The sequence below is a fragment of the Mesoplodon bidens genome, assembly GCF_964165515.1.
Source record: "Mesoplodon bidens genome assembly, chromosome: 19".
Lineage (NCBI taxonomy): Eukaryota > Metazoa > Chordata > Mammalia > Artiodactyla > Ziphiidae > Mesoplodon > Mesoplodon bidens.
The window spans coordinates 13,678,732-13,750,322 of NC_138179.1; the positions used below are offsets into that span (position 1 = coordinate 13,678,732).

Here is a 71,591-nt window from a genome sequence, read left to right on the forward strand (position 1 = left end):
GGTTAGCTGCCTCGCAGAGGCCTAGACCTTGGGCGCAGGAAGGGCTGCTTCTCAGCAGACACGGTGGGGTCTGCCTTGGCCAGTGGCAGGGACACTGCTGACCGCCAGCCTCGCTGCAGCCTCGAGGCAGGCCCAGCTGCAGGAAGTAGCCAGGACAAAGACAGCCCCGGGAGGTCTCATGGTGGGGCGGGACGCCATCATGCCCGGGTCTCCCTGTTCCTGAATTCGGGTCACCTCGGCCCTCCCAAAAACCGGCTGGCTCTCGTCAGAACGTTCGCGGCCGGACGTGTGGGTGCATAGCGATGTTCATTACCTTCTCACTGTTTTTATCACTGCAACCTCCAGTTCCCCAGCACATGAGGGCCGGGAAGGTGGCCAAACCGAGTAAAAACCTGAAATGTCTTTTTTGTTCTTTACAGTTCAGTCAGTTTAAATTCCATGCAATCTTTACGCTGTGAGCTAATACGTATTACACAATTCTGTGTTTGCCTTTTCAAAGGCTCTTCAACTTACAAATACCATGCTGGCCTCCCGGCCGGGAAAATCAGACAAAATTAAAACGCACAGTTGATAAGTTCCAACCCAGCTTTTAGGGCTGGGCTGGGGCTGCAGCCCCCCCTTCCTCCTCCGCCCCGGCGCTCTTCCGGCTCCCCCTTCGCGTCCCCAGGACAACGCCCGCGCGCACCCGGAGATGAGGCGGGGCGCCGAGCCGAGGCCGTCACGTCCCGAACGTCGGGAGGCTGGCCATCGCTCTGTGACGTCACGAGGCCCCGCCCCCGTTACCCTGCTATCCCCCGCGGCACGCGCCATTTTGTCTGCAGTGTCTCGTTTGCAGTCGGTTGTGTGGAGGGAAGCGTCTTGGTCCGTAGGCGTGAGGAAGGGAACAGCCTCTATTGTCTGTGTTTGACTCCGTAGTTTGGTCCGAGGCCTCCCTGAGCTTTCCCGGGGCAGTCGGCAGAAGCCGCCGCGACCGCCCCGCCCCTCCCCTCCGTCCCCGGGACCGGGAGGGACCCAGCCCGTGTCACGCCCCTCGGCGCTCGCCTTTCCCTTCTCTGTCGTTGCGTCCGCATCGCGCCCCCGGAATCAGACGGTGCCCCATAGATGGCCAGCTTTCCCCCGAGGGTCAACGAGAAAGAGATCGGTGAGGAATGGGACGATGGGTGAGGGTTGCTGGTGAGCGCGCGGGGGCTGCGGAGAGGTAGAGGTTCGGGAGGAAGCGTCTCTGAGTCTGAGGAAGAACAGTGAGCCGGGGCCAAGCCCTGGAGCGAAGAGAAAGGAAGCGGCCCTGCGAGTGGGTGTCGCCGAGGGTAAATGGGATCTGCATTGATGCGGCGCCTGCTGTGCGCCTGGCACGGAGGGAGGCGGTGCGCGGATATTAGAGGCAAAGAGAACCTGGGCGCCGAGTGGCGAGGGTTGCAATGATTGTGTGGCCGGAGATGGACACGCTTCCCCGGGGACCCCCCCCCCCCCGTTTTCTCATCGGAGGTCCGCGCAGGGCCATTTTTCTGGATTTTTTCTGGCTAAGGGGCTGGGGCGTCGAGTGGGCAGGGGAGGGCTGGGCAGGTCTCCAGGACTCTTAAAAAAGTTTCCGGTGGGGAAAAGTAAACTTGTGTGATCTGAGCTGTTATGAAAGGATGGGTCTTCGTGTATACCAACAATTATAAGGAGAAATGCAGCCGAAGAGGTGCCATCAGCCTGGAAAAAAAGCAGTATTTTAAAAAATGCCATGGCGTTAAGAAAGGCAGCGGCTCTGGGGAGGAGACTCAGTTATCTCTCCCACTTAGAGGAGCAGGGAAGAGCAGGGTGGTTGGGTGGAGTGACCGGAGGAGAAAAGCTGATCTACGGAAGAGCAGAATCTTGAAAAGGCTGTCTAGAAACTGGCTTAGTGGCCAGCCCTGCCAAGCAGAAGACAGGCCAATAGATGTTGAAGGTCCTGCGTCAGGACCTACCCACTGACTCAGTAGAAAGCACCTCACATTATTTAAATCCTCTCTCAAGGTAATATAACTGGAACAACTTTGGGGCGAGTTGCGGGTGCTGTGCATTGATTGCTATGCTTGTAAAACCCTGAACTTATCAAGTGATGTTATACACCTTATTTAAATACATACAGTTTTGGGGACTTCCCTGGCGGTGCAGTGGTGAGGACTGGGCGCTTTCACTGCGGGTGCCCGGGTTGGATCCCTGGTCGGGGAACCTAAGGTCCCGCAAGCCGCGCGGCATGGACAAAAAGATATAGATAGGTAGACAGTTTTTATTTAAAAAAAATAAAATAGATTTAGCATCTCCTCATCCCTCCCCAGAGCCCAATACTGTGTGTTAATTAAATGAAAATTGGAGGTAGCTACTGAGCAGAGAGCCTTTGGATTTTCTTGTTCTTCAACTAAACGTGTGCCTTTATTGAATCCTTGGAGGAGGTTTTCTAGAGAAAGGGAGAAGCTGAAGTATCCAAAAGGCCCTGTATCCTGTATGTGGGTGAATTTTTATACCTAGAGACAGCTATCTTAGAGTTCTGGACTTTTGTTCTCTTAGAGATAAGGTTGAGTGGCAGGTTAGGAGGGGACTTTAACCCCCTGGTTTTAATGACTATTTTAAACATACAGAGAAAACAAAATTCATGTTCAATTTTTATTTTAACTGTTGAACATGGAACTCAAAAGTTCTTATTCTCAATTCAGTGCTGTTTTTTTTTTCCTACTCACAGCAGTATTGCAGAGGAGTGATCTGCCTTTCATTTATCTATATTTTATTTCATCTTGATGAATCACTTTGAAAACTTTCCAGTCCTCTCTTCTAAGGGATGGATAGAGGTTCTTAGCATACCTGCATAAGGTAGAACCATGCACTAAATAGCTTTTTTAATTAAAAAAAATTTTTTTTTGCATATTTGTCTCAGTGTTATTTCCTGGATATAATATAAAGTTACTATATAACTATATAAAGTTACTGTATAGTATAAAGTTGCTATATTTAAAAGAACTTTGGCCTTTTGTAAGTTTTTTTTTTTAACCGCAGGTTTTTGTTTCTTTGTTTCTTTTTTTTAAACATAATTTGAATACAAAGTTAAACACTAATACCTCTGCGTTGCTTTGTATCTATCAGTAAGGGCTAACATTTTTTCTTGGGTATTAATTATAGCTGTTTGGTTTCTCAAGTAAGTACTGAAAGAAGAGGCAAGATTCCATGAATGATTCAAGAAGTCTCTGACAGGGAGTTACTGCCTAGAGCTACTGCCCTCTTTCACAAGGTTCTGCCACAGATCCTCCCTTTCTAGGTATGAAATTGCAGGGAGGAATGTGAAGAAGGAGCTGAATGTGGTTTGCTTGGTTGAGCAGTGACTCAGATGATGTGTTAGTACTGCGCGGATATTAATAATGTGGCGTTGTATCTAATGGCCAAGTTGCCATGGCAGGCAGCTTTTCCCTTATACAAGGTCATTAAATTATAGTATCTTAGGATACTAACATTCAGCAGTTGCAGGTAGTATATAAAGGTTTAATTAAAATTTTTTCTTCATTATAGACCTCGTGCCAGTTTATAATAGTATACCAGTAAGTATTTAAATGAGTGTTTAGATTATTTCATTAAAATGCAGTGATCATTTTATATGCCTGTTAACAAGCAAGGAAACACGAGGTAATTATTAATTCAGTACTTGTTTGTATTTATTTGGAAGTATTTTTTTAGGGTGGCCCTATTTCTTGAAAAAAATATATATATATTCAAGAGTAGATTAGCTTATTATTTCATGGTCTTTGTTATCTGAACCAGTTTTTTAGTTAATTTATTACCACCCTTTACACAAGAGGAGTTTTGTGATTGTGGTCAAGGTGAAAGAAGAAAAATACAGAGTGATCCTAAAATACAGATTTAAAAAAATGAGTCTTCTGTAGGAAAGTTAGTCTTGCTTATGCTTGCTAAAGGAGAAATGAGTTCTAGTCTAATTTACCAGATGTTTTTGAAGTTGAATGCAAGGGCCAGTCCTCTGTTTTTTGAGATGGAAGTTATATAAGTATACTCATCTAGTTTAATCAGGGGCTTTCTCTTTTTAAGATAATGCTTGCATTTTTCAGTTGAATTTTAAAACTTGCTTCCCTTATTTGTGAACTTTGATTTTCTTTTTCTCCTAAAATTTGTGGATTTTAAAAGATAGATGTGGTTATAGAAACCCATGTTTAAAAAAAAAAAAAAGATTTAGGCAGGGGTTGCAAATTCAGGGACCAGGCACATAAATGAAAGACTGTGGGCTTGGAGGAATATAGGGGACATGGAGCAGCAAGCCCTTTCAAAAATCATTTGTGTGTGAGTGTTTTGTTTTTTTTGGCCGCGCTGTGGCGGCTTGTGGGATCCTAGTTCCCCAACCAGGGATTGAACCCGGGCCCTCAGTAGTGAAAGCCCAGAATCCTAACCACTAGGCCACCAGGGAACTCCTTCATTTGTATATTTTAAAAAAATCATTCTACAGGCATAAGAGTGTCACCGGTTTGTGAATTTTGTATTAAAGTCATGTGATACAAGTGGGGCAGGGGTAGGTGGGGGGTTCTGCTTTGATTAAACCACACTTGAAGTGTTGTGTTTGGTTGAAAAAGTTCCACTTTTTTGAGGGCCATTACTAACTGGAGTTTATCCAGAAAAGTATGAAGGTGTAGGTGGAGAATGGACTTGAAACCATGTAATCTAAGGGACGATTGAAAACTCATCAGATTTTATCCTGGTGAACAGATTTAGCTGCTGATGTCATGGCCATCTTCAATATATGAATGTCATGTGAGAGCAGGATCAGGCTTATTCTTTTAGATCAGACCCAGTACTGAGTGGGTGGAGTGTCACAGAGGAATATTTTGAGTTATCAAAAGGAAATTTTCTGATAATTTCAGCTGTGCCAAAATAGGTGCATATTTATATTTATGAATATCATAGGAAAACAGATATCAGTTTTGCTTTGTTTTACTTTTTAAACCATAATCTCATTGTTAATGTATCAAAGAATTGGGCAAGGAAATATTTATTTATTTATTTATTATTGTTTTAAATATTTATTTTTATTTTATTTATTTGATTGAACCAGGTCTTAGTTGCAGTAGGCAGGCTCCTTAGTTGCGGCTCGCCAGCTCCTTAGTTGTGGCATGCGAACTCTTAGTTGCAGCATGCATGTGGGATCTAGTTCCCTGACCAAGGATCGAACCCAGGTCCCCTGCATTGGGAGCACAGAGTCTTATCCACTGCGCCACCAGGGAAGTCCCAAGGAAATACTTAAATCGCTTAAGAATGGGAGCTTATACGCATGCTTTCATATTCATTCAATAAATATTTTCTGAGCCCCTGTCACATGCCAGGTGCTACACTCCCTGTTGGTGGAGCACACGTGGAGACTGGAAGTGTCACTGAATGAATACATTTTTAGGGTTTGTATATATATATATATCTGCTCTTGCAATAGGAGTATCTGTGGTTCTCATTTGAACTGCAGTACGTAGAATATATTGAAGTTCAGTTGTTGGAAACTTTAAGCCCAAAACATAAAAATAGACCATAGAGTTGAACACGCAACAGATCACAAAATAGATAATAGGGAAACTAAACCGAAGGTGACTTATAACTAAAAAGGAAGAGTAGCAGAATTTGAAATCAAGACAGACCCAAGACAGCAGTGGTAATAGACTGATTAAGATCCTTTCCCTGGTGGCGCAGTGGTTAAGAATTCGCCTGCCAATGCAGGGGACACGGGTTTGAGCCCTGGTCCTGGAAGATCCCACATGCCGCGGAGAAACTAAGCCCGTGAGCCACAACTACCGAGTCTGCGCTCTAGGGCCCGTGAGCCACAACTACTGAAGCGCGTGCGCCTAGAGCCTGTGTTCTGCAAGAGAAGCCACCACAAGGAGAAGCCCGCGCACCGCATCAAAGAGTAGACCCCGCTCAACGCAACTAGAGAAAGCCCATGCGCAGCAACGAAGACCCAACGCAACCCCCAAAAAAAAAATCCTTTTCCGGAATTGAGGAAATAGCAGCCACGTTTGCATGTGCACATGTACAATAGGAACTTGTTGATTATCCTTCTTGTTAAAGGCAGAAAAAAAATTCTCTGTACACTCTAATATGCCAGTTTTATTTAAAAAGTATATTTATTTATTTATTTATTTATTTGTGGCTGCTACTCTTCGTTGCGGTGCACGGGCTTCTCATTGCGGTGGCTTCTGTTGTTGCGGAACACAGGCCGGCTCTAGGTGCGCGGGCTTCAGTAGCTGTGGCTCGCAGGCTCTAGAGCACAGGCTCAGTAGTTGTGGCACACGGGCTTAGTTGCTCCGCTGCATGTGGGAATTTTCCCGGACCAGGGATCGAACCCCTGTCCCCCCCCATTGGCAGTCTGATTCTTAACCACTGTGCCACCAGGGAAGTCCCTATAGTGCTTCCTTTGAGTAATGATATAAAACTTTATTTTATAGTGGTTTATGGTTTTGAAAGCTACAAAACTTTTTGGAAGATACTTTTCCTGCAGAGCAAGTTCAGTTTCTTGCATTTTAAATGTTAGTAATTTGAGGAAAACATAAGGCAGTGCAAAAGTCAGGACTTCAGTAATTGCTAGCCCTGATTGATCATTACATTATTGTTATTTGACCAGTTCTTTTTTTTTTTTTTTTTTTGAAACTTTCTTAAAAAGCTCTTGATTTGGGAAATTTTAGGAAAATCACTTTATCAAAACTTAAAGATGTTTATTCTCATTACGGGGTCTTCACACCACATATCTCCCCTCAAAGGGTAGAATGCAGAACTCACTGTACCTTGTCTACATAGAAAAAGGAAAAACTCAGTGGAGCTGATTGGATCCCAAAGTAATATGGATGCAGTCTCAAATTCATTGTTGGTTATATATGATATCCTGTATTTTTTTATTTCTCCTTTTAGTGAGATCACGTACTATAGGTGAACTTTTAGCTCCTGCGGCTCCTTTTGACAAGAAATGTGGTCGTGAAAATTGGACTGTTGCTTTTGCTCCAGATGGTTCGTACTTTGCTTGGTCACAAGGACATCGTGCAGTAAAGCTTGTTCCGTGGTCCCAGTGCCTTAAGAACTTGTAAGACTGTTTGCTTTTTTGTATTTTGTATCTATCTGTTTGTAGAATTTATTTTTTTCTCTGTGTGGAATATTAAGATTATTTTGATATTTAAGTTTTTTCCTTTGGAGACTGTTGTAAATGAATTTTACTCATAAGCTGAATATATTTGTTGGAAAATTTGTGGGAAGAATTGTCTGGCCTTATATATTATAGAATACTTTCTCAGATACTTTGGTGTCTTTAAATTTTTCTTTTCCATATATCAAAAGGCAGGTTAATTGTGCCTTGGTAGTGCAATTTCTATAATGTATCTACTAAATTTAATCTTTCCCTGCTTTTTGTGTTTAGTTCACCTTTATGGTTTTCGTCATTAATGTCCTTAATACATATTAGTTTAGGTCTAGAATGTATGGGAAACTACTGATAATTATGGGGTTTAAGATAGTTTTCTGGTGTCAGCTTCACAATATCTTAATGTTCTCAGAATTTTTTGTATTTTGCTTGTTTATACTTTTGGGTTAATTAAAGGAGTCCTAATTGAGATAGGATTTCTATATCAATAAGGATATATTAAAACAAATTTGAAAATTTGAAATGAATAAATTATAAATTGCTTTATTGTTGAACTTTTTCTCATACACTGAGGATTTCTTTTAGTCTGAATTTATTTGGTCATGCCCATGTAGCTTGTAGCAACTTTTCCTCTTCCCATCTATAAGAATTCTGTTGTTATTCAGTATCACTATAATAATACTGAAGTTATTTTAACAAACATTTATCATTATTTAGTATTCACATGAGTACAGAGTAAATAATAACTAGATTTCAATCTGACCTTTTTTTCTACCCAGTCTCTTGCATGGGACCAAGAATATCACCAATTCAAGCAGTTTAAGATTGTCAAGACAAAACAGTGATGGTGGTCAAAAACATAAGCCTCGTGAACATATTATAGACTGTGGTGATATAGTCTGGAGTCTTGCTTTTGGATCTTCAGTTCCAGAAAAACAGAGCCGCTGTGTAAACATAGAATGGCATCGATTCAGATTTGGACAAGATCAGCTACTCCTTGCCACAGGGTTAAACAACGGGCGTATCAAAATATGGGATGTATATACAGGTATGGAGTCATAGTTTTGAAAGCAAACCTGATTATCTTATGATGCAAGCATAGCTCATAGGCACTGGAAGAATACATAATTTGAGGATTTTAACTCACAGAGAAGCAAGAATTGATGCTATGAATGTATCTTTATATTTGGCCTAAATAGCATCTTCAGCTCATAGTTGTTTTTTTTTTTTTTTTTTTTTTTTTTTGAGGTACGCGGGCCTCTCTTCAGCTCATAGTTTTAATTTAGGAAAACAGAGTTCATATTGCTTAATCACTCTTCAGAGAATATTACAGTAGGGAGGCCACGTCTAAGGAATGTTTAGTTAATTATCACTTATAAACTGGTAATTTATGACTCAAATTGCAAGGTGTTTTCTTATATACTTTTTCAATGACTGATAGCTTAGAGGCTTTCAAGGTAAATCTGGTTTTCAACAATCATTATCTAACCTCTGAAGTTTTAATGACATTTTATCTAAAGTTTAACCAGATAGGTTGAGAAGTTAAATTCTTTGGGCAATTAAACGTAAATGTGTTGTGGGAATTCGCTGCGGTCCAGTGGTTAGGACTGCAGGGGACATGGGTTCGATCCCCGGTCAGAAACTAAGATCCCACAAGCCATGCAGCACGGCCAAAATAAAGTAAAATAAAATAAATTTTAAAAAAGTAAATGTGTTGTTCACTACCTAAAATAGTTTCTGGCTGATAGTATGTACTCCAAAATTTAAAGGATTTTTAAAAATGAGCATTAAAACTATGTACATTAGAATACAGCAAGTGATACTAACACTGAGTGGGGATAATGAGTCAGTAAATTTGATTGAATTCTGGGAAAACATTTAAGGTAAGCACATTGCTTTTCATAGAAGAACAAAACTCTATAATATTAGATGAATAAAGTACCTTTTTTTCATCGAGATTATATTTAAAAATTTAGGCCGTTATAGGATAACATGTATCTTTGGGGGAGTTTGACAGTCCATTCGTAGTCTAGGCCAAGTAAAAGAAAAGGAAAATTTTGATTTTGTATTTTAAAATCATACTATACAAAGATTTTTAAATGATGTAGATCTTCTTGGTATTAAATTGACTTGATCCAGGAGTTTGTTCACATTTCAGGAATTCCCTTTTAATTTTTCTAATTTAGGCTTTGGTATCTTGGAAATAATCTATTTTGTAACAGTGTAAATACCGAATCTTTAAAGATAATAGTAAAGGCACTGGTAAATAAGTCATTTTACACTTGGTAAACTAAGGAGGTACCCAGATATTTCTATTCTTTTTTTTTTAAATGGTGATCTCAACCCTATTTTTTTAATATGGAAGCTGATTAAAATTATTAACATTGTCTCTTTCCCACCTTCCATTGCATTTAGGAAAACTCCTCCTTAACTTGGTAGATCATACTGAAGTGGTCAGAGATTTAACTTTTGCTCCAGATGGGAGCTTAATCCTGGTGTCAGCTTCAAGAGACAAAACTCTGAGAGTGTGGGACCTGAAAGATGATGGTATGTCTTTCTAGGCTGTGGAAAAGAATTAGTTTCTGGATATTACTACTGAGAGGTGTTACGAACACTTGGGGCATTTGACATTAAAAGTGACATGATCAAAGTTTCCTTTTCTCTGCTTAGTCCTTTGGTCCCTTTCCCTGTACAGATCAAACAAAACCATAAATGTGACCCAGAATAGGAGCCAGCAGTTACTCTAAGTAAACAATCTGATATTACTCAGAAACTAACTACACAGATCTGTACCAACTATTTGAGGACAAAATCTGGATCAGTCTTAGGGTTTTATTTGAACTGGTCTGTGTTTTATTTCCTTTATATTGGGGAGGATTATTAACTTCCTTCATTTGCTTAGTGAAAATTTAAGTAGATCTTGACCTAACAAAAGACATAACTTAGTAATTAATAAAATGTAAATTCAAACATGATTTATATACCAGAATTTGTAGGATGTAAATACTAATCATAATAATAAGTTGGATAGTTTAAGTAAGAATTATAAAAAGTAAGAGATTTGCCCTCCAATATAGTAAAAGGAATATCAGTGTCAAGTTTTAGCTTTTTCGGAAACATTGATAATTGTGATCCTTTTACAAAGTTTGGGAGGGTCTACCTTGTTTGAGAAGACCTGAGATGAGCATCCCTTCCCCCTTCTTAAGCTCTGATGAAAGAGTTTACAGTTTTAACTAAAACCATGTATTTAATTCAGATCTACTAGTGCTCCACCAGCCTCAAGCTAGAAGTTGACAGGCTTGTTTGGGGAAATGTAGCTTAAATTGAATGTAGTAGAAAACACACCCCTCAGATTTGGAGACTTGTTTCAGCTTATGGGTAATAACAACCATTGCCTGATAGAATAATACACTAATACTGTTACCAAATTATGTGGCACCTCTTCTGCATTTATCAGTTCTCTGATTGCTCAGCTATTGAGGGGTGAAGGGATCCCAATAGTTAAAACATTCGAAAATTAAATTTTATTTTCTTTCGCATATCATATGGAGCTTGCTCTCAACATACTTTCAGTTGTAAGTCAGCTGACCTTTTCTTAAAGGGCCAGACGGTGAATAGTTTAGGCTTATGGACCATGCTATCTCTTCAGTAGTTACTCCACTCTCCTGTCACAACAGCGGGCATGCTTGTGCTCCAATAAAACTTAGGTACAAAAGTAAGCAACTGTTGTATATTGCCAACCCCTGTAATAGATTAATCACTGCCTCTGTAGAAGTCTGTGATTCTGCCATTTTTGAAATGCTACTTATTTGAAGTAGATTCTAGGGTTAACCCAGGTATTCTCCTTTTGTTCAGGAAACATGATGAAAGTATTGAGGGGCCATCAGAACTGGGTGTACAGCTGTGCATTCTCTCCCGACTCTTCTATGCTGTGTTCAGTGGGAGCCAGTAAAGCAGTATGTGTCGAAGTTCTTGTATACTTACTGTGAATTGGATTATAATAATGTGTGCACAATCATTTTAAATCTAAGTAACCTATTAAGTCTGTGCTCGGTGTCTTGAATATCTTAAATGTGTTATTTCATGATGGGGGAGAATTTGCATGAGGGAAATTAAATAAGTATAGTTATTGATTGTAAAGTGAGAAATTGGATTGTTTTAGTTAGAGATGATATTCATAAAATGAGGGGTATGTCAATTTTATTTTTTCTCAGATCTAGGAGAGTTTATGTGCTATAGAAGAGATCTAGTCCAAACGTTAAGACACTCCCGTGCTAATTATTTTCTTCTCTGTTGTTCTATTTTTTTTTTTTTTTTTTTTTGGTCCAGTTTGCTGTTTAAAGTTTTAAGTCCCAGCTGGTCCTGGACATTTGACTGAAAAAACGTAACTTAAAAATCTAATAAGAATAAAAATAACAGTCATGTATGTCCTGGAGTGAATTTCATCTAAATTTGATATGATATGTCTTGCATAGCATACCTGTAGACAGATTAAGTATAAAGTGACTCTTAAGAGGGTTATGCTTATTGATGAACCCTCCTTTAGTTAGTTGTCTACCAGCTCTGAGTTAGTATAATTAAAGAGATCTTATTAGCTTCAGGTATTTATGAAAATGGTTGAAGTCCAAATACATGTGATGATCACAATACACTTTGAGTTAATGGGGGGGTGGGAGGCTGGTTAAAATGCATTTTATTTAGCCAAGAAGTGTGTTAAAATGATAGTTGCAAATGTTGGCAGTTTAGAAAAAAATATTCAGTTCTTTAAAAATCATAAGAAGAGCAAAGCTAGATGTTGACATTGCTATTTTAGGCTGTGTGTTTTCCATATGCTTCTTGCTTTCCCTGTCACAGGTGGTGGCAGCAATATTGGTGTGATTGAGGTTATGCTGGCACCACTCGCACACAGGCGCACAATGGTGTTAGCTGGGCAGAAAGAGTGGCATCTCTGGCTACCGGGCTGGGGGCGACCTTTACCATAGGATGAAGTAACCTTGCATTCGGCTGCAAGGTGTACTGTACGTACACAGGTGCTGGTCGATGTCCACTTTCTGCTTTTCTTTCTTTCTTTTTTTCTTTTTAAAAATAATTTTCCCCACAGTGAAACCAACTGACTCCTCCGATGTAATTGATCTTCCAGTCTGGTGGAATTGGGAGTCTAACATGTGAAACCAATTTAATGTAATGTAGTTGGCTTTCAAATGGTTTCTCTGTGCTATTTTTTGGAATTCTTTGAGATACTAGAGATACCTTAAGTCTTTGATCCAATTGAAAATTTGTATTTATTTTTCTTTGGAAATACTATATTGTGTCTGTGCAGAAAACCGTAGCAAAAAGGATTGCTTTACTCCAAGAGGAGGAGAGTTTGTCTTATTAGGATTGTAATAAACCTCCAAGCTCACGTTTAATATAACAGATTGAAGTAAACATTAGAATCCTGTTTAGAGCTATTCTGCACAGTATTACTACTGATCTTTAGAAACTAAAACTATGTGTGAACTTGTACTAAAGTAATTTAAATGTTTTATACTTAAAATGACTAATGATTGTGGTTGGTTTGGGAAAAATAAGATTGGCAAATCTTGATTCACAGAAATGTTGTTAATTGTATTATTTTCGTAAATTAGCATTTTCATTTTGTAATGTGGTTTAACATCCTTGTTGTTTGCCAAAAAAATTTCATTTGGCTGTGAAAAATTCTCTTTGCTTGCAGTATCTGTTTCTCTTCCTAGGCTCACGTTGGTGACCCAAGCCTATTGTAAACAAGTGATTATCTCAAAGGGAGATGCCAATGGAGTAACAATTTGTTAACCTTATATTTTCTGTCTGTATATTTTTTTAAAATTTGGTAGTTTCTGGAAAAGAAAAAGAAGGGGGTTTGTAGTACTTAACCCTATTTATTTCTGTATATTTTAGTTAATTAGTTTTTGGAATAAATGGATGTCAGTATAACTTTGTGGTTAAATTGCATTGCCTTTTTTGTGTTTAGGCTTATTTTTAAATTAACATTTAACAGAAACATTTGAAATAGAATTTGCATGTTTACTTTAATTAACTTAAAAACTGATTTTAATCTTTGACTATGACACTGAGCATATTCTTTCATAATTATTCATAATTTATAATGTTTAATTTAATGTAATCTTAATTAAATTTAGCAGTTTTAGTTTAAGATGTGCGATTTTATCCTCTGCGTGTCTGAATGAAGCTATAACATTTGCCTTTTTTGCAGGTTTTCCTTTGGAATATGGATAAATATACCATGATACGAAAACTAGAAGGACATCACCATGATGTTGTAGCTTGTGACTTTTCTCCTGATGGAGCATTACTGGCTACGGCATCTTATGATACTCGAGTTTATATCTGGGATCCACACACTGGAGACATTCTGATGGAATTTGGGTAGGTACAGCATGAATTATTCTAGTCTGTAATTCATCTCTACTATCAGTATAGCTTTTAAGAAGTCATGGGGATGATTAGAATCATTAACATGTGAAATCTAAAATTGCAGTCTGTCATAATTTAAAATTTCGGTATCATTTAGGCCCTTTAATAATGCATCTAAATTCTACAAATAAATTTGACTTTCTTGATACAGATCTTGTTATTGTTACTTAACAGTACATAACTCTGTAGAAGTGGTAATTATATTTAGAGTTTCGTGTTGGGAAACATAGTTAAAACTAAAGTTGGACTTAGTCTTAAACCACTCTATAAGACGGAGATTAGTAATTAGGTTTAGTCGCTTCGTTTAAAGCTCTGCTCAGTCTTCTCAGTTGTGTTTGTTAAGGCCACTTTAAACATTCAAAGACTGATGTACTTTGTACCTGGGTAGTTTTGTTTCTTGAAGTGACTCTCATTTCCACTGAAAACATGTCTTTGACCTCAGGCACCTGTTTCCCCCACCCACTCCAATATTTGCTGGAGGAGCAAATGACCGATGGGTACGATCTGTCTCGTTTAGTCACGATGGACTGCATGTTGCAAGCCTTGCTGATGATAAGTAAGTGTGTGAATTACAGCTTGACCTATTTATTATTGTAAAGATTTCCTTTCATTCTTCTACTTAATAAAAAACATTGTTAAGGATGAAAAATATGGCCTTTCTGCAGTTTGGGTTTTAATGGCCCTTTTTCTAGACAAGACCTTGGGAGATGTTGTTGTGTCTTAAAGAATATTGGCCTGAACAGTATTTATGTAAACTAAAGATAATGCGTGCCTTTCCCTGTGTTCTTTGTTTGTTAACTGGTTCAGGCAAACTGGGTGCATTTTTAATTAGCTTTTTAGCTCAGCTGACAGATTTTCTTAGTAATATCTTATAAAGGTTGAAACAGAAGGACATTTTCAAAGTGAAATAAATGATTAAAACAGAGTCGTTTGTATCCACTGAAACTGAGACTATAAAGATGAAATGTCACATGAGTGAGACGTGCTGCTTATTGGTAAGCAAAAACTAGATGTAGACATTTCATTTTCTCATACTCTTATCAATGTGCATGGATATAGCATTAAGCAATTTGGTCACATCAGTTCAGAAAGTGACTCATTACCATCTTTCTAGAATGTTAGCAAACGTATGGGGAGAGTTCTTTATTTGCCAGCAGTCACTGTTTTTCTGTTTGTTCAGCTAGTTTCTGACTATCAGTTGTCTGCTATTCCTAGACACACTCTACCTAGGTGAAAAGTTTCATAAACTTCCTGAAAAGAGTCAAACAGATCAGATACCGATTATATTTTAAGTGTAAGGAAGTAAGGAGAAAGTTTCCGGTTGTGGGCATTACAGATCAGGACACTGGGAAGTGAAGGCAGCCATGCTTTATAGTCTCTCAGTGTGAATTAATCCAAATTACCAATTGGTATAAACTATAAAATCTTTAATAAAGCAAGTTCCAGTCATTGCTGCAGTGATTTGTGTGTGTGTGTGTGTGTGTTTGTGTGTATATTTTGTGGCTCAGCACAGAGTGGCATTTCTTTCTGAATTTTTTTTTTTTTTTTTTTTGGGTTTGCGGGCTTCTCACTGCTGTGGGCTCTCCCGTTGCGGAGCACAGGCTCCGGACGCGCAGGCTCAGCGGCCATGGCTCACGGGCCCAGCCGCTCCGCGGCATGTGGGATCTTCCCGGACCGGGGCACGAACCCGTGTCCCCTGCATCGGCAGGCGGACTCTCAACCACTGCGCCACCAGGGAAGCCCTCTTTCTGAATTTTAAAAGTTGCTTTTACCTTAAATTTCCTACTAGATAATTACTGGACGGTTTATTTCCTTTCCAGAATGGTGAGGTTCTGGAGAATTGATGAGGATTATCCAGTGCAAGTTGCACCTTTGAGCAATGGTCTTTGCTGTGCCTTTTCTACTGATGGCAGTGTTTTAGCTGCTGGGTAAGTGATTTTTCTGTTTTCTTTTTTTTTTTTTTTTTCTGCGATACGCGGGCCCCTCACCGTTGTGGCCCCTCCCGTTGCGGAGCACAGGCTCCGGACGCGCAGGCTCAGCGGCCATGGCTCACAGGCCCAGCCGCTCCGCGGCATGTGGGATCCTCCCAGACCGGGGCACGAACCCGTGTCCCCCGCATCGGCAGGCGGACTCCCAACCACTGCGCCACCAGGGAAGCCCCTTTCTGTTTTCTTTTAAGAGGCAATTTAAAGTGGCTTTTAGTCAAAGCAGCCTGTATTTTATTGTCAGTAAATCTTCCATAAGGGCTGTTTATAATATTATTAATTTGTCATAGAGGGAGATCACTGGGCAGGTCTCCTTAATTAGGTTTTAATGTGCAGTTTGTGGCTCTAATTCACAGCCTCGGTGGTAGTTGTTTGAGCTGTGGGGTGACGAAATACATGGATTTGTGAGACTGAGCTTGTGATTTGTTTATTTCTGTTTAGGACACATGATGGAAGTGTGTATTTTTGGGCCACTCCAAGGCAAGTCCCTAGCCTTCAACATTTATGTCGCATGTCAATCCGGAGAGTGATGCCCACCCAAGAAGTCCAGGAGCTGCCGATTCCTTCCAAAGTTTTAGAGTTCCTCTCCTACCGTGTTTAGAGGATGCTGTCTTCCCTAGTATTAGGGACTGACAACACACTTTACACAAACCTCAAGCTTTACTGACTTCAAGATTTAGGAGATTTATTTAATTTGATACATTCTTGTATTGCATTTTGATCAGTTGAGCTTTTAAAATATTATTTATAGACCTTAGGAGAAATATTTCTGAACATATCAAATGTAAATTTTTTTTTAAATGTAACTGTGAAAACATATACATACATGTATATATTTCGATATAAGCTGCTGTGTGTTGAGTGGACCCCTTTGCTTTTCTAATTTTTAGTTCCAACATGTATATATTGCTTCAGTAGAGCCACAATATGTATCTTTGCTGTAAAGTGGAAGGAATTTTTTTATTCTGGGACACTGAGTTAGATGGTAAATACTGACTTAAGAAAGCTGAATGCCTCATAACAAAATGTGTATTTGGTTGGCGGTGGTCAGACAACTGACCTTCAAGTAAAAACAGCTTTTGTCTAGGGAAGGATTCTGTTTTCCTTAGGAGTGGCATCTGAGAGGTAGAATTTGAATGTGACATTATTAAATTAAAAATAGCCAAGATATAACCAGGAAAAAAGGGTGTTTTGTTTTTTTTTTTCCTAACTACTGCTGTGGGCCTTAATTTTGGAAAGCAGCTTGCTACTTTAACCCCTGTGGTATAAGTAAAGTATTATAATAAATTTTAGTCAATTTGAAAAATCCATCTGCTGCATTATTGCTAAATATTTTGTTGTACTAAGGGACAATTTTTTAAGACCGTGGTGGGTTTTTTTGCTTTTTGTTTATTTTTTACACATTTTATCCTATGTTTCTGCAGGGGATAATATTGGTGACTTGCCAAAGAGAAGCAATACAATTAGTATATCTGCTTTTGCCTTCTGTTATTTATCTTACCTGCAGATATTAAGAATGTATGCATTATGTAAAATGCTTGATTATATATTTTTGTTGAGTTTTTTAATTAAAGACTTGTAAAAAAAAAAACCACTATCGCAGATGTTTCTTAAATATGTTGGAAGCACCACAAGCAAATTAAATAAGAAGGGTAATGAAGAAATAGCACAACTGTAGGGCACTGATTGAGAGTTAATGCTTCATGAATGCAACCACTTTTACTTGGTTTGTTCTTGGAGAACTGTTGCAGAAATGCTTACTTTAAAATAACTACTGAGCAAAAGAAAATTATGATCTTTTAGGGGACCTGATAGGCTTATAGTAAACCTTTCTGGCTAAAGTAACCATAAGAAAAAAATCTAGTGGTGTGGGACTTTTGAGGAGGCAAAATGAGGAAGACTTTTATTAGCCATGCGTACCCTTGAAGACTTGTCTCCACTGAGAAACTGTTCTGAAGTTCTTACAAGTTGCTCTTTTCAGGGTGTATATAGTTGTAGCTTATGAATTTAAAAGCCAGTGGAAAATCTACCCAAGTTACTTCTTGAGAATCACCTGTATTTTACAAAAGCATCTTATCTTTAAAACTGTTGTGATTTTTTTTTCATTTTATTTTAATACATCTACTTTATAAAGCAGTAAGATACCAATACCCTTCACACCATTAAATTATTTACTCTCCAACCAACATATCCAATTAGGTAAAAATAGCATTTTGGGAAGATACGTTCTCTGAGAAAGCCAGAATTGCTTGCCATCTCCCCATGAAAACCATAGTGCAAGATGAAAGGAAGATTGCAGAATATAAGTAGAAACACGCTTACATTTTCCGTATGTCTATCAGGAAGGAGTAATAGCAGGATGGTAATGCTTTAGACTGAGTGACCAAGGAAGGTAGGGAAGACATGATTGGGATACTAACATGGGTCAGATTCTAGCTACATGATTTTAAAATGGTACTGCTGCTTTCTCTCATGTCATTTGGAGAACTGACAAGAGAGCCTTTACGTTCAGATTTCATTTCCTGTTTTAGGACCCCATGGGGTGCCTGTGAACATAGGAAAATGCCTTTCACCCTCAGTAGCCAAGCAATGTTTTCAGAACTTCAAATGACTTTTATGACCTGTACCTTGATCTGAGGTTGGCAAATCTTAAATTTATGGTCCTTGAAATTCCCTGCCTGCTTGCAATTGAGGTAAGTTTGGATTCGATTGGTTTGCCCTGCCTTCAGGGCAGCAAGACCAAAAAAGGCTGGACGGCAGCTGTAGTATGATGCAGAGGACTGGTGCAGAGGTCTTGGCTGTTGGCCAGCCAATGCGAGGCTAAGAAGATACAAAGAATGAGAAGTAAAACATTGTCTCATAAGCCAGAAATCATAGAGATGGTGAATCCAATCTCCAGATAAACCGGAATGGTTTGTGGGTGACAAACATTTTGTCCAAGTAATTCTGACAAAGTTCTGGCTTAAGAATGCATTTTAACTATAGAATGTTTAGATAAAACATAAGTAATATCGACTGTAGAGGGACTTACCTGGTTTCGCAGTGGTTAAGAATCCACCTGCCAATGCAGGGGACACGAGTTCGAGCCCTGGTCCGGGAAGATCCCACATGCCACAGAGCAACTAAGCCCATGCGCCACAACTACTGAGCTTGCGCTCCAGAGCCTGCAAGCCACAACTACTGAAGTCCGTGCGCCTAGAGCCCGTGCTCCACAAGAGAAGGCACTGCAGTGAGAAGCCTGCACACCGCAGTGAAGAGGAAAAAAAAATACAACCCTAGACTTCAAAAAAAAAATCTACAGTAGAGTGATATTTGGGTTTACTATTGTATGTTGATTTCAAAATCATAGATAAAGCATCAGTTGGAGTACTGTTTTTTTTTTGGTGGTCCAGTGGTGAAGAATCCGCCTTCCAATGCAGGGCACGTGGGTTCGATCCCTGGTGGGGGAACTAAGACCCCACCTGCCGCCAGGGCCCGGCGTGCTCTGGAGCCTGTGCACCACAACTAGAGAGAAACCCGCGCGCCACAACGAAAGATCCTGAGTGCCGCAACTAAGACCTGACTAAGCCAAAAATAAATATTTAAAACATTATAAATCCTTTGCCCTGAGAAATGAGAGCTATTGGTAGTGACAGTAAAGTGCAGCCAGGAGAAAGGTCATCATTACCATGGCTTATGTTTATGGTAAAATGTTTGGGAGGAATGAAGATCAGTTAGCAATCTCAACGTGCTCTTTCCTCTGTAAAGCTTGCCTTTAGCCCAAAGCAAAATGTCTCGTCTGAATCAAGTATAAAATGACCTATTTATATTACAGATGTTTGGGTAGCTTTGTGTGGTTGTGATATGGCATTCTTAAAGGTTTATTTTAACAGTTGAGAAATTAGAAAATAAAAAAAAGATTGAATGAGGCTAGGATTCGGGAAGGAAAGATGATTTAATTCAGTTTTGATGAACTCCAGGATTATTTTCCTTTTTAGAGACTGCAACTATGATTATCCTTGTGGTTTCTCTTTTAGAGATACGATAGAAACCTAGGAGCTTTCTCTACCTGTAATACCACAGAGAAGTTGCTCTTCTGGTCTCAAAATAAACCCTAAACTTTGTTTAGGAAAATCTATAATACAGTGATGATGGTGATTTTTGTTGTTGTTTTGTTTTAAATGAGGCTGAAGGACTAATGGCTCTTTTTTTTTTTTTTGCGGTACGCAGGCCTCTCACTGTTGTGGCCCCTCCTGTTGCGGAGCACAGGCTCCGGATGCACAGGCTCAGCGGCCATGACTCACGGGCCCAGCCGCTCCGCGGCATGTGGGATCTTCCTGGAGTGGGGCATGAACCCGTGTCCCCTGCATCGGCAGGCGGACTCTCAACCACTGCGCCACCAGGGAAGCCCTAATGGCTCTTTTTAAAAATTGTTCTCCAAAAACAAAGTGTGGACCGTAGAAATCATCAAGTGTGGGTCAGGAATAAGATGAATGACTTGCAACGAAGACAGATGAAGTGGCAACTCCAATAAGTTTTGTGTATAAGTTTCGCAATTTTTGATTAATAATGAAATGTTCTTACAGGAAAAAAAAAAAATAAGGATGATGAATATTCAAAGGTACCCGAGAAAGATAATGATACAAAATAGAGCCAGGAATGAGGCTAGTACAAAATGGAAACCATAAAGACACATTTGCACTAGGTGAACATACAGATACCCATTTCTTTGTATTCCTCAACCATCTCCTTGCCTCTAAGACCCCCCTGCTAAAATGATGGCAGGAATTCTGTAGGTTTCGAGCTCCCTCTTCAGTGATACCAGTTGAGCTTAGAAATGGGAACTGTGGGCCAACTGTGTTGCAAGAGTCAGCAGCCACCAATTCAAAGGTGTCCCCACCACCCCCTATTTTATGACACGAGCCTATTTCACTCCATTTCACGACATGCCCAAATCTTGTAGGTATGTGAGTTTATGACCTAGACAGTCTCTCTTTGGTGGTCACAGACAAGCTACCCCAGCCCAGAGTGGTCTTGCCTCTTTCTTTCTTGAATTCCATCCATCTTAATTTCCACACCATTTGCTTGACCTTTCAGACATGCCCTGTTGCTGGTTACTTCTTCTTAGGGGTTGGTGCCCCATTTAGAAATGCCTCACACTTAGCGGGGGCTCTCAGCATTCTCCCACAGGGCCCTGCCCCTGGCTGGCATTTGGGTCACAGTGGCAGGTTGTTTGGGCCTCGGAGAGACTGGCCCCTGATCAGCAGGCATGGAAGTACCCCTGGTTGGGGAGTTGGAATGGGAGGCAGAGTGCCAGCCCATCCAGCCCGTGCTGCGTGGAGAAAGCAGTTCTCTCAGACTGGGGCATGATGTTCAACACGTGGCGAAGACCCAGCCCTTCTAGGCTTGGCTGCATCCAGCCTCAGATCAGGAGGATGTTCATATGGTAGGTTGGCCCAGTTTCTCACCCCAGGGCCAGCTGCCCAGAGGACTTTGCAGAAGTGCGGGCTAAGGCGGCATCTCAAGAAACACTTGGGTGATTGCTGGCTTGACTGCTTAATAGTATGTAGCTTCTGGAGTTTTGATATTTGAAAAATGCTGTAATAGTGCCTCTCCTCCATGAGTGGTGTTTAGCTTTATTTTCTGCACAGTGTCAGGTATGCGGTAGGCATTCAGCATGTGTTAGTACCATTTGTTGAGCGTTGGCTGTGTGCTCATTGCTATTCTTGGTGCTTCCCAATGACTCTGAAGTATTATTATCCCCGTTTTATAGCTATGGAGGTTCAGAGAGACCAACTCACTCCCCAAGGTCATACAGCTAAGAAATGAGATCCAGGATTTATTTATTTTAATCAATTTATTTATTTTTGGCTGGGTTGGGTCTTCGTTGCTGCGCACAGGCTTTCTCTAGTTGTGGAGAGCAGGGGCTACTCTTCGTTGCGGTGCGCGGGCTTCTCATTGCTGTGGCTTCTCTTGTTGCGGAGCACAGGCCCTAGGCACGCAGGCTTCAGTAGTTGCAGCACGCAGGCTCAGTAGTTGTGGCTCACGGGCTCTAGAGCACAGGCTCAGTAGTTGTGGTGCACGGGCTTAGTTGCTCCGCGGCATGTGGGATCTTCCCGCACCAGGGCTCGAACCCGGGTCCCCTGCATTGGCAGCGGATTCTTAACCACTACGCCACCAGGGAAGCCCAACATCCAGGATTTAAATTCCAGTTACTCTGCCTCCACAGCCCTGTCTCTCTCCAAACTGGCCATGAACAGATGCTAGACTTTAGGGAAGGCACTCACTCCGTCAACCTCAGACTCCTAAGTTAGTCCCTGCCTGTGCTGCCAACCCCCTGGGGCTAGCACGGAGGTCAGACTTAACCTCTCCCAACACACTCCTCCTTTCCCTGGATCATGGAAAAAATGAACTAGAAGGAATGACTCCAAATGTAATTTGGTGATTGAAACCCACGCAGACGAGAAAAATGATTGCTGAGCCCTGTGCTTTGCCCACTGCCTGGGGAAATTACACTGGACATTGGTTAATTTTTCTCCCGATACTGTTCTCCTTATGAACTTACCTCAAACAAATCATTTTTTAAAATTAATTAATTTATTTATTTATGGCTGCGTTGGGTCTTCGTTTCTGTGCGGGGCTTTCTCTAGTTGCGGCAAGCGGGGGCCACTCTTCATCGCGGTGCACGGGCCTCTCACTATCGCGGCCTCTCTTGTTGTGGAGCACAGGCTCCAGATGCACAGGCTCAGCAACTGTGGCCCACGGGCCCAGTTGCTCTGCGGCATGCGGGATCCTCCCAGACCAGGGCTCGAACCCACGTCCCCTGCATTGGCAGGCAGACTCTCAACCACTGTGCCACCAGGGAAGCCCTGAAAGCTATACTTTTATCCCTCCACGTTTGAACATCTCTGAAATTGGGATGTATTTTAAAATCGATCTTGTCTTTAAATTTTTTTCTTTCTTAAGTGGTACGCACTGATGGTACAGATTATAATCAGTGGCATCTAGGATTTGATGAAATACAAGTCAGTGGTATTTACATACAAGTAAAGCATCCGTGAGATGTTATAGATAATGTCAGCAGTAGAAGACCCCAGAAGCAGATGGTAAATGAAGTGTGAGACTCTATGAGGCAAGTTAAGGGGGATCCATTAGCCCTTCCTGAAAAATGGCTTGACAATGAAATCCAGCTAACAAAAATCTATTAAAATCGCAAAATAGCTAACATTTATAGACATTTACTATGATCTAGGCATTGTCCTAAGTGCTTAACCTGCATAATTTGATCCTTGCAACAAACCCAATGAAGCAGATTTTCTTACCCCCATTTTATAAATGAAGAAACAGAGGCATAGAGGGGTTAACTAACTTACCAAAAAGCTACCTGATAGTAAATGGTGGAGCCGGGATTCAAACTCAGGCTTTCTGACTCCAGGTCCTGGAAAAAAGAAGGTAAAACACTCAATGTGCAAATTGAGCACAAAGTTCAACTTCGAGCTTCCTGGCAGGCAGAGCAAAATAGGATCTAAAAGTAAATATATGCTCAATAGAAATAAATCTCCACATGTACTTTTAAAGTAATGTCTTCATAACTTCACTGTTTTGAAAGACAAATGCTCATGATTTCTTCACATCAAGCTACATGGAAAACTACAAAGTCGACAAAAACTGCATACAATTTCTTCTCCTAGAAATGCCATAGAAGAAGATCCCATGCCTGGTATCTCATTTTGTATTGGATTGGCCAGAAAGTTCGTTCGGGTTTTTCCATAAGATCGAACGAACTTTTTGGCCAGTCCAATAATGAGAGGGAGGGGTGTGGGGGTCAGAGAGAGAGAGATGTGGAGATCCATCTGGAACTTTTCTGTAGAAAGTGGGTCACTTTGGCCTGTTTTCTAGGCACTAAATAATTACTGAATGGCCATTGACACATCCTCAGACAAGGCCAAGGCAGAGTCTGGTTATACACCTATGAGATCATAAGCTTCAGGGTCAAGAAATAACTTGGTTTAAAATCTTTGCTCTAGGGCTTCCCTGGTGGTGCAGTGGTTGGGAGTCCCCCTGCCGATGCAGGGGACGCGGGTTCGTGCCCCGGTCCGGGAGGATCCCACGTGCCGCGAGGCGGCTGGGCCCGTGAGCCATGGCCGCTGAGCCTGCGCGTCCGGAGCCTGTGCTCCGCAACGGGAGAGGCCACAACAGCGAGAGGCCCGCATACCGGAAAAAAAAAAAAAATCTTTGCTCTAACTATTGATACTTCGTAATTGTGTGGCCTTAGGCAAGTCCCTTGACCTCTCTGAACTTCCTCTTCCTCACCTGTGAAATCATCCTAGTACCTTAAACCCAGGGTTGTCAGGATTATACCAGAGCAAGCCCCAAAAGCCCCAAAAGCATTTAGCATGGGGCCTAGCCTAAGATAGGGAACTGTTATGATGCCTAAAAGAGTCCACAGAAGCAGGGGCCTTGGGTGTTTTTGATTATCCCCTTCCCCCAGGCAAATTTGAGGCAAATCAATTTTTTTTTAGCGTGTTGAGCCATTGTTTTTAGTTTTTTTAGTTGGTTTTTTTTTTTTCCTGAAAGAAATGCCAAAGGCCTTAAAAGCAGCCACACCCCACTCCAGGCCTCATGTGACCAGTCAGATGACCAGGGAGGGCTGGGAGGCAGAGAAGTGGAGCTTGGCTGCCTGCCCCCAATACACAAGCCCTGGAACCCAGGGAGGAGCCTCCTTCCCCTGGGGGGAAAGGCAGAGCCTGGGCGTGGGGGTGGAGGGGGTGGGGAGGCTGCCGCCCCAAGAGGCGGAGGGTTTTGCTGGAACCAGTACTTGGGCTGTGGGCAGAGACTGTCAGAGGACGTTGTTTAGCTGCCTTGGGTATGGACTGATCAGGGCACAGAACCACCCTCTTGGGCCTGATTCCAGCCTCCGCCCAGGCAGTGGCTGTCCTGCCCTGGCTTCCTCCACATCCTGGGCCTCCTTCTATCCCCACACCTGTCATTCCCAAACTCATTCGTTCATTCTTGTCTTCCTTCCTTCCTTCATTTATTCACTCAGCATATCTTGAGCACTTGCCATATGCCTGACCATGCTGGTGCCGGGGATACCAAGACAGTTCCTGCCCTCCAAGAATCCCAGTCTCGAAAGCAGATGAAAACAAATCTGCAAAACTAAACAGCTAAGGAAAAAAACCTCATAATTGCTTTAATGGGCCATAGGCAGGATCACTATTCACAGCCTTATTCAGTGGGTTTATCACTGGAAGCAACAGAAAGAGTCGGTTGACAGCAGAGTCTGCAGCCAAACTGCCAGGGTAGGCACCCCAGCTCTCTACTAACTAGCTGTGGGACCTTGGGCAGGAACTGAGGTTCTCTGTGCCTCTGTTTGGCTATCAAATGGGGATAATAGTAGTTATGAAACCATGTATCTCAGACTGGGACTTGAACCAGCCAAAACCCAGGTTGGGACTTGAACCCACGGTCTTTTAACTGAGATCACACACCTGGTCTCAGGACTTAATGAAGCTCAGGTTCTTGACGTCTCATGGCAGAAAGAATTCAGTGAGAGACAAAGGGACAGGTAAGAAGTGGATTTATTTAGAGAGAAACACACTCCACAGAGTGTGGGCCATCTCAGAGGCAAGAGCGGCCCGTGGTATGGGGTTGTCAGTTTTTATAGGAGTGGGTACTTTCATAGGCTAATGAATGGGAGGAATATTCCAGGTACTTTGGGGAAGGGGTGGGGATTTCCAGGAACTGGGCCACTGCCCACTTTTTGACCTTTATGGTCAGCCTTGGAACTGTCATGTTGCCTGTGGGTGTGTCATTTAGCTTGCTGATGTGTTATGATGAGCATATACTGAAGCTCAAGGTCTAGTGGAAGCCGACTAGTACACCATCTTGGACCTATTTTGTTCTAATCAGTTTATGTCGTGTCCTCGGGTTATGTCATTCTTTTAAAGCCTGTCCCCTGCCCCCTTCCCTCCTGTTTCAGTTACATCCTCATAGGGTTGTCATGAGGATTAAAGGATTTAAGACTGGAATAGGGGCTGCTCCCTCCTTCTGAGATAGCCCACACTCTACCTGTGAAGTGTGTTTCTCTCTAAATAAATCCACTTCTTACCTTAAAAAAAAAAAACCCTCAGAATGGGAGAAAATATTTGCAAATGAAGCAACTGACAAAGGATTAATCTCCAAAATTTACAAGCAGCTCATGCAGCTCAATAACAAAAAAATAAACAACCCAATCCAAAAATGGGCAGAAGACCTAAATAGACATTTCTCCAAAGAAGATATACAGACTGCCAACAAACACATGAAAGAATGCTCAACATCATTAATCATTAGAGAAATGCAAATCAAAACTACAATGAGATATCATCTCACACCAGTCAGAATGGCCATCATCAAGAAATCTAGAAACAATAAATGCTGGAGAGGGTGTGGAGAAAAGGGAACACTCTTGCACTGCTGGTGGGAATGTGAATTGGTACAGCCACTATGGAGAACGGTATGGAGGTTCCTTAAAAAACTACAAATAGAACTACCATATGACCCAGCAATCCCACTACTGGGCATATACCCTGAGAAAACCATAATTCAAAAAGTGACATGTACCAAAATGTTCATTGCAGCTCTATTCACAATAGCCCGGAGCTGGAAACAACCTAAGTGTCCATCATCGGATGAATGGATAAAGAAGATGTGGCACATATATACAATGGAATATTACTCAGCCATAAAAAGAAACGAAACTGAGCTATTTGTAATGAGGTGGATAGACCTAGAGTCTGTCATACAGAGTGAAGTTAGTCAGAAAGAGAAAGACAAATACCGTATGCTAACACATATATACGGAATTAAAAAAAAAAAATGTCATGAAGAACCTAGGGGCAAAACGGGAATAAAGACACAGACCTACTTGAGAATGGACTTGAGGATATGGGGAGGGGGAAGGGTAAGCTGTGACAAAGCGAAAGAGAGGCATGGACATATATACACTACCAAACGTAAGGTAGATAGATAGTGGGAAGCAGCCGCAGAGCACAGGGAGATCAGCTCGGTGCTTTGTGACCGCCTGGAGGGGCGGGATGGGGAGGGTGCGAGGGAGGGAGATGCATGAGGGAAGGGATGTGGGAACAGATGTATATGTATGACTGATTCACTTTGTTATAAAGCAGAAACTAATTTAAAAAAATAAATAAATAAACTTTAAAAAAAAAAAAAGAAAAAAAAACTACAATGAGATATCATCTCACACCAGTCAGAATGGCCATCATCAAAAAATCTAGAAAGAATAAATGCTGGAGAGGGTGTGGAGAAAAGGGAACACTCTTGCACTGTTGGTGGGAATGTGAATTGGTACAGCCACTATGGAGATATGGAGGTTCCTTAAAAAACTACAAATAGAACGACCATATGACCCAGCAATCCCACTACTGGGCATATACCCTGAGAAAACCATAATTCAAAAAGAGTCATGTACCAAAATGTTCATTGCAGCTCTATTTACAATAGCCCGGAGATGGAAACAACCTAAGTGTCCATCATCGGATGAATGGATAAAGAAGATGTGGCACATATATACAATGGAATATAACTCAGCCATAAAAAGAAACGAAATTGAGCTATTTGTAATGAGGTGGATGGACCTAGAGTCTGTCATACAGAGTGAAGTAAGTCAGAAAGAGAAAGACAAATACCGTATGCTGACACATATATATGGGATTTAAGAAAAAAAATGTCATGAAGAACCTACAGGTAAGACAGGAATAAAGACACAGACCTACTTGAGAATGGACTTGAGGATATGGCGAGGGGGAAGGGTAAGCTGTGACAAAGCGAGAGACTGGCATGGACATATATGCACTACCAAACATAAAATAGATAGCTAGTGGGAAGCAGCCGCATAGCACAGGGAGATCAGCTCGGTGCTTTGTGACCACCTAGAGGGGTGGGATAGGGAGGGTGGGAGGGAGGGAGACGCAAGAGGGAAGAGATATGGGAACATATGTATATGTATAACTGACTTACTTTGTTATAAAGCAGAAACTAACACACCATTGTAAAGCAATTATACTCCAATAAAGATGTAAAAAAAAAAAAAAAAAAAAGACTGGAATAGGGCCTGACATATAGCAGTGTGTTTCAGTCAGTTTTCTTTACGACGCTGCAAGTTTTTCATATAGCAATGGGGTTCTACACCCACTCCACCCAAGCTCACAGCGAGTGTGCCCCATGCCCCTCCCCGGAAAATGAATGAGCTATGCTGACCATAAGAGTTACTTGTGGAATTTTGGGAAAAGTACCTGCCAGGCCCCTTCCCTGGACATTCTGAGTTGGAACCACAACCCAGGTGTCAATGAAAAAATGTTGCCTGCCATATCAGTAAACAAAGGATGCTGCAGCTACCAAGCTATCACATTACAGCCGCTCGGATGGTGAGCCCTGAAGTAACTCAGAATAGAAACAGGATGCCCGCCAATCTAGCAGTCAGACACTGCAGCACACACAGCCCCACCCACCCACGGTGCACTCTGAGGAGACTCAGGATGAGAAGGCACAGACTACTGGCCCTAGAGAGCGAAGGTGCAGATCAAAGAATGATTTCAGTGAGCCCAGACTCTCGCCTCTCCCCATACATAGAAAAGTGCTAAATTCCTTAACTTGAGATATCTGGTTTTCTTTAATTAACAGTCATTTTTTAAAGTGCTGACTACCTGGTCTTTGTTGCAAAAACTCCTATAAATCCTAGCTTCCCCGTTGCCTCTTCGGAGCGTGATCTGAGAGTCCTGTCTCCCGGGCTTAAAGTCCACGGTATGTCTGCCGAATAAGACACAACTGTCAACTTTTAGGTTGTGCCTTTTTTTTTTTTTTTTTTTTTGCGGTACGCGGGCCTCTCCCTGCTGCGGCCTCTCCCGTTGCGGAGCGCAGGCTCCGGACGCGCAGGCTCAGCGGCCATGGCTCACGGGCCCAGCCGCTCCGCGGCATGTGGGATTGTGCCCTGGGTTGTGCCTTTTTTTTTCAGTCAACACGGGCCACATAGAAGTATGTTCCCAGTTGAAAACCACTGATCCGGTTCAAACCCCTTAATTTTACTGAAGCCAATCAACTCCATCAAGACAAGGTAAAGTCAGCGGCAGAGCCCAGACGGGGAAAGTGAGGGGTTGTTTCCTTTCACTCCTATTGTTGGAACCATGGCCCCAGCGGTCCTCACAGAAAATGGGACCCTCAAAAGGCGGGGCCATGGTGGGGAGTGCCAGAAACCAGAGAGGATGCTGGGAAGCCACAGAGGATGCTGGGAAGCCACAGAGGATGCTGGGAAACCAGAGAGGATGCTGGGAAACCAAGAGGACGCTGCGAAACCACTGGGGTGGTGCTGCTATCCTTTCCATGGCCTCCTTACCTGGCTGCCTCTTCTAGTTCAAAGCACAGTCTCTGGCCCCCTTCCTCAGGGCTCCTGCCTTAGGCAGCAGTAGTGCCTGCTCGTGGGCAGAGCAAGGCCTTGGGACAGCAGCCTTTCAATGGCTGAAGGATGGAAGGGAGAGATCGAGGGGCCGGAAAGGCTGTGAAGGCACAGATCTTCTTCGACTTACGATGGGGTTACCTCCCAATAAACACATCATACATTGAAAATATCCTAAGTAAAAAATGCGTTTAATACACCTAAACTATCGATATCACAGCTGAACCGAGCCCACCTTAAACGTACTCAAAACACATATTAGCCTACAGTTGGGCAAAATCATCTAACACAGCCTGTTTTATAATAAAGTGTTGAATATCTCAGGTAATTTATTGAGAACTGTACTTAAAGTGAAAAACAGAATGGTTGTCTGGATCCAGAATGATTGTAAGTGCATCTTCGTGATCGCGTGGCTGACCGGGAGCTGTGTGGCTGCCCCGCCCAGCATCATGAGAGAGCATCAGACCACATACTGCTAGCCTGGGAAAAGGTCAAAATTCAAAATTCCAAGTATGGTTTCTACTGAATTTGTATTGTTTTCATACCATCGTAAAGTCGAACCGTGTAAGTCAGAGACCATCTGTATTTGTGTGCATGGCTGGAGACCAGACCAGGAGGGCAGGCAGGTCCAGTTAGTTGCCTGTTCATCTCTCCACCCAATTGTTATGATTCAGAAAGTGTCAGGCGTTTCAAAGAGGGAAGGCTCTAGATGCAGTGCAAAGTTTGGAGGATGAGTCAGCATTCACCAGGTTGGGTGAGGGGGGTAGTAAAGATACAGAGGTGTGAAGCAGCTTCTAGGCATTTTAGGAGAAGTGAAGCAGTAAAAGCCCAGCAGTGCAGTTACAGGGTTATTCTGCTTGTCAGCTATGTGACAGCTGAGGAAGAAGGTACCAGAGAGGCAAGGCAAGAGGCAGGGAGAATGGAGAGGAGCTGATGACATCATTAACATTTTTTCCACTTTGCTACATAGAATTAGTTATTATCATTTATAATCACTACATGATATTTCAGAATGTTTTGGCTTATTCAGTGATAATAATAATAGAATATCTACGCTCACTTATACTTCACATATTTTACTTTCTTTAATTCTTTTGTTGTTGTTGTTTTATTTTTATTTTTTTAATTCTTTGCACCACACGGCTTGCAGAATCTTATTTCCCCAACCAGGGATTGAACCCGGGCCCTGGCAGTGGAAGTGCAGAATCCTAACCACTGGACCACCAGGGAATTCCCTTGGTTTTTTAATTTTTAGATTTTTCTTTATTTTTATTTTTTCTTATTTTAAAAATTATTTTCTTAAAATTTTTTTAACTTTCTTTAATTCTTACAATAATCTTGTGGGAACGGCCCAACTCTAATCATCAGCCTCATTTTACAGAAGAGGAAACTGAGGCATGGAGAGGGGACATAACTTTCTCTAGGTCACACTGTTAGTTAGTGGCAGAGCTGGGACTTGAATCGGGTAGGCTGGCTCTTGAAGCTGTACCTCTAACCACTATGCTGCATCTCTTGGCTCCACTGGCCCTCAAACTTTTCCGGAGGGTCCTCTTTGAGCCTGGGCTTCACGCATAGGAGGAAGTCCCTGTATCAAAGGAGCTTTCAGTCTAACGAACAATTTCCCTCTGGTTATACATTTAAGCTTGCTCCCTCTTTTCTCCTATTAAAAATAGCTCTCAGAAAAACAAAGCTTTGATAATCCCGAAAATGGACTAGTGGGTCAAAAGTTTTACTTTGCAGCTCTTTTGCATGCTGCCAGCTTGCTTTCCAAAAGTGTAGATTCCATTTAAACCACAGCAACAGCATGTGTGTGGGTATGATGACTTCACTGCAACCTCACCAGCAATGGGCGTTATCTTGTCCAAAAAATGTTTGGTACCCAGCATGTTCAACAGGCAACTGCCTCCTCCTGCGGTCCGCATTCCCAACGCATCCCTGAATGAAAGGAAAAACTCATGAAAGATTATTAGCCTATGGAGAAGACAGAGGACCCGTGCAGACCTGTGAAGAGAGCCAGACTCATGGGGGGTTTTGCCTTTAGGCTGCGAATGTTACTATCTTTTCCTTTGTCTAATATAAAAATGTATCCTTGAGGCAGTAATGGGATTTCAAGAGCAAGAGGTACAGGCAGAGAACATATAACCTCGAGCAAAAACATGTAAGTGAAAAAGGAAAGAAGGTGGATGGACAGATATCACATTCCCCACAAAACATTTCACCAAGAGTAAATATTCCCCTTCATTTAATGGCACCAACCTCCCTCCTACCCACGCCTCCTCTTGCATCTATCTCATTGTATTGTGATTATTTCTGCTCCCGTCTCGTGACCAGACTGTGAGGCTAGACCTAAGGGCAGGGACATTTTCCCACCTAGTTTCCGGGAGTAGACAGTGATACCCAGTGAGTGGCTCAAGGGACCCCAAAAGAAGGTTCTCTGAGAATGTCCTGTAAACTGTTCTGAACACCCTGCTTCCACTCCCCACCACCATAGATGATACTGATTGCTAACACTCATGGTATAGTCTTTTTTTTTTTTTTTTTTTTGGCTGCATTGGGTCTTCGTTGCTGCGCGTGGGCTTTCTCTAGTTGCAGCGAGCAGGGGCTACTCTTCCTTGTGGTGCGCGGGCTTCTCATTGCAGTGGCTTCTCTTGTTGCGGAGCACGGGCTCCAGGCATGCGGGCTTCAGTAGTTGTGGTGCATGGGCTCAGTAGTTGCGGCTCGCTGGCTCTAGAGCACAGGCTCAGTAGTTGTGGCGCGTGGGCTTAGCTGCTCCGCGGCATGTGGGATCCTCCCGGACTAGGGATCGAACCCCTGTCCCCTGCATTGGCAGGCGGACTCTTAAGCACTGTGCCACCAGGGAAGCCCCAGTATAGTCATTGTGAGAAAGAAGAATCACCTGCACTCATTTTTGTTGGGGAGGGGGATGGGCAGGAGGGAGACAAAGTTCTTTAAAGCCATGATGTGCTATGACAGGATCTGGGGAACACACAGTACTGGGGAGAAAGTGGACCCAGGTTCATGCTCTCTATTTTTCTTTTCTCACCCCAGTGCTTGGCCCAGAGCTGAGTGGGCTCCATGAAGCCCTGCGCTTGACTAGCTCACATCAGTCGCTCAAAGCCACCTGAGTGGGCTGCGGATGGTGCATTAAGACAATAAGCAGACACACTTCCAGCAGAGCCCTGTGGCAGTGGGGAGGGTTTGATTTGCATTTGGAGGCAAACTGTTTCTCTATCTTTGTCTCTTCCTTAAAAGGAGGGAAATGGAAATGTGTTACCAAAGCTAGTAGGCAGGGCCACTGGGCTGCAAAAGGGAGGCTTTGTGAGCCCCTGGTGGCCCCCCACGGTGGGACAGTTGTCCGTTCTGATGGCCAGAGGGAGGTGTTTGATGGCAAATAAGAAATTTGGGGGAGGAGGTCAGGTGTGCCAGAAGGACCCCAGGGTCTGTGCACAAAGGCAGAAACTTTAGACCGGGCTGCTTCCTGGCTGGAGGGTGAGGGGCAGGCCAGGGAGCAGGGGAGGCTGACATCTGGAACTGCTCCGTGAGTTGGCTCAGTGCAGCCTGCCCTGCGCCTGTCAGCCCTTTGCCATCACAAGCTTTTAGAGAGAGTAGCAGAAGCATGCACTTCCTTTGCTATCACAGTTCCACGTTTAGAAAGTTATTCCCTGCAGATGTGCCTACAGTAAACCACAGATGTGTACTGTAAAGGTAAAACCAGGAAACTCCCTAACTGTCCATCTGAGAAGGCCGGGTTAACCATCTGTGGGATGTTAGGAGCCTGTACAAAAGGAGATAAAACTATAGGAAGAGAACAGAGCAAGTTCTAGAATGGTATGCTCAATTTATAGTTGAAAAATCTTGGAGGCATTTACACCAAGCTGTTAATAGTGAGATGTCAGTTGGGGGAGAATTGGACTTTCATTCAGATTCTATTTTATACACTTCTGTCTTGTTTGGACATTTTACAGCAAACATTTTTAAAAAGTCAACTTAGGACTTCCCTGGTGGCGCAGTGGTTGAGAATCCGCCTGCCAGTGCAGGGGACACGTGTTCGAGCCCTGGTCCGGGAAGATCCCACATGCTGCGGGGCAACTAAGCCCGTGCGCCACGACTACTGAGCCTGTGCTCCAGAGTCCGTGAGCCACAACTACTGAGCCAGCATGCCACAACTACTGAAGCCCACATGCCTAGAGCCTGTGCTCCACAAGAGAAGCCACCACAATGAGAAGCCCACGCACTACAGTGAAGAGTAGCCCCTGCTCAATGCAACTAGAGAAAGCCCACGCGCAGCAATGAAGACCCAACGCAGCCAAAAAAAAAAAAAAAGAAAGAAAGAATAAAAAAGTCAATTTAGGGAATTCCCTGGTGGTCTAGTGGTTAGGACTCCACGCTTTCACTGCAGAGGGCCTGGATTCGATCCCTGGTCCGGGAACTAAGATCCCACAAGCCGCACAGCATGGCCTAAATTAAGAAGTACATAAATAGTCCATTTAAAAAATGCTAAAGACACATTTCTGCCCTTAATTCTGAGAACAGGTCATCCCAGCAAGGGCACGGAGCACCAACCTGCTTTCCCCTTTATTCTGGCCACATTCTCTACGGGGGGGAGCATGGGGGGCTTGGGAGCTAAGCCCTTCTGCCTCTCTGCCGTGTTTCCTGGCACAAAATGTAGCCCTTCTGTGCCTCACTGTGTCCACACGTAATGCACGCAGAGGTGACACTGTGTTAGCAAAACTCAGTGTAAGAGAGGCCTTGCAGCAGCCCGACTTCACGGCCAGGGCAATGTGGGTTCAGAGTCAGACTCAAGCTCAAGGTGGGGAAGGAGGCAGGAAAGAGAGAAGGAGAGAGAGGAGAGGAAGAGCTCGTTTCTTCTGGACTCAGACCCTCCTCCACCTGACTCTCTCGCTGACCTCCCTGCTGGCATGGGAGGTCTTCGTGTCACTTGGGCCCAGAGCTTCCTTCCCTGACGCTGCCCCCAATTTCTCCAAGGTCCCATCTTCCTGGGTCTCTCCAGCCATCTCCAGCAAAACAGACCTGGGCTGTACAGGCTGCTTCTAGCTTCCCTAAGACTGTGTAGCTCACACCTTTGGACCAAGCGACAAAGTGTCCTCTTTATCAGCAAAATGAGAACTTTGGACAGACAAAGAAATGTAGACTGCAGACATCCCAGGGCAGTTTCAGAAGCAGAGGGGAAGACTGGATGAGCTTGAGTGGGCATGAGAGACCGGTGGCCACTGAAGCCTGGGATGCAAACAGACCCCAATGAGTACGATGCGGGGTGTGTGTGGGATGGTGGGAGGGGGGTGACAGAGTGAGAGGGGGTGTCAGAGCCAGTCAGAGAGGTGGATCCCAAGGGAATCCAATGCCAGGATGAGGTGTCCCAAATCCGGCAGCTGAACTTGAGATGCAAAGAGGAGACCAGTGATTTGGGGACCCACCCAGGCAAGCCCAGCCTCCAGGGTCTGAGATCACACATTCTGAGCTCCTGTGGCTGTGGCCTTAGAAGTTCCCTAGAAGCTGCCAGTCAGAGTGTCTCCTGACCTGCCTTGCACTTTAGGGACTCCTCAGATATCTGTCACATGAGTGCACCAGGAAGGAAATGGAGATGCCCTTCCCACTCACATCCTGCCACTGGGCCACTGATGCTCAACAGCAAACAAGGCCACCGGCCTGACCCAGTTTCCCCGCTGTGCCAGCCAAGCCCGAGGAGCCGCAGATGAGGCCAGAGCAGGAGTCCAGGGTGACTCCGAGGCGCCGCCCTGCGGCCCCGCTGCCCTCCTCTCCCATCCCCTTGGACGGGAGGCGTTTCTGACTTTGGCCCCGGCCGTGACTCCTGTGACTCATGTCCGGGAGGAGAAAGGGGCCTTTGTGGTCCCCGAGCTGGCCCGAGGCTGGCGCGTCCCTTGGGCAGCACCGCCCCCCGGTGGCCGCGGCGCCCCGGGGGCGTAGCCCAGCTCCTGCCCTGCTGGCCCTGCGATCGGGAGCCCGGTCCGCCCCCGTGAAAAGGGAGGGGGATCACCATCTTCCTGAGGGTGTGGGCTGCGTTCTGGGTGAAGCCTCAACAAAGGATGGAATTGTTCGTCCAGCGCTCGGGGAAAGGGCAAGCTCCGGCATCCCGGACCCCCGCGCCTGGGGAGCCCTTTTACAGAGCGGGGCGGGGCCCCTGGCCTTTTCTGGTGAAAGCCTGGCTTGATTCCTGCTTTCCGCATCCCCGAAATCACGTGTCTGCTGCATTTTAAAAATAGATGCGAACATCTGCAGTTCCCCTTTTGTGAGTGGCCTATTCATATCTCTTGTCCATTTTTTCTATTTTTTATTTTTTTCTCGTATTGATTTTTAGAAGTTCTCCTGACATGTTGAGTCTGTCACGTGCTGCAAATATTTTTCTAAGCTTAGAGTTTACCTCGATTTTGTTTTTAGCGATTATTGACACATACACGTTACATTTTTATGAGGACTTTTTGATGTTTTGCTTTATTTTTTCCCCCTTTGCTTTCTGCTTATAGGACTGTTTCCATCTGAGTATCAGACAAAAGATTTCCCTAATTTTCTTCTAGAGCTCGATTTTTGTTTCTTTTCTCCCCCTCCCCGCCTTCCTCCTTTTTTTCCTGCTCCTCCTTCTTCATTAGCTTTTTTTTTTTTTTTTTTTTTTAGTATTTATTTATTTGGCTGCGCCGGGTCTTAGTCGCAGCATGCGGGATCTAGTTCCCTGACCAGGGATTAAACCTGGGCCCGCTGCATTGGAAGTGCGGAGTCTTAACCACTGGACCACCAGAGAAGTCCCTTCATTCGCTTTTAAATCCTGGAATTAATTTTGCTATAAGGGTGAAGTAAAGATCTAAGCTTATTTTTTTCCAAATAGTTAGCTAACTTCCTAAATACCATTATTCAGCCTTTCTCCTTTAGTAGAATATTTCCTTACTGATTTGAAATACCACCTCGATTATAGAATAAATGCTTGGGCCTGTTTCTGGCCAGGACCCCGACCCTTATACACAAGTCAAAGGGTATAGACTTCTTAAAAAAAAAAAAAAGTATTAGACCACTTCTCATGGATTTAGGACATATTCACATTCTTTAAGATCCAGATTAAAATGCAGTCCTGAGTGAGACATCTGCACATGAAAACTGGATGGGAAATATTTCATTTAAAAGGACAAGAACATTTTGGGGAATTCCTTGGCAGGCCAGTGGTTAGGACTCCGTGCTTTCTCTGCCGAGTGTGTGCCCAAATTAAACAAATGAACAACAACAACAACAAAAGTACAAGAACATTTTAAATTCTTATAATACAAAATGCCAAGCCTTCCTCCAGAATGGCTAGACTAATTTATATTCCACCAGAAGAGTATGAGAATGCCCTTTCCCTATACGCATGCCAAGGTTGAGTATTATTTGTAAAAAACGGGTCCCAATTTGAAAGACAAAAAATACCACTCCATTGTTCTGTCTTAATTTACGGTTCTTTGCTGCTGGGGAAACCCCTTCAGCAGGACCACCTGGGCAGGGATGGCAACTGACCTGTTTCCTCACCTGTGGTTCACCTGAGACCTGCCTTTGCCTCCTCTCTCTACTCCTTATGGATAGGTGACTGTGATATTTTTTTAAATTGAAGTGAAATCCACCTAACATTAAATTAACCATTTAAGCGAACAGTTCATTGGCATTTAGTACATTCACAGTGTTGTGCAACCCTCACCTCCATCTAGTTCCAAAATATTTTCATCACCCCCAAAGCAGACCCATATCCATTAAGCAATCACTGTCCATTCCTCTCTCCCCACAGCCTGGTAACCATGAATCTGCTTTCTGTCTCTGTGGATTTAACTATTGTGGATATTTTATATAAATGGAATCATACATTATGTGACCTTTTGTGTCTGGCTTCTTTCTTTTAGTGAAATGTTTTTGAGGCTCATCCATGTTGTAGCATGTATCAGTACTTTGCCCCTTTTTATGGCTGAATAATATTCCATTGTATGGCTATACCATAATTTGCTTATCCATTCCTCCATTGATGGACTTTTGGGTTGCCTCCATTTTTTGACTGTTGCAAATAGTGCTATGAGCATTCATAGAGACGATGATTTTTATGAAGTAATAATTGGGGAGCGATCTGACAAAGCAAGTTTTCTAATCTGTGACTTTTTTAATACGAAAATTTCATGGTGTTGTAAACGTAAATCACATTTTGACATACATTTAATGATATCAATTTTATTGATTTCCAGGAATGCCTGGGTAAAAAAGAAAAAAAAAATCCGAAACCTGTAGAGAGTAGGGAAGTGAATGAGCATTTGTTGAGCACGGATGTGCCGGGTCTAATACTGCGCAGGTAGCAGAAGCTGCCCCTGGACCACCCGGAGTCACCTGCAGATAGTAGCTTTAGGAAGGTAGCTTTGGCATCTCTGCCTCAGGACATACCCCGGATATGGAGCCCACACAGGGGCAGCTCAGAAGTACCAAGGAATTGCCAGTACCCCAGTTGTGACCCTCAACCAACGAGGAGCATCTTTACACCCCTCTGCCATATCCTGATGTGTGTTCTATGCAACCCCTCAGAGGGCCCCGGTGGGAGTGACCCCAGTTGCCCACAGTGGTCACTTCCTCATGAGTGCAGACTTCAGGGGCCTTCCTCCCTTCCCTGTCTCACCTCCCCTCCTTCATCGCATGTTGGATTTCCGACTCCTCCCCTTGTTTTTTGTGTGTTTGTTTTTTGTTTTGTCTTTTACCTGGAGCAAATTACTCAAACCCTGTGCCTTAGGGACCTTTATAACATAGAGCTAGTCCTAGTACCTGCCAGGATGAGGACATAATGAACTAACATGTGTGAAGTGTGTAGATAGTGCCTGGCACAGGGTATGTGCTCAAAATGTCAATCATGATAATATAAATAGGACCAGCATGGGCTGTGGGAAATAAAACACACCTGGCTTCAGTTTCCTCATCTGAAATGTGGATTAAAATGCCTCTTTTGGAAGATGAGGGTGAGCAGTACATGGAACAACATAACCTATGTGAAAAAGCACAGGGCCCGGCCCTAGGTGAGGACCGATGCTGGGCAGTCCAACCACGCTCTCTTTATCTACTGGCTGTGCCATCATGAGAGAGTGACCTCCACCATGCTGGAGGAGCCAGTGCTGGGGCACAGGCGAGATGGTTTCAGAGTCCCTGGCCGCTTCCTCCTTTATCTCTGGAGAATGGTGTGACCTCAGGCGGGTTATGTCCCTGAGGCCCTGGTTTCCACATGCCCTAAAAGAAGTGAATTTAGGGGATGGCTAAATGCCCTACTGGCTCTAAAGGCCTAGAGAGTGTCCTGACCTGGGATGGACACACACACACACACTCGGCAGAGAGGAAGCATCTGCACATCTGCTGGGCCACTTGAGTCACCTCCTGGAGCTGTAGGCCCCAGGCTCTGTTGGCCTTGAAAATCACCCCAGAGAAGAATAATGAGTCTGGAAAACTTTTCCAGGCATTTTCATGTGTGAAAGCTGTTTTCTTCTTAGGCCCCTCCTCCCCTTTTGTCACTTTGCAAATGTCTGTGGTTGTCTTGCCAAGTCTTGGAATCGGGCCACATCTCCCCATTGACAGCTGTGTTGAGGGGTTGGGGGGGAGCCTCGAAAGATCAGCCTGCCCCTTTCTTTCTCACTGCCCTCTCCCCAGCTCCCGCAAGAATCTAAGTAACCCAGAGGAAGAAGTAAACAGCTCACAGTGTTTTACAGGGGTCATAAAACATGGCTCCGCCCTCCAGAGAAAGTCAAGATTGGGAAGTAACCACAGAACAGATGGGGCCTGGGGAGGGGCCAGCACCAAGTGCAGAGACTTAGAGGAAAGTGGCGGGAGGGACTGAGAGAGCATGCGCAGTCCATTATCTGGGCTCCAGGCCTCAGATCCACAGGCTGGGTTTTCTCTCAGGGGCCAGGCATCTCAAGGGGTGGGGAGGAGACATAGAAGTTTCTTTATTTTCTACAACCGTGCCTCACTTCTGAGTCCCTTTTCCATCAGGCTGGCAGGGGAAAATATGTCACTTCTTCCAGGAGCTATATCCTAGTTCTGAGATCTTAATGCAATAACGTGTGGTAGGAGGATGGTGTTTTGGTTCTCGTGAAACAATTCCCAAGTCACTTCTGAGGTTCTCCTGCCCCGTCCACAGGCCCCCGTCTGCAGGCCCCCATCCTTCAGGTCCGATGTTTTCCTGTTACTTCCTCAGGATCACTGTCACAGCCCAAGGGCATCCCCAAACCATTCCCCCCAGGCTCCCACTGCCTCCTGGGGCCTCTGTCATTCTCCTTCAGGCCACGGGACCCTCCTTCTGGTTCTGGACCAGGGCCCTCCCCTCACTTCTCTGGCCAAGGTGTCCTGAACACTTGCATGAGCCACATACATTAATATATACATCCTGTTTAATCTCACCACAATCTCCTGATACTATCCTCATTTTATGGATGAGGAAACTAAGGCTTAATAAGGTCACGTAAGTAATAAGTGTCCTTTCTACCTGTATACCCAAACCGCTTTGTGAAAAGGGGTGCACGAGTTGAGCGAACAAAAGCCTAAACTTTGTTGTTGTTACACGGACGAACTCTTTATGCAAACAGAACTTCCATGGGAAACCTGAAAGTGTGTTTCTGCTCTGGTTGAAGGTGACGGGTCCGAGGCTCCATGTACAGCCTCCTCCTCCCCCTCCCCCCTGAGGGGGCACCTGGGGCATTTTAGTGATGTCCCAGGCCCAGGAGCCATCTGGTCTGTATGGCCTCCAGGCCGGCTCTACAGTCAGCTCCCCAGACCTGGATGGGGACATTTCTTGGTGCCCAGCCCAGTGGATTTCCTTGGAAGACATCAACTTCATGGCACACGCAATCGTAACTCCCTGCTTTGTTCTTCCTTTGAGATTGCCGGGCCCCAAGCCTGGACACCGTGTCCAGGCCAGATCTATGGGCGTCTGAGAGGGTTTGGAGGCTGGCCCACCCCTGCTGCCCAGTCTCTCCACTGCATCCACTGCAGTCAGCCAAGGCTGCATGGGGCCAATTGCTTTATATAAACGTTAATCCTGCTCAGAGCTGGATTGACAGGGTCTTTGGGAAGGGCCAGAAGGAACGGGGCTGTAGTTTATCTCCCGAGACTGTTTCTGTTTTTGTTTTTTCTTTTTGGCAAATCTCTTCTTTGAGGCTGCTGCTATCTCATTCCATTTTATTCATAAAATGGATGTTTCAAGAAACACTAATAGCCCTTGGGCTTCCATAGCTGGTCACTTCATCCATTCCCTCACTGGATAAACATTAGGTGAGCACCTACTGAGTACCAGGTGCTGTGCTAAGCACCGGGGATGCAAAGGCAAGGAAGATGCATCTCCTTCACCATCCACAGGTCACAGGTCACAGGTCACATTTCATGCCTCTGTGCTTTTCTAGCCCTGGGAAATTGTAGTGTACATTTGCTGGCCCTTGGCCACTCAGCATTCATTTCCCCTAACAGCTCTCTGGTTTCCTTTCCCATGACCTGCCCCCCACAAGCACAGCCTTACTGAGACAATGAATCAGGGGAAACTTGCCCTCCCCTCGTGGAAATCAAAGGGGTGTCTGGAGGTTTTCTCAGCCACAGCTGTTCCTCTCTCTGCCCCAATGAGACCAAAGCCTGGAGACACGGCCCAAGGCCTGCTAGTCAGACTCCTTTCCAGGACTTTGAAACAAGGTTGGGAGAGACAGTTGGCATATTCACCCCAGCAGCATAACCTAACTGCCAAGGAACTTCTCTTCTGCTTCCTATACTTCTTCCAAGCCTAGTTCTCCAGCCTTCTTATGGATTTTGGGGACCTCCCAAGTTTTCTTTTCTTTTCTTTAAGACAGCCAGAGTTGGTTTCTGTTGCTTGCAATCGAAGAATCCTGACCAGTATCCTAGGTTCCAGCTGTTATCTCAATTGCATCTAACTTGCTTGCCACATCTGTTGCTGAGCACCTGTTCTGGGCCAGGGATTGTGTATACATAGATCTGGAGGAAGATTGATAAGCAAACAGCTAGTGTTTAAACTAGGAGAAGTGTCCTGGAAGCTCAGGGAACAAGGGAGGAAGAGGTCAGCTCCACCTGAGGGCAGGAGGAAGCCAAGAAAGCAGGTCATCCAAACGGAGTTCCCCACTCTTGCCCTCTCTCTCCTCCCCTTCTTCAACCTTCCCAACACAGCAGCTGGAGGAATCGTTTACAAATCAGATCAAGTCACTGTGAGCTCAAAACCCTCACTCAGAGTACAAGCCAAGTCCTACGAAGGCCTACAGACCCTATGTAACCTGGCTCTTCAGCAAAGGACTGTGTCTCCTAATCCTGTGCAGTGGGGCAGGGCCACAGGGTCAAGCTCTCTCCAACCAGAAGGAGAGAGGCTGCCACAGAGACTGTTTATTTTTTAATTTTAATTATGGTAAAATACACATATCCTAAAATTTATGAATTTAACCATTTTCAAGTGTACAGTTCAGTGGCACTAAGTACACTCACATTGTTGTGCAACTATCACCACCATCCATCCACAGAACTCTTCAGCTTGTAAAACTGAAACTCTATACCCATTAAACAATAACTCCATTCCCCCCACCCCACTCTGTCCCTGGCAATTCTTCTAACTCTGAGAATTTGACTGCTCTAGGTACCTCATATAAGTGGAATCTTATAGTATTTGTCCTTTGGTGACTGGCTTATTTCACTTAGCAGAATGTCTTCAGGGTTCATCCATGTTGTAGTGTGTGTCAGAATTTCCTTCCTTTTTAAGGCTGAATAATATTCCACTGTATGTATATATCACATTTTGTTATTCATTCACCTGTAGACGGACACTTGGATTGCTTCCACCTTTTAGCTATTATGAATAATGCTGCTATGGGACTTCCCTTGTGGTGCAGTGGTTAAGAATCCTCCTGCCAATGCAGGGGATACGGGTTCGAACCCTGGTCCGGGAAGATCTCACATGCCGCAGATCAACTAAGCCCGTGCACCACAACTACTAAGCCTGTGCTCTAGAGCCCGCGAGCCACAGCTACCGAAGCCCAGCACCTAGAGCCCGTGCTCCACAACAAGAGAAGCCACCGCAGTGAGAAGCCCGTGCACGGCAACAAAGAGTAGCCCATGCTTGCTGCAACTAGAGAAAGCCCATGCACAGCAACGAAGACCCAACACAGCCAAAAATAAATAAATAAATTTATATATATAAAAAAAATGCCGCTATGAACATGGGGTTACAAATATCTCTGAGTATCTACAGTTCTTTCTGGCGGACACCCAGATCAAATGAGGAAGCACCATACTGTTTTTGTTTGTTTTGTTTTGTTTTTGGCTGCACCACACAGCTTGCAGGATCTCAGTTCCCTGACCAGAGATTGAACCCGGGCCCGGTGAGTGAAAGTGCCCAGTCCTAACCACTGGAGCGCCAGGGAAGTCCCGACCACCATACTGTTTTTGACAGCAGCCACAGCATTTTGCATCCCCACCAACAGTGCACAAACGTTCCAGTTTCTCCACAACCTTTTCAACGCTTCTTGTTTTTTGTTTTTTGATAATAGCCAACCTAATGGGTGAAGTGGTATCCCATTGTGGTTTTGATTTGCATTTCTTTTATGATTAGTGATATTGAGTATGTTTTTTTGTGCTTATTGACCAGTCCTATATCTTCTTTGGAGAAATGTCTATTTTAAGTCCTTTGCCCATTTAAAAATCATATTGTGTGTTGTCTGGTTCTTGATTCATAGGAGTTCTTTACAGAGTCTGGATATCAACCCCTTATCATGTATAGAGTTTGCAGATATTTTCTCCGGTTCTGTGGGCTACCTTTCCACTGTGTTACTTGTGCCCTTTGACGTACACCATGGAGATTTTAAAGGGTTGGTGGAAGTCAGCCAGTTTGGGCAGCAGCGGAGCGAGAGGAAGTTGTTTCCGTCAAAGGAAACAGCCTGTGTAAACACAAAGAGGAAAGAAACAGCAAAAAGTAAGTAGTGGCCAGCTAAGTGGCTTGGAGTCTATTCTAAGGTGGAGCTACTCAAGGAGTGGTCCCAGGGCCCCTGCCTCAGCATCACCTACTAGGAGTTTGTGAAAAACGCACTCTTGTTGCTTCAGCTCTGACCTGCACTGGGCTGGGGCCCCGGGATCTGGGCTTTAACAAGCCCCTGGGATTATTCGCACGTTCGGTCAAATTTGAGCGCTGTTCCAAGGGTGCTGAGGAGCCACCGAGGGGTCCGGCTAGGCTGATGGAAAGATGACTTGGGCTGTGCTTCAGGTTGGGGCACCCCGGGCCCCCTACGTCCTCCAGCCACCCCACGTCCACCCCCGCCCCCGGCCACCTCCATCCGTCCAGCCACACCCCCCACCCCCGGAATCGTATCACCCCCTCTCCCCCTAGTCGCCTGACCCTCTGCAGGGTCCAGCGTCAGAGGCGGAGGGGGCACCGCTGCTGCCGAAGCCAGGCCCACATTCCTCTCACTTCCTGCCATTGTCCCGGGTTCCTGTGGCCGCGACTCTGCACTCGCCCGGGGCCTCCTCACGGCCCCGGGGAGCGATGACTCATTTCCCTTCTCCCCAGTGACATAGTCCTGCGCCCAGTTTAGCCGGCCCGGGCGGCGGCCCGGCACCCTCCCCGCCGGCCTCGCCTGCGAGGCGCTTCTCGGCCCGCAGGGGGTGCCCGAGCCCGCAGCGCCTTCCCCGGGCGCCGGAGCCGAGCCGGCTTCCCTGGGCTGCCAGGACTCAGCTCCCCCGGCCGGCGAGGAGCGGGAGAAGCCGAGCAAGGCCTCTGACACTGCTCTTCCCCGCCCTCTGCCCGGAATCAGATCCCTGACGGTCACGGATGGGGAAACTGGGACCTGGGGGAGGGGGTGTTCCTTGATTAAGGGAGCGCAGCCCATCCTGGGAAGCGGGGGGGCTGGAATTCAGCACTCTCGCCCCACACACCCGCGGGCATTAATTTTACCCTTCTCGCCCCTCCCCCCCACCCCATGGTGTTTCCCGTGCAAGTTTGCAGACAATAATATTTCCCAGATTCTGATCATTTGTGGGCCCTGAAACAAGGCCACCCCTGGAAGCAGCAGGAGCGGAGGGCAGCTGGGGCTTCACTTGGGAAGCAAGTTGATCAGTGGTGGCTTTATGACAGTGTGGTGGCTTCATATCTCCTGTGGACACTGAAGATTGATTTTTTTTTTTTTTTTTTTTTTGTGGTACGCGGGCCTCTCACTGTTGTGGCCTCTCCCATTGCGGAGCACAGGTTCGGGACGCACAGGCCCAACGGCCATGGCTCACGGGCCCAGCTGCTCCGCGGCATGTGGGATCCTCCCGAACCGGGGCACGAACCCGCGTCCCCTGCATCGGCAGACGGACTCTCAACCACTGCGCCACCAGGGAAGCCCTGAAGATCGTTGTTTTAAAAAGTCAGCTTTTTTGGGGGGGGTGTGCTGCACCGAGGACATTCGGGATCTTAGTTCCCCAAGGAGGGATGGAACCCGCGCCCCCTGCACTGGAAGGGCGGATTCTTAACCACTGGGCCGCCGGGGAAGTCCCCCAAAGTCAGCATTTTTGAAGTGCGTGGTTGAGTTCTGGGAAGCGTACCTCCAAAGGCGGAGCACCTGTGAGACACCCGCAGGGCACTCCCAGAAGGTGCACAGGAGCTGCTGGGGACAGAGTCAGAGAAAGCCGATTCCTGTTATGTGTGACCCTATTTCTATCAGTGGACTGATGGGGGCTCGGGGGGCTTGCGCTAACACAGCTAGTGGGGAGTGGGCTTGCTGTCCCTGGAAGTGTTCAAGCAGGTGCTGGACTGGCACCCTGGGCGGGTGGCATAATGGGGGTTTACCTCAGGACGGGAACCTGGGCGAGGTGGACCTCATGTTGTTGCTCGGAGGCACGAACAGCAACGCAGAGGGCATCTCTGAGGCCGCCCATTCCTGGCCCTGCAGCCATGATGCCTTGAGAGCAGAGGCTCAGGGGAATGGAGTAAAAGCTCCCGAGCCTTCTGGGGAGTTGTTCCTGGCTGGCCTGCATGTCCTCCTGAGGGGCGGGATAGCGCTGACCTAACCCTGCCATCCTGCCTGGTGGCCTGGCTGCCCTCTGATGAGACAGTGAGTGGCAGTGGAAGGAGCCTCCCAGGCTCTGGAGTCAACCAGATCTGAGTTCAGATCCCACCTCCACCACTTCCTCAGCAAATCCTCTTACTTCTCTGAACCTCAAGTTCTTCAGCTATAAAAGGAGAGTGAAAATATTTACTTAGAGTTGTTGCGAGGTGATGTGTATACAATGCCTGGTGCAGAGTAAGAGCTGAAAGAACATCCGTTCTCTCTGACTCGCTTCAGTTCAGGGGCCAGGCTGAGCCCTCTTGGGAAGCGATGAGAACATTCCTGAAAAGAATGCTGAGTGTTGAAAGGGTCTACAGGTGACTTTAATAAAAAGCCTTTCACTTTTCCCCTGCCCATCTGAAAACTCTTTTTAACAGTGTATGTGGATGGAACACAACTGTCCTTGGGCAACTCCCTTGACTTCTCCAGTCCCAGTTTATTCCTTTTTAATATGAAGACAGTGGGAAAGGGATTCTCAAACACCTGCTAGCGGGTCCTGTCAACGTTCTTCGATGTGGAAGAACTTTGTAAACCATTTCAGCTTTAGTTCTCCAAACTAGCTGAATCTTTCCACCTGGGCAGCTTCCACTCTGCCTGGATTTCTAACATGTCAGGAGTGGTGGGAGGATGTAGGTTTTGGCATCTCACAAAACTCAGAATCCTAGCTTCCCCATTTGCTTGCCTTGTTTGCTGACCTCAGAATGAGGACAATAGCAGCTCCTTTGCAGGGTTGCTGGGAGAGTTGAATGGGAACACATGTGCCAGGTGCTCACACTTATATACTAGGTGCTTAATAAATGGTAATTAATATTTGCATAAAGTGCTTAGAGTGCTGTCTGGCACATAGTTAAGTGCTGTCTAAATGTTTACTAAATAACTAGAAATGTAGATAGATTAAAACAGACATATATAAATAGATATGTGCATAAATAGATATAGAGATAGCAGCTAGATCAAGCTCTTCCCTTCTATACCTCCCAGACTTGTTCTGAAAATTTGTCCACCAACCTCCTTCCCTCCCAGTTCTGACCCCAAATTCCTCTCACCGTGCCAGTGAAATTCAAGGTTTGAGGACTGTAAAAGATGGTTCTTACTCACAAAGAAGTTGCAGATACTGAAAGAGAGGTCCTTCCGGCTCAAACCACTCATCCAACTGCCATCATTGGAGACCCCTCCTTTGTGATAGCATCTTTTAAGACATTTACTCACATAAACTCTTATTTGTGTTCCCCCAACAGCCCCAGGAGGGGTGGTAAGGATAAAGATTAGGCACTTGATATCACCAAAAGGAGCTGGAGGGACACGAAAAGTGCTGGGTTTTCCCCGTCCAAGCCCCAAATAGCTGGCCTTGAGCCATGAGGTCAAATCATAATAATCACCACTATTTAATGGATGGTCAACACGGCTTATCTAATGTCGATAATCCCATTAAGTCAGCATTAAATACCCATTTTACAGCTGAGGAAACTGAGGTTAGATGGGTAAAGTGACTCAAAGTCATTTAGCCAGGAACTGTCAAGTAGGGATTCTAGACCCAGGTCTGAGGACTCCAAACCCATTGCCACTGGACTCTGGCATCCTGACACTCTGCTGGGGGATGGGGGAGAGAGGTCTGGTACTTCTTCCGGGTGGAGCTCAGACCAGATACCAGGACAAGAATATGAACAAGGCCCACTTGGGCCCATGCACTCACCTTCCCCAAATCTGAGTTCTGCCTCTGTGCCCTAGGAGGCTTGAAGGGCTGTGTCAGAGCAGCAGAACCACCTTTAGCTCTGTAAAGGGATTTGTCATGGCCTTTGATATTACATAACTAATTGCGTCAACAGCCTCTGTAAAGCTGCTCTCTTCGTGTCTGATGATGGAGCTTTATGTCCATAGGGCAGGCATTTGGGAAGAGAAGACAGATGAAAAGTGGGGGAGGGTGAGGATAAGCTGGAACCTGAGAGGATGGACTGAGACCCGTGCTAGCTCTTCTTGCCTCTGACCTTGATGATGGAGGTTTCCTACAGGAGAAGCTGACACTCTTTGTGGAGATGCTAAGCACAAACCTGACCCAGGAGTCTCAGAAGCCGCAGGATGGTCTCGGGACAGCTGGGCAGTGGCAGGCTGGGCAGCTGCCTCGCTCATCAGGGTCAGCCAGCAGATAACTAATAACTTGGGTAAGGTACAAAAGTGCCTGCCTTGCCCTTCTGGGCATTAAAAAAAAAATTTTTTTTTTGTATTAGTTATCTATTGCTATGTCACAAATGACCCCCAAACCTAGCAGGTTAAAACAATCTAAGGTCATTATCTTACACAGTCTCTGTGGGTCAGGAATCTGGCAGCACCTTATCTGGGTGGTTCTGTCTCAGGATCCCTCATGAGGTTAGAGTCAAGCTATCAGCCAGGCCTGCAGTCAACTGAAGTCAACTGAAGTGGGACTGGAGGACCCACTTCTAAGATGGGTCATTCTCATGGCTGTTGGCAGGAGGCCTCAGTTCCTTGCCATATGGACTTCTCCATAGGCATGCTTGAGTGTCCTCCTGACATGTCAGCTTACTTCCCCAGAGCAAGGGACCCAAGAGAAAGCAAAGCAGAAGCCATGATTTCTTTTATGACCTGGTCTTGGTCATCACAAACCATCATTTCTGCCATCTCTTATTTGTTACAGTTCAGCCCTATTCTGTGTGGGAGGAGAATGTGTAAGAGAGCGAATACCAGGAAGTGGGGACCACTGGGGCCATCTTGGAGGCCATCATGAGGGACACCAGAGTGTCCTGATGTCAGGGTGTTGCTGAAATCAAGAGGCCCCGGGGAGGTTCACCAGAGTGTCGGGCCTTCCCAACTATCTGGAGAGCGCTTTAAGTTCATGGACATCCTCCCGTGTCCTGACTCCTCCCCACAGTCCCCAGCACCATGCTGCCTCAGCATCTCCACTCGGAAATCCAGGAGGTATCTCAAACTAACATGCCCAACACTGAACTTCTGACTTTCCCCCAAACCATCTCCCCTCATACTTTTTCTAGCTGCGGTGAGCGGGAGCTACTCTTCATTGCGGCACGCAGGCTTCTCACTGCGGTGGCTTCTCTTGTTGCAGAGCACGGGCTCTAGGCACGCGGGCTTCAGTAGTTGCAGCACACAGGCCCTAGAGCGTGCGGGCTTCAGTAGTTGTGGCTTGTGGGCTCTAGAGCGCAGGCTCAGTAGTTGTGGCGCACGGGCTTAGTTGCTCCGTGGCATGTGGGAGCCTCCCAGATCAGGGATCGGACCCGTGTCCCCTGGATTGGCAGGCGGATTCTTAACCACTGCGCCACCAGGGAAGCCCCTCGCCCAAAACTTTGATATCATCATTTCTCTGTCTCATTTGCCATGTGCAGTCCATCAGCAAATCCTGTTAGCTCTACTTTCAAAACATGTCTGGGATCCGCCTACTTCTCTGCACCTCTGTTGCTGCCACCCTGACTGAGCCCCTGGCTGCGCTGAGTCTTCGTTGCTGCGTGTGGGCTTTCTCTAGTTGTGGTAAGTGGGTGAGTCCGGTCTTCTCTTGCCTGGGTCAGTGTGATGGCCTCCTGACTGGCCCCCCTGCCCCTGCTCTGTAGCGTCTGCCTCCACACACCAGGTGAGATGAAAAGCAGGTGAGGGAAGGCCCCACTGAGAAGGTGACCTTTGAGATAAAACCCAAGGAAGTGAGGACGTAAGCCCTGGCTTCATAAGTGAGTCCTGTTAAACCCAGCAACCCTCACGCCTCCTACACACCCTGCCTGTCTTCCCTGATTTACTTTCTTCCACTGTATTCCCCATCTCTCACCCGACTTACTTCAGGATTTGTTCACTGTTTCCCCTCCGGAATGTAAGCTCAGCCAGGGCTGGGATTATTGTCTGTTGTGTTCCCTGTTGTGCCCCCAGAGCCTAGAGCAGTGTCAGGCAGGTGCTCAGAAAGTACTTGTTGAATAAATAGCAGATCCTCAAGAAAAATTTTTGAAAGGATAAATGGAGCATGATAATAATGTACTCACTTGCCAGCTGTGTGGCATTAAATGAGTCACCTCCCCTCTCTGAGCCTTGGACTAGACACAGGCTCATCCTCACGGATGTGGTTGTCTTAGAGTGGGCTCGGGGCTGTATGGAGTTCTAGCTGCAGTGGCTCTGCTGCTTGCCATGGTGAGACCTTGGGCAGGTCACTGAACCTCTCTGCCCCTTTGTTAAATGAGTATAATCATAATAAACAGCCTAAGACATTGTTATAAAGATGACATGGGCTTAGGGACCAGCCCAATAATTGGCACAAAATAGGTCTTCCCAGAGAGGAAGATGACTTGTCCCACTAATTCCAAAATTCTTCCTGCCTTGGTCATGGGACAACTGTGCATCCAAGGCTCTTGGCCTCTGGGATTTTCCAGAACCTGGATCAAGATCTGTTATGAATGCCAGTATTTTTCCACAGTTAAAAACCAGCCCCTCGGGGGACTTCCCTGGTGGCACAGTGGATAAGACGCCGCACTCCCAATGCAGGGGGCCCGGGTTCGATCCTTGGTCAGGAAGCTAGATCCCACGTGCACAGAGTTCGCATGCCACAACTAAGGAGCTGGCGAGCTGCAACTAAGGAGCTGGCGAGCTGCAACTAAGGAGCCCACCTGCTGCAACTAAGACCCGGTGCACCAAATACATAAATAAATATTAAAAACAAACCAACCAACCTATCCCTCTGAGTTCTGCCCCTGACAGTCAGGGAAAGATGCACAAAGGCTCCCAAAGTGGCCCTGTCTACTGAGAGACTCTGTCAGGAGATGAAGGAATTCAGAGGACGCTTTACCTTGTGTGACTGCATCACCCACACACGAAACTACTGAAATCACTCTTTAAATCCGGAGGCACCTTGGAAATAAGTTTGTCCAGAGGCTGCAAATTGGCAGCCACACGCTGGATGGGACTCAGGGACCTGATTGTTCCGTTTGTCCTATACCTCATTTTGAAAACAACAGAATCTGAATGCTTGTGGATAGTTCAGAAGAGTCAAGGTCTGCAGACCCCACCACACCCTAGGGCCTCACACCCAGCCAGATGAGCATCTTTGCTTTGTTTTCGTGGACCCCTGAGTAGGCCATCTATGTGCTTCCCAGGTGCAAATGCAAGATGACTTCTTGGAAAATCATCTCAGACTCTTGCTACCAGGATCATTTTGGGCTCCTATCCAGCCAGCGGTTAAGAACACAGTAGCCTGTATCATCTACTACCATGGAGTTATCCCCAGGCCCCTTCTCTACGGTTCTTGACCTGCCCCCCCAATTTTTCATACCCACCTCCTACTCATGTTCACTTCGGTGTAACAGGAGGGGAGCCAGGCTGGCTCTTTCCTCTGCCAGGAGCATCCTCTCTGTAGCCTGCTTAAGGCCCCTGGTTCTGTATCACCTCCTTTGAGAAGCCTTCCCTAACTTCCCTTCCCTGGTCCCCAGTCAGCCTGATCTGGCCATGCTGTTGCCTGGACAGAGGCCTATCAGGACCGCTTTCCCTCTAGATTGTACTGATTTCTTTATGGATCTGCTTCCCGCGTCAGACTGGGAGCTTCGTGATGACAAGGGCTGTATATTACTTAGCTTGTGTACCTAGGGTGTAGCTGATGTGGTTACTCAATAAATGGGTCCTGAGATTGTAATAAAAGAGTGAATTAATAAATGAAGGAAGGAAGGAGGGAGAGAAGGAAAAAAAGAAGAGGACTATTAGTTAATTTGCCCTTTTCCTACCACACATTTGCCTGGCAGGGTCCCACCACTGTCAGCATCCACCCCCTCTGCTGGGAGTGTGTCAGTCCTCACATATGAGGATCTGGGCCTGGGCCGGCTGTAATTGACATTCATCTCACCGCATCCCTGAACATAGCATTATACCCAGTTTCTGCTTGTTCTAGTTTTTCATTGTTTTTGTTGTAAATTTCATGATATAACCTACATGCCCCCAAATGCAAATAATCAGCGTACAGTTAGGCAAATTTTCAAAGTGAACACACCCATGTCAGTAGTACCCAGATCAAGAAAGAGAAGGTAAACAGCCCTCCTTGTGCCCTCTTCCAGGCACTGCTCCCCCCCAAGGGTCACCATTATTCTGGCTTTTTTCACCATTAATTTTCCTGCCTTGTATTTTATATAAATATGATAATATATTATATAGTTTTCTGAGTCTGGTTTCTTTTACTTAGTACTGTATTTATGAGATTTATTCATGTTGTGGTTTAGTTATCCTTATTGCTATATAATATTTTGTGGCACAAATATGCCATAATTTATTCATTCTGCTGTTGATGGACATTTGGGTTGTTTCCAGTTGGGGGCTATTCAGACTAGTGCTTTCGTGAGCATTCTTGTACATGTCTTGGGGAGCATGTGTGCACATTCATGTTGGGTATCTACCTAGGTGTTGAGTAGCTCGGTCATAGGCAAGGTGTAGGCTCTATCGTGGTAGAGACTTGCCATTTTCCAAAGTGGTGGTGACAATAGTCACTACCACCAGCAAGGTTTGAGAGTCTCAGTTGCTCCACATTCTCACCAATGCTTGGCATTACTTGTCTTTCTTTGTCCAGATATTCTGGTGGGTGGATTATTTCATTTTGACCACAGGCTCAATCTCACTGGCAGTCTGCTCCAGCTCTCTCAGTTTGGGATGGATTCTGGAGAACGAGCTTCTCCGGTCCTCCACTCTCGTCCTGCAGTTTTGATCTAAAGCTCATGTCTACCACTGCAGATCTATACCAGGCTTCTCAGCTGTGTTCCAGGACTCTCTTCCATGAGGAGGACTCCATCCTCAGATGACATCACCCCATAGAGTGTGGACCACCAGGGATGAGGATGGGAAGGCGGAGGAAAGGCACAAGGAAACTTTTCTTCAAATCCTGCATGGGCCCTTCCCAAGTAAGCATGGCCGCAGCTTACTTGGTTGGCCACCTGTGGATCCTTCTTAGGTGTTCTATTCAAAACACTGAGTAGGCATAAAAATAATTAAATATAAGAGCCAAAACTATAACACTCTTAGAAGAAAACATGGGGTAAATCATGACCTTGGATTTGGCAATGGTTAGACATGACACCCAAAGCACAAGAGACCAAAGGAAAAAAATAGATAAACTGGACTTCATTAAGGTTAAAAGCTTTTGTGTTTCGATGGATACTATCGAGAGAGTGAAAGACAACCCATAGAATGGGAGGAAAATATTTGCAAATCATTTATCTGATAAGGGGCTTGTATCTAGAATACATGAAGAACATTTAGAACTCAATAATAAAAAGATAAGTAACCCAGTTAAAAAATGGGAAATGGACCTAAAGAAACATTTTTCCAAGGACACTATACAAATGGCCAAGAAGAACATAAAAAGATGCTCAACTGCATTAGTCATCAGGGAAATGCAAATCAAAACTACAATGAGGTACCACTTCACAGCCACTAGGATGACTGTAATGGAAAAGACAGATAATAATAAGTGTTAGTGAGGACATGGAGAAATCGGAACCCTCATATACTTCTAGTGGGAATGTAAAATGGTGCAGCCATTTTGGGAATCAATGTGGCAGTTCATCGAAAAGTTGAACACAGCATTCCCATTTGATCCAGCAATTCCACTCCTAAGTGTATACCCAAGAGAAATGTAAACATATGTCCATACAGCAACTTGTACATGACTATTCATTGCAGCATTATTCATAATAGCCAAAAGGTAGAAACAACTCAAATGTCTATCATTGAATGGATGAGCAATGTCCATCGTTGCAAGGATGTCCATGATGAATGGATAAGCAAAATATGGTCTATCCATACAATGGAACATTATTTGCCTATATGATATACTGAAACATGCCACTACATGGATGAATCTTGCAAACATTATGCTTAAGTGAAAGTAACCAGTCACAAAAGAACACATATGATTCCATTTATATGAAATGTCCAGAATAGGCAAATCCTAGAGACAGAAAATAGAATAGTGGTTTCCTAGGGCTGTGGGAGATGGGGAGATGGAGGGTGACAACTAAAGGGAAATAAACCATTTGGGGGATGGTGAAAATGTTCTTAAATTGTGGTGACCGTTGAACAATTATGTGAATGTACTAAAAACCATTGAATTGTACACTTTAAATGTGTTGAATTGTATGTTATGTGAATTATATCTCAATAAAGCTGATACAAAAAATAATAAAAAAGTGATTTGAAGCCTTCATTGTTGTTCCTTGAGAAAAGACTAGAAGGGAAAGTAGTGAGTTAAATGGTGGCCCTCCCATATGATCTGTCCACATCCTAACCCCTGGAACCTGTGAATGTGAGCTGATTTGGAAAAAGGGTCTTTGCAGATGTAATTAAGCATCTAAAGATGAGATCATCCTGGATTATCCAGGTGGGCCCTAAATCCAAGACAAGTATCCTAATAAGAGACACACAGAGGAGAGATAGGTAGAGAGAAGAGAAGGCCATGAAGATGGAGGCAGAGATTGGAATGATGCAGCCCAGGAACATCTGGAGCCACCAGAAACTGGAAGGAGCAAGGAAGGGTTCTCCCCTAGAGACTTTGGAGGGAACATAACCCCAGCAACACATTGATTTGTCTTCTTGCCTCTAACACTATGAGAGGATAAATTTCCGTTGTTTTGAGCCATCAGACTTGTGGCAATTTGTTATGGCAGCCCCTAGGAAACCAATACAGGGAATTACTGTGATAATGCAGCAGAACTTTTAAAAGCTTATTTCCCCAGCTGTCTCTCTCTTTCTCTGTCCTTCTGAACGTGCTTCTCTACGCCTCTCTCTTTTTGTTCCTGCATGTGTGGCAGCGGCTGCCAGTCCCCCCCCTCCCAACCTCAGCTCTTTCCATGGAAACCTAGCTGGGGCCACAGCAGTTCCCCTGCTTATCCCTAAAGCCCAGGATGGATATGGGCTGAGCCAGAGCTCTCCTTGGCAGTGGAAGGAATCAGCAATCGTGAATGGCCATCCTTGTTTCTCCTGTCCAGATCTCTCTCAGGAAACAGCCACGTGGTTCTACCAACTGCCTTTGGAGTCTTCCCTTTCCCTCTTTCCCAACATCCTCTCCATCACTTCCAAACAACTGTGGAATCAGCCCAATTCTCTCCACCCTTTGCTTCTCCCTGGGTTCAGGCCACCAGCATCTCCCTTGGACCACTGCACCACCTTGGGTGTACTGCCCAGACAACCCATCTGTCTCAGTCCATTCCGGCTGCTGTAACAAAATACCAGAGACTGGGTGTCTTGTAAACAACAGAAATTCATTTCTCACCGTTCTGGAGTCTGGGAAGTCCAGAATCAAGGCGTTGGCAGATTCAGTGCCTGGTAAGGGTCTTCTTCCTGGTTCATGGATGACCATATTCTGTGTCCTCACATGGTAGAAGGGGCGAGGGAACTCTCTGGGATCTGTTCTATAAGGGCACTAATCCCTTTGATGAGGGCTCTGCCCTCGTGAACTAATCACCTGCCAAAGACCCCACCTCCTGATACCATCACAGTGGGGGTTAGGATTTCAATATATGAATTGGGGGGAGGGGGGATACAAATATTTGGTCGTTTTTTTTTTTTGACCACACCATGCACAGCATGAGGGACCTTAGTTCCCCAACCAGGGATGGAACCCGTGCCCCTGTGGTGGAAGTGTGGAGTCCTAACCACTGGACAGACAGGGAATTCCCAGCATTTGGTCTTTAACACCATCCTTTACACTTCAGCCAAGCAGAGTGTTCCAACACTGCAAGTCTGAGCATGCTCCACCCCACCTCTTACCCCTTCAGTGCCTTTCTTCTGCTCTGACTATATCCAAAGTCTTTAGTATGGTTTGTGGGAGCTCCTCCTCCATCCTTCCAGCCTCATCAATGCCATACAGCCCAGGCTCATCCCTCTCAAACCAGGCTGACCCGAGTTCCTCTAATACCTCCTCGCTTCTGCACTGGCTGGTTCCTCTCCCCTGAGCACTCTCCTACCCCACCCCAGTTACCATAGTAACCCCTCCTCAGCCTGCAGCCCCCAGCAACACTTCCTCTGAGAAGCTTTGTCTAATCCGCCAAGTCAGGGTTAGCTGCCCCTGCTGTGTCCCCTGGGCACTTAAATTTATCTCTATGGTAACCTTGTCATACACAATTTATAGTTGCTGGGACATCACAAGACCAGTTTCTATGTGTCATTTTTGTTCATCACTGGACTTTTACTGGCCAACCCTGGAACATACTAGGCCATCAACAGGTATTGCTAACTTAATTATTTAATTATTTGGAGGAGCCAATTAATTCTTGGCGGAGAATATGGCCGCTCTTCATATTGCCATAGACATAGGGCAATAGGAACAAGAAAAGATGATGAGATTAACTTTGCTGGGATAATAATATTAACTAACATTTATTAAGAATCTTATAAGCTTTTAGGGACGTTTAAGCACATTTATTCATTCCACAAACATCTGAGCATCTGCTATGGGTCAGTTACTAGGAACACACATATGGATATGACAGAGCTTGTCCTCAAAAAGCTCATAATCTGAGGATCTAATTCTGTTGAATCCTACAGTAACCTGCTGAAATGAATATTATTAATCTAAGTTGATTAGGATGTTTTTGTTCCAAGTGACACGGGACCCAACTCGAGGCCTGAGAAAAAGAGGGAACGTACTGGGTTACGTGACTGAAAGCTTAAGGGGGCATATCTGGCTTCAGGCATGGCTGGATCTAGATTCAACAATGCCTCCTGGACCACACTGCCCTGGCTCTTGTTTCTTCTCACCTTGAGGTTGGCACCATGTTGTCACCCCAGCATCCCTGTGGGTCCTCTCGCAGTCACCATCTGGCTGCAGGTTCAGATCCCTAGAGCTCTAAGGCCAGTGGGAGAGCAGAAACCTCTTTTGGAGAGCTCCTGCAAAAGCCCAGCCACTCACCCCAAAAACCAGCTCAGGTCACTGGTATGTCCTTGAGCCTGTCACTCCAACCAGAGGAGGGTGACGTCCCAATGGTTGAGGCTCTTACCAAAAGCTCCAAGCCCATCCAAATGTACCACTGAAATGAGGTGTGGTGCCCTCCCTAACCTCATGGATGAGAGCAGGGGAGGGGTGGACCTTCTAAGTGAAAATCAAGGGGTGTTGCTCTAAGATGGGGGCACAGAAGCCAGAGAGGCAGACAAAAAAGGTTTTCAGGCCACTCTGTTTCAGATGTAGGCGCATAAGGTACATAGAGAGGTAACTGACATGCCAGGTCACACTGCTGGTACCTGGCAGAGTTAAGGCTTGAATCCTGGTCTGCCTGGCTTCAAGTGGCTCCTTGCACAAAGCCACCTGGCCCCAGGGATAGCCTTACACACAGGAAGGACTGTGCAGTCCCTACTCAGACGCCCTTCTTTTTTTTTTTTTTTTTTAAAGTATTTATTTATTTATCTATTTTTGGCTGTGTCAGGTCTTAGTTACGGTGCACAGGCTCTCTAGTTGTGGTGTTTGGGCTTAGTTGCCCTGCAACATGTGGGATCTTAGTTCCCTGACCAGGGCTCAAACCTGAGTCCCCTGCATTGGAAGGTGGATTCTTAACCACTGGGCCAACAAGGAAGTCCCCAGAGGCCCTTCTTTTAAATCATAAGGCATAGGTCTGCCCTTCTTATGAACTGGGATTTGGTCGGTGACTCTGTAAAAGGAAAACACTGCATTCTTTGCCCTGGGAGTCTTCCTCTATCTCTTTTCTTTTAAGAAAATTTCCTCAGGAGGGATAAATTAGGAATTTGGGATTCACATATACACACTACTATATATAAAATAGATAATCAACAACAAAGACCTACTGTATAGCACAGGGATCTCTATTCAATATTCTGTAATAACCTATATGGGAAAAGAATCTGAAAAAGAATAGAGATATATATATGTATAACTGAACCACTTTGCTGTATACCTGAAACTAACACAACATTGTAAATCAACTATACCCCAAAATAAAAATTAAATTAAAAAAATAAAATCTGATACCAAAAAAGAAAAAAAAAGAAAGAAAAAGAAAAATTCCCCTCCCTCCCAGTCCTCCCAGCCCTTGCCAAGGATCCTTTGGCTCTAGACTGAGCTGCTGCTTTACCGATGAGGTCAATTCGGCAGCAGCTACACCCTAGACTGTCTTGCAGAGCAACGCTGTGACCTGCACAGGATTCCTTGCAAATGATCAGGACAGGCCCAGGAGCTGCTGGCCTCCCCTCCTGGGCTTCCTCTTCTGCCTGCATCGCCATCCCTCCTACCAGCTGGAGGACAGACAGACGGAGCAGCCAGGAAAAGCACAAGACAGTCTGGTGACCGAGCACAAACCAGGCTCCTGTCTCTGAGCCCGGGGCTGTTGGGCCTTCTCCATGGGGCCCTGTCCAGCCCTCCATCACCCCCTGAGCATGGACAGCCTACTCCCCAGGCACGGCAATTTCTGTTCAGCTTCCTCTGCTGAATTGCTTTCTACCACATTTGGTGGTAGAGGGGTTGAATGGTGTCCCCCCAAAAGAAATGTCCAAGTCCTAACCCCTGGTACCTGTGAATGTGACTTTATTTGGAAGTAAGATCTTTGCTGATATAATCAAATTAAGAGGTTACACTGGATTAGATTGGATCTTAAATCCAGTGACTGGTATCCTTATGAGAAGAAGGGATTGGAGTGCAGAGACATACACAGAGGCAGGAACAATGTGAAAACACAGACACATAGGGAGGAGGCCACGTGAAGACGGAGGCAGGGATTGGCGTGATGCATCTACAAGCCAAGGAATGCCGAGGGTTGCTGACCACCACCAGAAGCTAGGAAGAGGCCAGAAGGACCCTCTACCAGGGACTTCAGAGAGAGAGCAGGGCCCTGCCAACACCTTGAGTTTGGACCGTCTAGCCTCTGGAGCTGTGAGAGAATAAATTTCTGTGGTTTTAAGCCACTCAGTTTGTGGTAATTTGTTATGGCAGCCACAGGAAACTAATATGGGGTAGAAAGAGAGAGTTAACAAAAAGGTACTGGTAGCTTAGAACCACACAGAGACCTAGACAATCATGGGTTCAGAGAAATGGTTGTTTACGTCCTAGCTGTGTGAACTTGGGAAGGTTACTTCACCTCTCTGAGCCTGGATTTCTACATAGTGATTGTCAGTAAAGTTTAGGAGCTTGCTAGAGCTCTTGGCTGAGAGAAGAGAAGACAGGGGTGGGGAGGGGAGGGTGAATACAGTCTTTAAACATTTGAAGGCTGTCATGAGGACAAGGCACTCATCTGTTCTGTGTGACAGGGGGGAAGTGAAACTGAGGAAGAGCAGGACTAAGTCAGGGAAGAACCTTCTATCAAGGAGATTGGCCCCATAGTGGCAGGGGCTGCTGGGAGAGGTAATGAGCTCCCCATGACTAGAAGAGATGACGAAGAGGCCAAAGGACCGACCATCAGTGAGAAAGCCGCCCATCACCCAGCGTGACCCTCTGCTACGACACAGCCAGGCTTTAACCCTGAGCTGCCTGACTTCAAAGCCCATTTTCTTTAGCTATTAACCTCAGCTTTCTTACCTATTGAATGGTGGAGACATCATGAAAAGTCACTGTTTGAGGCCCTTCCTAGCCCTGAAGTTTTCTTTTTCTTGTAAAACGCTTCATGGTTTATTTATTTATTTAATTTACAGGGGAATTTTATTTGATTTTATTTTTTCTTGAAGTATAGTTGATTTACAGTCTTATATTAGTTTCAGGTGTACAACGGAGTGATTCAGTATTTTTATAGATTATACTCCATTTAAAGTTATTACAAAATAATGGTTATACTTCCCTGGGCTGTATAATACATCCTTCTTGCTTGTTTATTTTATACCCAGTCGTTTGTAGCTCCTAATCCCCTTCCCTCTCTTGCCGCTTGCCCCACCCCTCCCCCCACTGGTAACTCCTAGCTTGTTCTCCATGTCAATGAGTTTGCTTCTGTTTTGTTATATCCATTTGTTTGTTTTGTTTTTTATTTTATTTATTTATTTTTGGCCACACTGCAGTGGCTTGTGGCATCTTAGTTCCTCCACCAGGGATTGAACCTGGGACCCCAGCAGTGAGAGCGCAAAGTGCTAACCACTGGACCACCAGGGAATTCCCTGTTTTGTTTTTTAGATTCTACATATAAGTGATAACGTGGAATATTTGCCTTTCTCTGTCTGACATTTCACAAAGCATTATACGTTTAGGTCCATCCACATCATTGCAAATGGCAGAATTTCACTCTTTCTTATGGCTGAGTAATATCCCATTTTATATATATGTATATATATATAACTTAATAGGGATTGCATTAAATCTGTAGATTGCTTTAGGTAGTATGGACATTTTAACAATAGTAATTCTTCCAATCCAAGAGCCCAGGATATCTTTCCATTTTTTTGAATCATCTTCAATTTCCTTCATTAATGTTTTATAGTTTTCAGAGTATAGGTCTTTCACCTCTTTGGTTAACTTTATTCCTATGTATTTTATTCTTTTTGATGCAATTTTAAATAGAATAGTTTTCTTGTTTAAACTCTTCATGTTTTAACATCTTCTAGTTTCTTCCACAGGTCATGGGAAGGTTTCTTTTTTTTTTTTTTTTTTGTGGTACGCGGGCCTCTCACTGTTGTGGCCTCTCCCGTTGCAGAGCACAGGCTCCGGACGCACAGGCTCAGAGGCCATGGCTCACGGGCCCAGCCGCTCGGCGGCATGCGGGATCTTCCCGGACCGGGGCACGAACCTGTGACCCCTGCATTGGCAGGCGGACTCTCAACCACTGCGCCACCAGGGAAGCCCATGGGAAGGTTTCTTATAGTAGAAACTTAGATTATTGATTTTAGACCTTTTCTTTTTGTACTACATGTATTCAATGCTATAAATTTCCCTTAAAGCACTGCTTTTGCTGTGTCCAATAAATTTTGGTATTTTGTACTTTCATTTTCATATAGTTCAAAATATTTTAAAATTTCTCCTAAGGTTTCCTCTTTGACCTGTGTGTTGTTTAGAAGTATGTTGTTTAATCTCCAAATACTTTGGGATTTTCCAGCTATCTTCCTGTTACTGATTTCTAGTTTAATTCCACTGTGGTCTGAGAACATAACTATAAAGGAACAGGATTGTATCTTGGGCATTGTGCATGTTTCATTGTAGGGGCTCTGGATTCTGTTATATTCTCAAAATGTGTTGATATTTTGTTTTATTAGGCAATTAACTTCAAGCTCTGCTCTTTGGATGGCAGCCCAAATCTCGATTCAGTTTTTTTTCCCCCCTCAGCTGAAGTCACTTCCATGCATGTGTGGTTCAGGGATCAACTAGAGGTTCGAACCAAGTTTATGCACAGGACCTAAGGCTCTCCCTCTTTGGCTAAGGCTGCCGCCTTCACTTTCTAGTACCTGTGGTTGATATGAAATTGTCCTTTGGTTCTTCAAGCCAGAAAGACTGCAGATTTTCTATCTGTGCTATGCTGGCTATGGTCTGCTCTCAAGTTCAAAGCCATAAAAAATGGTTAACTTCTCCCTTGTTGTTCCCTTTTTCCAGAGTCTACTTGCTTTTATTCACTCTCCAGTGCCTTGTGTATGTGTGTGTGTGTGTGTGTGTGTGTGTTTTGTCAACAGTTGTTATCTGTGGGAGGGTGAATTCAGTAAGGTCTCATTTGGTTACACTGGAAGAGAAAACCCCAAAACCAAATGTAGAGAGGTATCATCCCCACCTCATGGCCACCCAGCCAGCAAATTGAAGAATCAGCATTCAGACCCTGGGCTAACCTGCTCCAGTCCCTGTATGCACTTTTTATTATACGATCTGTTTTCCACCCCTTATTTGCCAACCGAGTCCCAGAACTTCTTAATGTTCAGGTGACAATGGTGGGGCTTTCCAGAGTCTCTGACTTTTCCTTTGCATAAAATCGATTCCAGTTAACAAGGGGATTTTTATTTATATGGGTTTGGGGTTTTTTGTTTTTGTTTCTGGGTTTGTACATTTCCTGTCCAGAGAAAGAATTGTGATCAAAGTGTGTCAGCTTTGAGGTTAGAGCTGTCTTCCAATCCCACCACTGACTTCCATGCGACCTTGGGCAATCCCTTCAGTGTCTTCAGCTGTAAAATGGGGGAAACAATAATATTGACCTCAAAAGGTTGTGGTGAGGGTTAAATGAGATACTTCATATAAAGGTCAAAGCTCAGTGCCTGAGAGACAGTGAACACTGACCTGTGAGACTCGCTAGAGTTTTCTCCTACCCTGAGGTAGTGGTGGCCACAGTGGGATGCTGCAGGAGATGTTTTCCCAGGAGATGGTGCAGTAAGGGCCCGGGCCCCTGAGAGGATGATGCTGACCTCCCTGGTCGGGCACGGCTTCTATCACCTCAGCCTCGGTGGCACAGGAGCCTGGAGTGGGGTGATTGGGTCCACATTTGTGGGAAAAGACACCCAAACCCAGGAAGATTTCACCACCACCTGAGATCGTAGCAGAGCTGGGAGGTCAGGCCAGCTCCCTGAGCTCTGTTCCCTAAATCAGTGATGTGTCCACTCTGGTGAGGTGCCCACTCCCCTCTCAGGCTGAGTCTCATGAGCAGGGGGTGGGTGCATGGGTGGGAAGCCTTCTTGGAGTCCAGGGGCCCAAGGGGAGGGGGCTGAGAGCGCTGTCACAAGAGGAGAATTGAGGAAGAAGTTTCCGTTGTAGTCTTTTCCAGCGAGGGGGCTGGAGCCATGTCTAGAAGGGACACAAAGAGAGGCGGGGAAATTGCTGCAGGAAGAAGGAAAGGCACAGATGGGGGAGTGGGGGCTGGTGAGTGGGAAGGGAAGAGGGGCAGGAAGAAAGCAAGCAGCTGTACCTGGGGCTGGTTTGGGCCTGGACACAGGCCAGCAGGCAGAAGCCGGAGCAGCGGTTGCCAGTCCCTCCTGGGGAGCTGGCACTGCATTGCAACAGGAAGAGAGAGCAGGGAAGGGTGCTGGGTGGTGGGGGGAGGCTCTGCCCACCCATCCCTGCTTTGCCAGGGCAATGCCCGAGCACGGAGACCTGAACATGCTATGTTGTTTTATCCATCAAACTTACTTAATTTTTTAAAAACCTCTGCCCAGACAGCTACTTGGGGTCTCTTTTTTGTAGATGTGGATCACGAGGCTCAGAGAGGTTAAAGGAGGAGCCTGAGGCGCCACCCAGCGTGTCGGTATAGAGCTGGGATGCTCCTTGCCTCCACCAGCTGCCTCTACCATCCTGAGCTGTGGCTCGGCTGGGTGTGGGGAGGGATGGGGACCACAGACCAAGGCCTTCTTGGTCTTGTTCCTCTGCCCACACCTGGCAGGCTCTTCCTTTTTTTTTTTAAATACATTTATTTATTTATTTTTGGCTGTGTTGGGTCTTTGTTGCTGCGTGCGGGTTTTGTCTAGTTGTGGCGAAGGGGGGCCACTCTTCATTGCGGTGCGTGGGTTTCTCATTGTGGTGGCTTCTCTTGTTGCGGAGCACGGGCTCTAGGCGCACGGCTTCAGTAGTTGTGGCTCACGGGCTTAGTTGCTCTGCGGCATGTGTGATCTTCCCGGACCAGGGCTCGAACCCATGTCCTCTGCATTGGCAGGCGGATTCTTAACCACTGCGCCACCAGGGAAGTCCCACTTCCTTTTTTTTAAATTAAAAAAAGTTTTCTGGCCGCGTTGGGTCTTCGTTACTGTGCGCAGGCTCTCTCTAGTTGCGGCGAGCGGGGGCTACTCTTCATTGCGGTGCGTGGGCTTCTCATTGTGGTGGCTTCTCTTGTTGCAGAGCACGGGCTCTACTTGCACAGGCTTCAGTAGTTGTGGCACGCGGGCGCAGTAGTTGTGTCTCGCGGGCTCTAGCGCACAGGCTCAGTAGTTGTGGCGCACAGGTTTAGTTGCTTTGCGGCATGTGGAATCTTCCCAGACCAGGGCTCGAACCTGTGTCCCTTGCACTGGCAGGCGGATTCTTTGCCACCAGGGAAGTCCTGGCAGCTTTTCCTGAAAACCACTCTCTCACATCATTTACTCATCCACTCATCATTCTTGAGTTCTACGCTGTGCACTGGACCCTGGGGAGACCACACTGAGCAAGCTAGAGGTGGTCCTTCCCTCCCAGAGCTTGCAGGCTTGTGCGGTCCCTGAGGAGACTCAGAGTGATCTGGAGTAAATTTTAAATCGAGTCTCCCCAGTGCCAACTTACACACACGCGCGCACACACACACACGTGCACGCACGCACACACAAAGTCCATCTGTTCTTTGAGTGGCATGGGATATTAACCTGCTTTAGCTCTCAGCCTGGGCCAAGCATCTCTCCCCAGCCACCAGGGGGCGCTATAAGGGCCGTGAGCAGGATTCCGGGGACGGAGCCTAGGGTGATGGCAGGCCCTCCAGCTCTGTGCGCCCTGTCCCTCAGGGATTTTGGGGATTTCTTCCCATGTGAGCCTCTTGGGCCACCATGTCTCTCCCCTCCTGCTTCAGCCCTGTAGGGAGAACCTATCCGCCTTCACGATGCCGGGTTTTGATGTTGTCACAAAGCCACCCAGAGGCTCTTCGGTCAGGCCTGAGCCCCAACGCTCAGCTGAGGTCGCGTTTTTCTCCCACGAGCCTCCAGAGTTCCTCATGCAGACACCCTCTCCCCTTTCCATCCCTCCTCCCTCCCAGGCCTGAGTGTCTGTGGTCACTCAGGCTCAAGCTAAAACGGCTGCTGCCCTCAACCAACAGGCCAGCTTCAAATCAGGCAGTTTAGGTGGGGAGACCCCAGTCAGCGGAAGCTGAGGCCAAGGCTCTCTTCCTCAAGCTGATGCCTTTTTCAGTTGGAAACCTTAGAAACAATGAGGTGCAATGGATTCAGCTCTTCTAGCCTTCAGTGGTCCAGGGAATCTGTGTTTGAGGGGAGGTAAAAGGAAGACAGACCTGGCAACTGCATGCCAGACGCTGTGCTGTGGGAGCTCCTCAAAGATATTCTCAGTCCTGATAGTGACTCTGTCGTGGGACTATCGTTATATTTTACAGGGTAAGAAATGGAGACTCAGAGAGGTTGAGTAACTTGTCCAAGGGCACACAGCTAGGAAGTAGCAGATCTGGGATGCCAGCACCTGTGCTCCTGCCCCTTCACCACATTGCAGGGGCTTCTGGTGCCCCCACCCTGCTCCCTGGCACTGCAGACAGCACGGTGCCCTCCTCCTATCCCAACCCCCCAAGCTATTAGACGTTGCTTCTCATCTTCTCCTGCACTTCCCAGCAGGCAGTCAGGGCCACCTTCCTCCCTGGTGCTAGGGAGGCTTTGAAAGGGAAGCACAGCGCCTTCAGGCCACAAACAGGCCAGGACCCCGTGGCCCAGGTGATTCCAAAGCAGAGTTACAGGGAGGGCTGAAATGACCTCTTCTTGAACCAAATCACCCAAGTTACAGAGATGCTGGACCAGAGCCAGGGAAGGAGAAAGAAAGCTAAAGAGATGGCTTGGAAAATGAAATGCTCTGATGGGTGCCAGGGGCCTCTGGGGCTGCGCACGTGATGGGAAGCCAGATTTCTCACTACCCATTCAGCCCCAGCCATGGCTGCTCTAAGCCTGGGTTATAAATAGCTGGGAATGTAAATGCTGGGCAGGGAGAGCAGAGTCCAGCTCACTCCTGGGCTGAGAAACATGGAGTGGGGGTGGGGGACAGCGGCTGCTCTGGAACCAGACTTGAGGTTTGCTGGAAAGATCTGTGCCCTCCAGCAACAGCTGTGAGCGAGATCTGGGTCCTGAGGCCTCCACAGGACCCCGGGATCCACGTGCACCCTGCTCTGGGTACCCAAAGGTGCTTAACTCCATCCTAGATGACCACGGACGCTTCACCAGGGTGAGGATGCCCCAAAGTCCCTGCTGATGAGAAGGGAGCTCACACACATTGAGTACCTGCTAGGTGCTGGGCACTGGCATATCATGATGCCATCGCCGAAATGAATGCATTAATAACAACCACTTCTGGAGTAGCTGCCGCATCGGGAAGTATGGCTAAGCCCTGTACATACAATGATATTATTGTGTTATGATTGTTAATGTCAACAGTAACACAATAACAGAAACTAAAACCTCTTGAACGTCTTTTATGCTTCAGGATCTGGCTTAGGCTTCACAGAGTATTTACACTACCGCAGCCAGCAGCATCACCAGGCTGCCACTGTTGTCTAAGTACAGCTGCTGTGTTCAGCATTCATTAAAGACTGTTGTCTGTCTAGTTTAACTTCATTCTTACAACTACCTTATGAGGTAGGTAGTCTTACCCTCATTTTGCAAATGAGGAAACTGAGGTACACAGAGATTAAATGACTTGCCCAAAGTCACGTGGCTACTAAGTGGCAGGTGGAGATTTGAATTTGGGTCTCTGACTCCAAATCCTTAGCTCTCCCCATGACACATCCCTTTCCAAGGGAACAGATGCTGAGAAATGCTTTTTGGATGAATGAATGAATGAATGAATGAGCAAAGGAACACGTATCTGCCAGAGGTGATGGGTGGCATTTCCAAGCCCTGAGAGGCTAAGCAGATTCAAGGTCCCAGAGCCAGACAGCAGCAGAGTGGGTAATGGGGTCTGGCTCTGGGCTCTTTGTGTCAGTTTCCCTCACACACCTTCTTGCTACTGCAGGCAGAAGCAGCCTCTTTTAGGCAATCCCTGTGTCCCTACTCATGCCTAGGGTAACGGGGGATTCTGATTTCCAGACTCCATTCCCACCCTTCAGGGAGCCTGGCAGAAGGCCCAGGGCTGGGCCCGCCCCTCCCCACTCAAGCAATCAAGGGCAACCGGCCAACCAGTCACGGGAGAGTTGTTTTATTATCTCTCCCTTTTCTCGAGGCGCTTTCAGCTGGAGGCATCAGCGTTCCTGCTGAGTGGGGAGGTGTTCCCTGGGGCCTCCAGCCTGGCTGGGCACCCCCTTCCCACCCAAGCCTTCCGGGACATCTGCCACTGAGGGTCTGTGCAGTGGTGTGGGGACAGCTTTGTGGCTTTGGGCAAACCACAGACCCTTCTCCGGGTCTTAGCTTTGACATCCCCCCAGAAGGGGGGATCGGGGGGGACCTTGATGGACGGTCAACAGCTCCCCTAGCCTCACTCTTGCTTGGAAGTAGAGGGGCAGGGAAAGAGTCGGGGCCTCCTGCCAGGCTCCCTGAAGGGTGGGAAATGAGTCGGCCAGGAAATTAGAATTTGCTGTTAATCCAAGCATGAGTAAGGGCAAAACAGTTGCCAAAAAGAGGCTGCTTCTGCTCCAAGGAGCAAGAAGGTTTGAGAGGGAAGCTTGTGCTGAGAGGCTGAAGCCAGGCCGCCTTACCTGCTCTGCTGCCCGACACCCGCTCTGGCTCCTGTTTCCTAGGGAACGGACCCCTCCTTCTCCCCTCTCTCAGTCATGCTTTTCCAAAGGGTGTCTACACACCCTGGCTTCACATCCTCATCATTTGCCCTTTCACCTCTTGCCATAGAGTTCTTGACCCTTCTCTCCTGTCCCCTGTCTCTGGTTTCATCCCCTGTGATCTCTGTGGCGGTTGGCCTTTCTGACCACGTCATCACTATTGTAATGCCCCACGCTCCTGTCTTCCTCAGATCTTGGATCTCACTGGCTGCATTCTCTCCATCCCTTCCCAAGTACTCACTCTTTTTTTTTTTTCTTTTTGCCATACCTCGGGGCTTGCGGGATCTTAATTCCCCGACTAGGGATTGAAGTTGGGCCCTGGCAGTGAAAGCTCTGAGTCCTAACCACTGGACCACCAGGGAATTCCCCCCAAGTACTCACTCTTAAATACTTAAATACTTTGTGACCACCTAGAGGGGTGGGATAGGGAGGGTGGGAGGGAGACGCAAGAGGAAGGGGATATGGGGATATATATATATATATATATATATATATATATATATATATATATATATATGTATAGCTGATTCACTTTGTTATAAAGCAGAAACTAACACACCACTGTAAAGCAATTATACTCCAATAAAGATGCTAGAAAAAAAAAATACTAGTGTTCTCCAAGACTGTGTTCTCACCTTTCTTTCCCAGCACTTCCCACCCTCCCCAAGTCTCTCATTCACTCCCAAGCCTTAGCAAGACCCCTAAGACTCAGCATTCAGCCCAACGTCTCTCTTCCGAGCCCTGGACCAAGGAAAACTCCAATCTCCCCACATTTTCTGAGGATGGCCCACAGCCCCTCAGATTCAAGATGTCACAGCTTGAACTCATCCTCATCCTCCCCAATCCTGACTGCTTTCTGAAGGCGCCGTTGTCCACCTGGTTGCTAAGGCAGAAACGTGAGATGCTCTAGGTCCTTTCTCTGCCCCCCACTGCTTCCCAGACCCCTCACCCATAGTCAGAAATGCTTGAATACCTCTGCTCTAGCCCCATAGTTGCTCAAACTGTGTATGTTTAATGACCAAAGGAGCAAATGAATGGACTGGCCTGGCACGGTCTCCCAGTTTGCTGGATATCTCAGGATTCATGGCATTTCAGCTCAGAGAACGGTCCTTCCAGTGGCAGTAGCAGGAGGAGCTGGAAGGCTTTCTATTGCCCACTTCCTTTCAGTTGAGATCCCAGGTTGGCAGCTTCTCTTCAGTCTCGTCTCTGTCTTCCCAAGTATATACCTTGACACATCAATCCCTGGGATTTCTCTGTGTGAAGGACTGTGAAGAAAGTCTGGTTACACCAGGTCAAGTAAAGATGAACAGTTGCCTTTATTGCAGGACTTCTCAGAGCCTTTAATATGCTAAGGGACACTGTGCATCTCGAAGAGGGACATAGAGCTGGCATCACTCTCTAATTTGTTTGAACACCAGACCCTTCCTCAATCACATTGGCCAAAAGGTGGGAATAACTCAAATGTCCTCCAGCTGATGAATACATCATCAAAATGTGGGATACCCATACAATGGAATATTATTCAGGCATAAAATGGGATGAAGTACCAACACATGCTACAATATGCTGGACTCTGCAAATATTATGCCAGGTTAGAGAAGCCAGACACAAAATACCACATATTATATGACTGTTTATGTAAAATGTCCAGAATAGGAAAACCTATAGGAACAGAAAGTAGAATAGTGGATGCCTGGGGCTTGGGAACATGGGGCATTAGAGGGTGATAGTTGCAGGGCAGAGTTTCTTTTAGAAGTGATGAAAATGTCCGAAAATTGATGGTGGCAATGGTTGCACAACTTTGGATATACTAAAAATCATTGAATTGTACAGGTTAAATGTGTGAATTGTATGGTATATGAATTAAATCTTAATAAAGCTGTTCCAAAACACAAAAAACAAAAAAGCCTTTCCTCAAGGAGCTTTTTGAAGGACTGGGATTCTAAGGAACTTATTTGGGAAACAAAGATCTAAGTCAGGCCAGCTGGGTCCCCCTGGGGGCCTGGAGGACAAGCAAGGTTCACCTGTGGATCTTTTTTTTTGGCTGTGTTGGGTCTTTGTTGCTGCGCGCGGGCTTTTTCTAGTTGTGGCGAGCGGGGGCTACTCTTCGTTGCGGTGCGCGGGCTTCTCATTGCGGTGGCTTCTCTTGTTGCAGAGCACGGGCTCTAGGCACGTGGGCTCAGTAGTTGTGGCTCGTGGGCTCTGGAGCGCAGGCTCAGTCGTTGTGGCTCGGGGCTTAGTTGCTCCACAGCAAGTGGGATCTTCTCAGAGCAGGGATGGAACCTGTGTCCCCTGCATTGGCAGGCGGATTCTTAACCACTGCGCCAGCAGGGGAGTCCTCACCTGCGGATCTTGGATCTTGGAACTTCCCCAAAGGAAGTCCACATGGTTTTCTTTGTGAAGAGAGCCGGAGTCTGAATAAGTGCCCTGCATCCTTTCATTCCCTCTGGAGGGCGCAGGGACAGGGCCGAGGTTGAGCTCCCTTTGGCACCTGGGCAGAGAGGACTGGCCCTTCCGTGCTCGTTTACCAGCCTCACCTGGGAGCCGGCAGGCAGGGCCACGCTGTTCCATAGGCGACCTCTGTCCCGGTGGGGAAGCCAGCCCAAAATAGCGCAGGCTGGGACACCATTTGGGAAACCAGATGGGAAAGTCTGGGGCTTGGGAAGAAGCAGATGTGGGTTTTGTTCCCAGTTCGGCTGCCATTCTGGGTGACCTTGGGTGCAGTGTTCAGTCTGGGTCTGAGCTTTCCCACTTTGGAAAAGAAGAAATGAATTTCTGCTCTTCTCTCTCAACAAGTCTTCTGTCGGAAGCCAAGCCGAAGACTGTTAAGGTTGGAAGGGACTCTGATGCTTGAATCTACACTCTCCTCTCTCCACCAAGCGGACCTGCTTGAAGCCTTCCAGTGCTAGGGAGCTCACTACCTCCCATTTCATTGTTCAGTAGCTGTGAAAGGTCATGGGGCCCTCAGACCTCCCTTGGTGCCACGAGGCCACTCCCCACTCAGGGCAAACTTGCCCATTCCTGCTTCAGGACAAATGTCCTGCTCCATTCCAGCCCCTAGCCTGTCACTTACCTCCCTGGTCTGGGCCACCTGTCCCAGCCTCCTATCACCTCTCAGGTGATGCTGTATGATGCCTTGGCGGCTCCCTTTCCCATCCAGTGGCGAGCCCCAAGTTCACCCACCCCCTCCTAACTGCCCACCCTCCCCAGGAGTGCGGCACTTTGAGCTGAGCACAAGCCTCCAGCACAGCCTAACCAGGGCAGCCTGGCCGCAGCAGGGCCAGGCAGGGCAGAGGAGCATTACCTGTCTACCTTCTAGAATCCACCTTCTAGTGATGTGCAAGGTCACAGGGAGCAGAATACCCTTGGCATCTAGGAATGCCATCCTCCTTAGAGGTACCCATGTGGCACCACTGTCTCCCTTGTTCAGTGCCCTGATGGGTGTGAAGTCCTATCAGATGACGCCCCCAGGATGGCTCCCTCTCTCACTGTGTGACCTCACCAGGTCCTCCCCTTCACTCCCTAGACCCCCAGGCCTTCATTTGCTCTTCTGTGCATTGGTAAGTTGGGTTCTGCCACTGGCAAGCCTCCTTGGCTCTTCAGGGCAGCCCGGTGCCCAGGCTGTCCTCCCCCCTGCATTGGACATCCTCGCTGTGTTGGGGGTCTAGCCCATCATGCCCCTTGTCTGGCTGGCTAGAAGCAGCCGAATCCCGCACCCGGCTGCTATCTCGTGAGTCACTGCACCATAGCGTGTTTATTAGGACGGTGGGAGCTCATTTTGCCAACTTGGAACCACAGGAGCTGGCTAAGTTTAGAACAAGGCTTGAGAGTGAGGACGACCTGTTCCTTTTCCTTCTGGCAAAACACGAGACTTGAGCTATTCTTTTCATCTTCATTCTCCCAGACAAGTCCTAAGCTTCATTTACCACTAGATCTGCCTTCTCCCAACACAAACTCCTCTGTAATTAAGTGGGGGGAAACACCCCTGATCATCCTAAGGTTGAAAAGCAGCAGATCATTGGAATGTTTCAAGGAATATAACACAGGCTCTGAAAAAGAGATGCCTTTATACTTCAAGCAGATGTACCTAACCCAGTTCCTGTGGATGGGCTTCGCGGAACACAGGGCTCCCTGAATTCTTGGGTGAATGTGCTTTTCCCTGGGGAAATGGCTCACAGGTTTTTATCAGATTCCCAAAGGGGTTCGTGACTCTTGCTAAAAATTACACATCTCACATTTAGGAAAAGATGACCATCCCATGCTTGCATTGCAGAGTCTTCCCTAGCTTTGGGGTTTCTGTTATTAAATATTAGATGCCCTCTCGAGATCAGCACTGGGAGTGAAATCTCCAGAACCTGGGTCAGGCTTGGTTTGAAGAAACCGCACTGTTGGAGGAGAGAGGTCTGGAGCATTCGATCTGGTGGGTAGTGAAGTCACCAGTGAACTTGGGGAGTAGGTCAGATGGGCCAAGGCGAGTGATTCCGAATTAAGAGGGTAATAAAAGGAAGGGAGAGGCTAGGTGGGATGTTCTACCAAATCAGACACTGAGATGGGTCCAATATTAGCACTTACAGGGCCAAGTAATGTTGGTCTGTTAACTTTCATTTATTCCATTCACAGTGATTTGCTGTTTTCCATTCTGGAGAGCACGTACTTTAGACTTGATGGCACACACTTATTCTCCTGTTGGCTGCCTGAAATCAACTGAGTTCTTTCACGTCCCTTAATCCCACTGCCCTAAACTCAAATGTTCTGCAAACATGGAGTACATGGCCTTGACCTGAAAATTCATGTGAATGTAACTGACATCCTATGTAATTGGGAAGGTAAGCCTGCTGTCAAAAGAAAATAAGTGATTAAGTGATATATTCAGGTGTCAAATGCCTGTGACCTTTCACTTATCTACAGCACCACCAGGCCTCCCTCCTCCCTCCTCCAAGAAGTTAATAGAGAGTTTCATGTAACCTGCCAGAGTCTCCAGGGTGTGAAACTGGAGGAGTAGGAGAGTTACCTAGCTAGTATCCATTAGTGGGCAGCAAATTAGTCCATGTGCTAATACCTCTGCCTTCCATTGTGTAATCTGGCCCTTTAACTGATGGCTGCTGTCTGCATTAAGGCCTAGACTCCAAACTGAGAGCTGCCATTTGAAGTGACCTCGGGAAGTCACTAAACCATTCAGAACTTGGTTTTCCTAACTTAAAAAATGGGGAAGGGGCTTCC

General features: G+C 45.9%; 1 protein-coding gene across 3 annotated transcripts; it reads left to right on the plus strand.

Moving 5' to 3' along the window:
• The first annotated feature begins 801 nt into the window (after positions 1 to 801).
• Positions 802 to 17,155, plus strand: WSB1 (WD repeat and SOCS box containing 1). 3 transcript variants are annotated; one of them, XM_081219220.1, is made up of 9 exons: positions 802 to 1,141; positions 6,904 to 7,072; positions 7,906 to 8,174; positions 9,542 to 9,673; positions 10,982 to 11,082; positions 13,359 to 13,531; positions 14,022 to 14,135; positions 15,400 to 15,507; positions 16,006 to 17,155. In XM_081219220.1, exons 1-9 carry the CDS (start codon positions 1,102 to 1,104, stop codon positions 16,163 to 16,165), a joined length of 1,266 nt encoding a protein of 421 aa, XP_081075346.1. In that variant the 5' UTR covers positions 802 to 1,101; the 3' UTR covers positions 16,166 to 17,155. The 3 variants fall into 3 exon arrangements, with proteins under 3 accessions (XP_081075346.1, XP_081075348.1, XP_081075347.1); XM_081219222.1 differs by lacking the exons at positions 802 to 1,141; positions 6,904 to 7,072; positions 7,906 to 8,174; positions 9,542 to 9,673 and adding an exon at positions 11,981 to 12,156; XM_081219221.1 differs by lacking the exons at positions 802 to 1,141; positions 6,904 to 7,072; positions 7,906 to 8,174; positions 9,542 to 9,673 and having other exon boundaries at positions 11,981 to 13,531.
• Positions 17,156 to 71,591: the final 54,436 nt, after the last annotated feature.

Coding starts and splice junctions, on each gene's coding strand:
- WSB1 (XM_081219220.1), top strand. CDS start 1,102: ATGGCCAGCTTTCCCCCGAGGGTCAACGAGAAAGAGATCG. Junction 7,073..7,905: donor TCCCAGTGCCTTAAGAACTT/GTAAGACTGTTT, acceptor TTTTCTACCCAG/TCTCTTGCATGGGACCAAGA. Junction 8,175..9,541: donor AATATGGGATGTATATACAG/GTATGGAGTCAT, acceptor CATTGCATTTAG/GAAAACTCCTCCTTAACTTG.